The sequence below is a fragment of the Coptis chinensis genome, chromosome 4 (genome assembly GCF_015680905.1).
Source record: "Coptis chinensis isolate HL-2020 chromosome 4, ASM1568090v1, whole genome shotgun sequence".
NCBI lineage: Eukaryota > Viridiplantae > Streptophyta > Magnoliopsida > Ranunculales > Ranunculaceae > Coptis > Coptis chinensis.
In genome coordinates, this window is record NC_141459.1 from 56,742,869 (window position 1) to 56,814,957 (window position 72,089).

At 38.6% G+C, this 72,089-nt stretch overlaps 3 protein-coding genes and 2 long non-coding RNA genes across 7 annotated transcripts; 3 read left to right on the forward strand and 2 right to left on the reverse strand.

The window, feature by feature from the left end:
* Positions 1-3,580: 3,580 nt before the first annotated feature.
* LOC147504105 (uncharacterized) lies at positions 3,581-4,063 on the reverse strand. Its single transcript, XR_015220338.1, has 3 exons — positions 4,014-4,063; positions 3,731-3,821; positions 3,581-3,618 (listed from the first exon to the last, which is right to left on the reverse strand). It is a non-coding gene; the product is annotated as an uncharacterized LOC147504105 (long non-coding RNA).
* Positions 4,064-8,109: 4,046 nt separating this feature from the next.
* Positions 8,110-17,644, forward strand: LOC147504106 (protein STRUBBELIG-RECEPTOR FAMILY 8-like). Its single transcript, XM_086557201.1, has 16 exons — positions 8,110-8,387; positions 8,485-8,629; positions 8,727-8,798; positions 8,918-8,983; positions 9,087-9,158; positions 9,248-9,319; positions 10,659-10,730; positions 10,825-10,890; positions 10,994-11,059; positions 11,132-11,466; positions 13,061-13,317; positions 14,369-14,640; positions 14,736-14,871; positions 15,171-15,310; positions 15,428-15,584; positions 17,206-17,644. The coding sequence occupies exons 1-16, from the start codon at positions 8,285-8,287 to the stop codon at positions 17,356-17,358; spliced, it is 2,184 nt and encodes a 727-aa protein (XP_086413327.1). The 5' UTR covers positions 8,110-8,284; the 3' UTR covers positions 17,359-17,644.
* Positions 17,645-18,683: 1,039 nt separating this feature from the next.
* On the forward strand, positions 18,684-29,407 carry LOC147504107 (O-fucosyltransferase 24-like). Its single transcript, XM_086557202.1, has 6 exons — positions 18,684-19,449; positions 19,864-20,032; positions 20,360-20,449; positions 20,553-20,836; positions 28,490-28,748; positions 29,082-29,407. Exons 1-6 carry the CDS (start codon positions 18,821-18,823, stop codon positions 29,319-29,321), a joined length of 1,671 nt encoding a protein of 556 aa, XP_086413328.1. The 5' UTR covers positions 18,684-18,820; the 3' UTR covers positions 29,322-29,407.
* A 7,805-nt stretch (positions 29,408-37,212) lies between these two features.
* LOC147504108 (coiled-coil protein) lies at positions 37,213-49,285 on the forward strand. Of its 3 annotated transcripts, XR_015192968.1 has the most exons (5): positions 47,027-47,327; positions 47,656-48,131; positions 48,240-48,331; positions 48,618-48,704; positions 48,810-49,285. XR_015192968.1 is itself a non-coding variant. In XM_086557204.1 (4 exons), the coding sequence occupies exons 1-4, from the start codon at positions 37,213-37,215 to the stop codon at positions 48,915-48,917; spliced, it is 651 nt and encodes a 216-aa protein (XP_086413330.1). In that variant the 3' UTR covers positions 48,918-49,285. The 3 variants fall into 3 exon arrangements, 1 of the variants encoding a protein (XP_086413330.1); XM_086557204.1 differs by lacking the exons at positions 47,027-47,327; positions 47,656-48,131 and adding an exon at positions 37,213-37,576; XR_015192967.1 differs by having other exon boundaries at positions 47,038-47,327; positions 47,656-48,331.
* LOC147504109 (uncharacterized) lies at positions 41,186-46,999 on the reverse strand. The gene is made up of 2 exons (XR_015192969.1): positions 46,234-46,999; positions 41,186-41,296 (listed from the first exon to the last, which is right to left on the reverse strand). It is a non-coding gene; the product is annotated as an uncharacterized LOC147504109 (long non-coding RNA).
* Positions 49,286-72,089: the final 22,804 nt, after the last annotated feature.

Below are 72,089 nucleotides of genomic sequence, written 5' to 3' on the forward strand. Positions count from 1 at the left end.
GAAACTGATCAACTGTCCAACTGTCCATAGAAAAACCTTAAACCAGGCTAAATCCATCAGTTATTTAGTCTCCCTGATTCACTGTAAGTATGGCACACATATCTGAAAACACCCCAGATGAACTAAATTGTATATGTAGTAAGAAGGATTTAATATGGATGTCCTTTAGACAACAATGATGCCAGCAAGGATGATAACAATAGCATTAGGAGACTATACTTGCATATGTCCAGCTGTATCTACAATAACTACATCTGAATCAATGCGAAGTAGCCTCCTGGATGGCTTCCTTTGCTACAACAGCAGGATCTTTCTCGTATCCCTTCTCAAAAATAGGAATCTGCCAACATATCAGTATAACATCACTTTATATAATCTACATTGCACCGTACATAAAGCTGAACGATTCAGCCAAACTGGTGTCTGACTCACATACCTGGAGCCTACGTGCATGAGTCCTAAGCTGCTCGACAGCTCCAGACTGGAAAGTATCACAAACAGCCATCATGACACTGACATCGTGTTGTCGAAAGATAGCAAAAGTATTAGCAGGTCTCCCACAATCAGGTGATCTCAAAACCGGTCAAGGAAACAACTTTAACCTTTGCAAGATTGGTGGACTTTCCAACTCCATTGACACCAACAAAAACAACAACATATGGTTTCTTTTATAATGATTTGCATGTTGTTGCACTGTCCTACGATGTATTTGCACCCAATCATCGCCTAACAAATCCATTGGCTCTGACCTGGAAAAGGAAAAAGCTTTATCTCTAGTAAATTATATATCCTTAGTCTACTAATTCCAACTGCCAGCGCCTGGCTCAGACCTTCTCACAGATCTGACCATATAGTGTCGGTAAAAAGTTTAAGTAAGTTTAAGATTTTGTACTTGTACTACAGTAACACACAAACAGAATTAACAATATAACAAATAACAAACAGTGGAATGCAGAGCAATATCCTTACGGCACAAAATAGGCTGGTGACTAAAGGAAAATATATAAGTCAACTACGTAAGATCTAACGCACAACTTAGTATGTTAGAATATTAAATTTTATATTTTGCCCAATGCACAACTTAGTATGTTAAAATATTAAATTTGCTAGCTTGCTTAGGCCCGATGAGCTAGATATATGGATACCCACAAACGTTGTCAAGATGCATACTTGAGGATATTTTTTAGAATAAACTACTCAGTAGCAAGGGCCAAAATTGAGTATCATAGATGCATAAAGATCGGTTAAGGACATGCATATAAGCAAGGACACACAGGCTAAGCTAGATTCATCCGCGACAGGCCATACGTGCTAGGAGAATCCTAGTGAATTGTACTTCCCCACCTTATACTTGACCCGCCCATCCTGCCTAAAAAATAATAAGGGAAATCCGCCTTTGGGACCTTAAAACTTAGAAAAGTTAGGACTTTGATGTCCGTCTTGTCTAAGAGATGCTAAGATTAGGGTGTGATGTAATGAACACCTTGCGTTAACCAAAAGTAATCCGAGGACCAACCAGATTCAACCGTTAGCATTTCCAGATTTGGGAGTGTTTATCGCAGAAGAAAGTATGGAATGGTAAAGGCGTTTATCATGGAGCGTGTACGTCCATCAAATTTCAACTCCATTGAGGATTCGTACGCAGATTGCATGTTTGAAAGATTAATGAAACATGGATAGAGTATCATCTCCGATATCTGCATTGGTATGCAGGCTTCTCGAGCCTCTCTCTACTCGATTTACCAGAGTCATGTGCTTAAGACCATCCTTTGTTGTTGTCTAACCACCCATTAATCGTAATAAAGTGAAATTCACTTTCATTTACCCGTAGATAGAATACAATTGCTAGTACTGTCCTATACTTATGAAGCAAGGAAATCCCAACTTCGGGGTAAAAGTACCAAAGGTAAGAAAGTACAGGCGGACGTTACTTGATGCTATCAACCTCTCGTCCGGTGATAGCAATATAGGCACTCACTATTTCCGACAAGCATTCATTGGGTCATTTCTGAATGGGATGAACTCTGCACTTATTATTTCTTTCAATCAATCATTCGTGGAAAGCCCTACAAAGTCTTTAAGTTAAGGAAGCCGAGTTGAACAGAAGATAGAGCTTCAGTTCCAGTGAAAGCCCCTACTCTGTCGTCTTCCTCATTCTAGGCCTGACTTTACATTCCTATTTCGACTTACTACTTCTACCTAAGACCAATGAAAGCCACTTGGAGATACTGATTCCGTGAGAGCCTGCAATTTCTCCATGAACGATTGATGGTACGAAGAGAGACAGGGCTTTTAGTCTATTGATGTTTAACCCGAGTGGGTCAAAGCTCTCCTGTGGTCCATGCATCAAGATAGTCCATTGATCTCGTGGTAGAGGTCAAATAGTCTTTAGTTTCTGTTTCGGGAGTGGGGGACTAATGCCTTAACTCTGCTTTTATATAGGGTAGTCCGTCACCCATGCCCACCTCTGTGTCTACTTCTATATATGGTGCTCCAAAAAAGAATCCAATTCCACTTCCGCCTTCCTTAGCACAAGCGCTAAGCGATAATAATTCCTTCCTAAAGTGAGTCCTGTGCCCCGTGCTTCCCTCCCTCCTGCGCCTATCATACAAGTTCGAAACAACACTGGTTGAAAAACAACTAATGGGTTATTTTATCTAGGAAAAAAAAAATTATCTCGAAAAAAAAATACAAAGAAAAACTAAACAACATTCTGCATAATGAACCTCAGAAAACTCTGAAAAATGAAACATGGTACCTCATCATTGGAAACTTGTTCATCCAAAACAGCATCAAAACAAAACTCATGCTTCTCCACATATGCAGTCAAGTCCACCTTTCACATAAGAACATAATTTAGTTACTCAATCTTACAAAATCAACTGATAGGACTTTGATTGTCATCTAGCATAGATCCCAATTCACATCCTGCATTAATTGAAGAAATCTGAATAATCACTTTTTTGTAGCAGCAGGGAGAAAACAAAATTAAGGTAGCCATTTATGTTCGAAATAATAATCGGCAGTGGAGGCAATGGAGAGATAATCGGCAGTAGAGAGGTGTTACTATCAATATAGAGTGTATGTGATTGTAAAATTTCTCGATAAGTTTCATGTTAATTATCTCTACCGATCTCTGGAACACAACTTGTACTGTTGTACATATTACATTGCGCTTAATATCAAGGAGTTGTCCATGAAATCTAGTTATGTTTCATTACGTATATGGCACTAACCATTGTTTCTTACTTCGTCATCCTGTCTTAAATGCGAGTCTTAACATTTATCAGTTATCTACATTAGGGATTTGGTCAAGCCGAGGTTCTCTTTTTATCTGCTGCTTTATAATGTTTTATTTTTTTTCGACATTTCAATAAATATACAGATATTTGAAAAACATGTTTACAATCATCTGAGAAAAGAAAACAATCAAAAGGTGAAGTGGTCGAGAAATTGAGGCAACTGTAATTGAAATTGGAAGAACAACTTTCAGTAGAGTTTCTCAAAAGTAGGTAAGATTTTAGTTTCCTTCCTTAAATGTAAGGAAAAAAGATGAGGCCTTTTACTCTTTTTTTCTTTCTCCGATGGTGGAATGTCTTCATGTGTTTTTCTACCCCCCTGTTTCACATGAAACAAATTTTCTATCAATCTTCTTCATTACACTGTCTTGTCCTGAATTTAATTTAACAAAGAGAAAGCTACTGGAAAATAGTAGGATGGGAAATCATACTTCACAGCCTGGTTAATGACTTCAAAAGGATTGGTGCCAGCATGCATGTAGACCAGGTGAAGCCCTTGGTTGGTCTCAACAGCATTGTCGCCTGCAAAATAAATGAGCAAGACACACAAACACTTGAATTCACACCTCCAAATTCGAGATACTGTTTACAGAATAACAGTAATAAATTTCTCTTCCCAAGTTTGGCAGTTCGCCATTTGGGTGGAGCAATGTCTAGTAAACAAAGACGGGATTGAGGAGGTTTCATGGCGGTCGTGTGAATACAATTACTCACCGCTCTCAAGACATATCTCAAATTCATTCTTATTGTTTCCTTGAAGAACAAAGACCTAAACCTGTCCCTCGAGGAGAGTAAGGAAGACGGTATAGATGGTTGAATCTTCTTCCGAACTATCGTCCTTGCTCTCTACAAGCATAAATTGAGTCTCCAATGGAATGTCTTTCCCATACATCCCCATCCTTTGTGTCATCCACCACAACTTGAAGCGAAGCAAAGACATGAACCATTGACCAATCTGTAACAAACCAAAATTTAGACCAGTCAAGAATTCAAGATCTCAACATTCCTTATCAAACGGGTTAAAAAATACATGTATCTCAAATAAATACTTCCTATAGACTTCAAAAAGTTCTAGGGATGGGTTCTATGTTTTTTTTTTTTTTAGCTTTTAGCTTTTTTAAGAGAGAGGGAATGAGAGGAGATTCCTTTTTGGTAACTGAATCAGGAGAGATTTGAGAGAGATAAAACTTATAAAAGAGAAAAGAGAAAGACGTGTATGATAAATGTTCATTTTCTGTTTTACAAAAGAGGAGAAGTCGTGAAAGTGTGGAAGAGAGACGGTTGGTTTCTCGATTTTAATTTCATAAAAGGTAATCAAATACAGGTTGGTAAGCTAAAAGTAGAAACAAATGATTGGACTAACATAGAGGCTGCCAAGATTCTTAGCTCGATCGGGTTCAGGCAACATAGTGGGCGACTTCACCAACTTCCCAAATTCTAACACATTGACCAATTTCAACCTCCCATACGCTGCGACAGTTCCATCACTCGAACCTTTAATCAGATTGGAGGCTTAATGTGTAATTTATGACATGGAAAACCAAATGAAGAGAAGAACTAAAGTATAGATTTCCTTACCAGAGGTCTTAATGCATCGAGACCCTCAGTTTCACAAATGATTTGATTGTAATGCGAGAGTACACAAACATCAAGCAGATTTTGTGAGGAATCCGCGGTATCAGACTCGGCCAGCTATAAACACATAGTACTTCAATTAAAAAGGATTTCCAACACACACGAGGTTATTCATCCATGAAAATCACTAAATATACACTGCACATCAGTCAAGCTCAAGTAAGTCATATTTTGGCGTGAATTTCTCAAAAAAATTATTGAATGAAGAATTCATTTATCTTAGGGAAGGATGTAGCTTGTAAAAGTTGACCATTCTCGATACGTTGGAGATGTCTAAATCTGGACTGAACCACTATATAATGAATCAGTTTTGTATGCATTCGTAGACTTATATCCACATGTTTCTCTCACAATAAGACTACCATACCGCCATAACAGCGTGGTTCAAAATTCAAATCTTGGAGATCCTAAAAGAGTAGAAACCGAGCACATCAAGAGCAGTCTTTTCAAGTTAACAATTTCTTTAGTAATCTTTGTATGCATGTAAGATATTTACAGAGTTTATATTGTAGGTGTTGATGAAGGGGTTGAGAACCCAGGCAGGTAAATTCTTCAGGTTTAAACATCAGCAACTTGAGAACTCCGAATCCCCCAAAAATACCGCGGCTTCAACTTCTTGTTGATGGTCTGTAAACAAACACCCAACCTGTGACTCACAAGTTGCACAAATGGCGATTGTCCAAGCATACCGGCAACAATATGCTACTTGCATTTTTCACTTGAACATGGCAAAAATGAATCTCCAAATAATAAATATCCTCAGTTCAAAGTAAATAGCCTTCTTGAATTCTGCTCTTTTTCTTTATACATATATTTCTAATAATATCAGCTAGTTAGTCCCAACTATTTCAACTTGTGATATTCATATGATACTACCCCTCATGAGTTCACTGAACTATGCGAATAATTTACTTTAGCACCAATTTTTGAGTTATGAAAAAATGACGACACAAAGAACTTAAATGTAGAATGAGTACCTTCAAATTGTGATATACTTCCACCCCCATCTTCATTGCCTCTTTGAAAGAGGACGCCCCTAATGGAAGGATCATGAACTCTGAAATTGAAGACCAAGTCAAAGTCGAACTTAGAAACTCACAAGAATAATGAAATTTCTTCAATATGAAAAAGATTTGGATTGACAAAGTCATTACCGCATCGCAAGCTTGTTAAAATTCAACCAAAATGAAACTTAATAGATAATACTATACCCACACCCACACACACACAAAACACGCATACACACATAAGAGAACCTTCATTGGTCCATCAATGTTATCCAGTTGTTACCTTTGAGAAGTAAGCAACAATGTTTTTGCCTCCGTGTATTTCATCTGTTGAACCAAAGAGCAAGCAAGATTGTATCCCACTCAAAGCTTCTATCTGCTTTGACCTTAAGCGAATCCATCATTCCTTGAACTTCAGATGCTCTTCCAGCGGATACCAAACATGCAACAATGTTGACTTCTAAAGACACGATCTTAAAACTTCGAAGTCTTTGATAGACATCCATACACGATCCATTCTTCCTAAACGATATAGAACCCGAAGTCTCTAACAACATAGTAGCGGATGTTTGCTCACGAGAATGCATACACTCGAGCTTCATCCAACTTGTTTTGTCCAGACAGCAAGTATGCCTACTTAGATAAAAAAAAAAAAAAAAAAATTGTTCAAGCTCTAATAGATATATATATAGGCCAAGTCATTATCAAGGACACATTTCACAATTAAAAACACCAAACAATCCAGTTTTCTCTATGGATGATTCATATTCACAAAAATACGATTAAATCTGAAACTCATGTAACTATAGACCAAAAAATCCATACAGTTAATCCTTATAGATTATTGTTATTACCTTATAGAAATTGAAGTCGTTGAGAGTAGAGGGTAGATTTTGAATGGTGGAAAGAGCCTTATCATAATCATCCACCTTAATCAACCCCATTAATTTTACAACGAAAGCGTCCAACGTCACCGAGGAATAATACCAAGAACTGTAAAATAAAATAAAATAAATTAATAGTCCAAGAAAAATATAAAATTGTAAAAAGATTAATTAATATAAAAATACCTTGATCCGAAACTTTAACCGCTTGTTCAAATCGGATGTATGGATATGTCGATTGAGGGAGAGAAAAGATCTTCGGGTGAAGGCATTGAACAAAGGTAATAAAGTTACAGATATCAAGAACCACGATATAATTGAAATTTTTTTCAAGTCCTTCTTTAGTTACGATTCGATCTAACCGAATTGGAAACATAAAGCAAAACCAAGATCTTGGAAAGAGTTCATGGGAAAAAAGGGAAGTTGAAAGAACTTCGGTATTAATGGTAGTTAAGTGGGTATTAATGGTATTTAAGTGGGTATTAATGGCAAGATAACACCGCATACATGTCAATATAAGTGGATTTGGGTTTTGCTCGAATTTACATAAAACTCCTTTGTCTGTGTGTTGTAATTGAAAGGTATAAATAGAAATAAAAAATTAAATGACGAAATAGTCCTTTTTTAAGACATAGAATAATATTTTTTTGTATTTAATTAGGGGTATTAGGTGGTAGAAAAAAGGCTGGTCTAATTTAAAAGGCCAGGTTAATTATGGTGTATTTTACTAATAGAGATATCCTGTTTTTCAACAATTTCACTTTATGGGCCAAATCATTACAAAAAAGTCAGGAATACATACAGATGTAGTGAGTTGTTAAAAGATTACACAATTTCAGTTATGATATTTCCAATATTCCGACTTATTATGATATTTCCGATATTTTCTGATATTTTTCGATATATATATATATATATCAGGCATTGTCACCAAAAACCACAAAAACAATTTATCTCTCCAACATATCGATATATCCGATATATATCTTTTTTTGGCCACTCCGATATATCCTAATATCCCGAAAAATTGGGCCTGGACTGAACTACTGAATAGACCATAGTTTGGTAACCAGATATATCGGTATACCAGAAAAAGTAGAGTTACTGTGGTCCAAATTGTAGTCTTCATTAAACTCATTAATCAACCAACATGTACTGCTGTATACACTACACAGTCAACACTGAAATAAATGCATATAGATTCTATGTCACTAACTTCCAAAGGTCATTTTCGTATTCTTACACTTTAACTCCCATACTGTCTTCAGTAGTTCAGTATCATCAGTCCTTGTCACTCTTCCAACTTCAGGTGTCCTCTCCTTTTTCTATTCTCTTTCTCTCTCTCTCGCCGACACACTCACAAACCCACGTTCTCTCTCTCTCTGTGTGTGTGTGTGTAAAAAGAGTGCATGAAGTAAAGCTTCAAATCTGTCTTAGCTTGTTTCTTCAATGCACACTAATGTCTAACAAGAAAAGAACACTACCAACTTTAGTTCTCTTACTACTCATCTCATTTCTTGTTTACCCATGTCTTATATTCTCAACAACTGATCCAGCAGATTGTAAGTTTTACTTTTACTTTAAACTTATTCATTGTGTTTATAAGATCAATCTAAAAGGTGACAATGGAAGTAAATGTGTGTTTTTTGGTTTTTGTAGTTGAAGCATTACAAGTTGTTTACACATCTTTAAATAGTCCATCCCAGTTAACTGGATGGAAATCTAGTAATAATGGTGGTGGTGGTGATCCATGTGGTGAAAACTGGAAAGGGATCATTTGTGAAGGATCTTCTATTGTATCAATGTGAGTAATGTATTTATTGATTTTTTTTGTTGATATTTTATGATAATTTGAGTTTTTGAATAATGGGGTTGTTTTAAATTTGATGATTATTAAACAGTCAGGTTTCTGGATTAGGACTAAGTGGAACAATGGGATACACGCTTTCGGATCTTTTGTCGTTGAGGACATTGTAAGAAGTTTGGATTAATTATTTCAATATTTTTTTTTTTTTTTTTTTGCATTATTTTATTAATTGTTGATTTTAGGTTCTATGATTTGATTTGGTTTTTTTTTTTGGTTATGTGTTAGGGATATGAGCGACAATGAGATTCACGACACAATCCCTTATCAATTACCGCTAAATCTTACCAACTTGTAATGTTAATTGATCAGATCAATTTTATTTGGTTTGTTTTTAAGTTTGAACTCTTGGTTTTATTTACTGATTTGTAAAGGCTTTTTGTGTGCTGCAATGTAGAAATCTGGCAAGTAATAATTTGAGTGGAAATCTTCCTTACTCCCTTTCTGTCATGGGCTCACTTAATTTCTTGTAAGTATCAATGTCAAGGCTCTATTTGCATCAAGTAGTATTTCTTCACAAGAGATTCAACATGCTTATATATAAGTTTTTCATTGTAGGAATGTCAGCCACAACTCGCTCTCGCAGTCTCTTGGAGATATTTTTGCAAATCTTCAAGATCTCTATAGCATGTAATGTTTAAATACTTATTTTAAATTATTTATTGTAGGTAAGTGAGTTCTAGGAAATAAACTGGTCATACTAAACTTAGCTGCTTTTAGGAAGAAGCAACAACTGTAGTAGATTGCGGCGTTTTCTGTAATGTTCGTGTATTGTTGTATTATAAGTTTTTGGGACAAATAGAGTGAATGGATTAGGGAATTTGTTTATTGGCATCTTTCTAGGTGTTGATGAATGCAAACTTGACTGGTTGCTTAAGGAGCTAGAAAGGCCTTCAATAGGTCCTTTCCTCTCTCCTTTCTATGATTCTGCTTCATCTTTGTGTTGAATCTTTTGTAGACTGATAGGTAGACGATTCCCTATTAGCCATTTAGGGTTTTAGTTTGGGCCTTGACAAGGTTATGATTTCACATGTTCCACTTGGTGATAATACAATTCTTATTCTTAATGAAAAATTGGATCAAATTAAAGTGCTCATGCGTAGTCTCCATGGTTTTGAGCCGTGGGAAGGGTCAAGTTAATTGAGTGCAGCGCATCTCTTGTGGGGGAGGTGGCGATTTCTAACAGTATGATCGTGCTGATAATGTAAATTATGGATAATTGAAATTATAGCTTGGAACGGGTGCTCTCAGTACTTGGTTCTGCTGCTTGTTCTGGAATACAATCCAAATTGATTGTGGATATTTGTATAAAGAATTGGGTGTCGGCTTTATCTTATGAAAGGCAGCATTATGGGACTTCTGATATTAATGGCCCTGTTTAGAATCCCTATAAGTGCTGCCAACAGATTAGAGCGAACACTAGAAAATTTTCTGTGAGGCACATAAATACCATCTAGCGAAGTTAGTAAAAATTGCGTCTTCAAAATAACTCGGCCTTCAATTCCTCATAACCTCTGAAAATTGAATCACTCTCGTAGTTGGGAGTTTAGGATAGTGGAAATGTGACTCTTCCCTGCTCTAAATTCCTGAGTAGTGATTCAGAAGAACCTTGTAAACTTACTTGTGCTGTGTGATTAGAGGTGTAAGGTGATGGCCAGTCACTGGCGCCTGGCGTCGAGCCTTGGAGACCATAGGTTCCTTGTCTCCGTAGCTATCATGTATAGACACATGTAACTGCATTCGTAGCCTTCAAGGAGTCTTTTAGATCTGACTGTATCAAATTGTATTTATATATCTCCAACCGAGATAGGGATGGCATTGTGACCAGTCTTGTGAATTTCAAACCTTTTACTTATCTGATACGTATATGACATTCTATTCTGGAGTATTGTGTATCATTGCAATTTATTTTCACCCTTTACTCTTAACAATAAATTTGTATTCATATTATTGTGAATTTGGACTGCAGGGATCTGTCCTATAACAACTTTACTGGGGATATTCCTAATTCATTTAGTTCCTTGTCTAATCTGTCTACTCTGTGAGTATCCTTGAAGCTGAACATGAAAGGTGCTCTGTATTTTTGGTTTTCTTTGTTAACTTTATTAATTCCCCCCCCCCCCAATGTCTGGCAGCTATGTTCAAAATAATCAATTAACTGGTTCAGTTAATGTTCTTGTGAATCTTCCTTTAGCTAATCTGTGAGTATTTTCCTGTCGAGTTAACTGTTTCTATCTCCATATTCTTCTAAAAGTTGGACATTAGGCATCTGTGTGTTGTTTTGATGCCGTTTATTTCCAACAGAAATCTTGCAAACAACCGTTTCAGTGGCTGGCTTCCACCGGAGTTTATTTTGATACCAAATCTTATGTAAGCTCTTAATAAGATTTTTTTTTCAATTATCTTTTATATTCTCTTAACACTACAATTATCATGAAACAGATATGATGGAAATTCTTTTGCCAATGGCCCTGCTCCTCCTCCACCTCCATATACATCACCTCCTCCCAGTAGATCATATAACAATAATAGCCATAATGGAACTCACAGAAATGCAGCTCAGGGATCTAATGGACAAGGTTCAGATTCTGTTCGTAATAGGAGCAAGGGACTGACAGTAGGCCCTATAGTAGGCATAGTTCTGGGTACTGTGTTGGTGTCTCTGTTTGTAATGGTCGCTTTTGTGTTTTGCCTACGAAAGGACTCAAAGGGCAAACACGAGAAGGAAAGTAACGCACAAGCTTCTGTTGGAACTATTCATGCTAATGCACATAAAGGTAGTTTTACTCATCAGTTCATAGTTTCGACTCTTTTCTTATGAACACCCTTATTATTTCAAACAAGATGTCATATTCTACTTGGTCTAGTTTAATAGTCAAAAGTTTGGACAGAGAACACACATGAGCTATAAAATCTTACTTAGAAATTAAGAATTCTAAGGTTCCTTCTTTCCTGTTGGTTACCTTCATTTCGAGTAACACCTTTTGAAGCATTTCTTCAGGTCTGGTTTGCATTTTTGTTAGTTTGGCACTGAGTGAAAGTTGCTTGCAAATGTGATGATTTGACAACTACTGGTAGACAATGATAAATTTTGGGACTACGTTTTTTTCACACAAAAGACGGTGCATTTGATCCTCATTGTCATTCTTAGCGAGTACGTCATCACGAAAACCAGGGGAATAGGCACCAAATCCTGGAGATACAGAGTAGGAGGAGCAGTAGCTCCTCAGATGTATGATTGGCTGGTCAATCCCTGTTAAACCACTCAGTATTTCACTTGACACCTACACTTACAATCCTTACGTTTCAGCTTCGATGACCACAACCACCACGACCTGTTCAATGACCACGACCACCAATAAAAGTTATAAACGCAGCTTCTAAAGAATCTGCTTGCAAGCTACTATTTATGCAACTGAAAATAGGCCTGTGCCACTTTAGGTACTATTTCACCCGCTAAAATTTGATCCTTATACACACTGTACTCAGAGTTCAGTTCAAACAAGAGCAACCCTGCTTAATACTGCTCCTTCTGTTATTCCTGGTTTAACTTTACTCATCAGTCATCACAGTTGATTTTGATGGTCTTAGCTCCAGGCATATTCACCAAAATTCCTTCTCTGCAGGAGCTTTGGGAGGCTCAAATGTAGTTTGAACCTCTTGTCTTCTTAAGATTATTGTGTGTTCCAAGATATCCAGTCTGGCGCACAATCACCTAACTGTAAAAAAAAAATCATACTCACTCTGATTTCTCTGTTGCGAAAGGCTGTCATCCCTTCTACTGTTGCTGCATTCGAAAGATGTTTTACTAGTGAATTTTTGTTACTCCTCTTTTAGGTTCCTGTATGTAGTTGAAGTTATCTCTGAAGTTATCCTTACCTGAACCCATAGGAGAAGGTGCAGATCATTTCCTTTGATTTAACAATAAGAGTGTCTAGATGCAGTGTACCAGTTCTATGCGCATTTGCATCTGTAGGTTCATTTCTTTTGACAGTTCGCATGCTTTGTCTGCATCCTAGGAGTTCTGAACGAATTTCACCACTGTTTATGCCAGCAATAGGTATTTCCATTCTTACTTGGTCAAAGCGTAGGCTACTGTATACTTGCCTCTAAAGTGGTATGGTATGAATTGATGCAGTCTTCCAGTGATTCGACAATTTTATCTATGAACATGGAATCTCAATGTTGCATCTAACTTGTGCTATCAATTTTTAAGAATGTTTAAATTGATTTTACTTTTATGTGCGACCTTTTTTTGTTTGTTTGTTTGTTTGTTTGTTTGTTTGTTTATGAAAGGTAATTATCTTAGCATCATGTTACAGTCTGATGTTTGTGGTAATTGAAATTCATCTTTTGCCCCTTATCTTCTAGGCAATGGGGAAGCACGTGGGAAAAATATCAAGAGTATGGCTACTGTGGCAGATCTGAAACCCTTGCCTGCAGAAAAATTGGTGGGAGAAAGAGAACTTGGCAATAATGGGTCTGGGAATAGAGTGAAATCTCCTATCACTGCAACATCCTACACTGTCGCTTCTCTCCAAACAGCAACAAACAGTTTTAGTCAGGAATGCTTAGTTGGTGAAGGCTCTCTTGGCCGTGTTTACAAAGCGGAATTTCCAAGTGGGAAGGTAATCAAGATATATCATTTCATCACGATTTATCTTTTTTATTCTTTTATTTATTTTTGGTATGAGCATTACTAGACCTAGCCCTTCAAGGATAAGTTCCGAGATACTTGACAAGGTTTTTGTGGATTACAACGCTGCCAAGATTTCAAATATATGACTTTTTTGCTCTTCCAAATGAAAAAAGTCTTTCATAGGTTATATATTAGCATTTCTCTTACTGAGAGTAAATGGTCATATTTTTGCAGGAACTAAAACTGGTTAGACTTGACCTGGAACCCACTATAAACCAAGATTTAGTATATGGATTCTCAATTGGTTTCTAATAATTGATTGGTCCAAATGTGACTTAATAGTTACTTCCTAATTGAATATCAAGGATCGACTTCAAATAAAAAAGCGGCAGTGCATTTCATGAGGTATAAAGTTCTCCTCAAAACTAAAAAGGAAAACTAAAGAACACAAATCCGGACTTACACCTTTTACTGCACAGGATGTCTATATTGGAACTATCATTCAATTCTAGTGTCCTAGAAACATATATTACTTGGGACATCTTATACATGAATAAACTTGTGGATTCAGAGATGAGTCTGAATCTTCCCAAGTGTATTATGATTCTGGTGTAATAATGCAATTTGGATTTAAGTTTGATAAATTACATACCTGGTTATACTTGAACCCAAGCTGGCTCCAAATCATTTTTTCGTATTCTTTGGAGTAAGAGATTTGAATAGCGATCCAGAGTTGCCAGGGTTGGAACTATTTGTCAATGTAATTCTCAGATCTTTGTTCACGAAGGTGATGTCTTTAATTTGTATGTGATTTGAACATTTATCAGATACAATTACTTTATGTTCTCATTACTGTTAGAGTTCTAGGAAGTGATACAAGGCTAAACTTAATTAGGCCGTATCCTCTTTTTCTCCAAACTACTTTTCCATTAACACAAATACAATTTCACTATTACCTTGTCTCCCGCATATGTATATGGAACTATGGAAGCATAATTTTTATTACAAAATTGGTAATTAATGTGTACTGTATGATCTAGGTTCTGGCTGTTAAAAAGATGGACAGTGCAGCCATATCATTGCAAGAGGAAGACAATTTTCTTGAAGCTGTTTCAAATATGTCGCGCTTGAGACACTCAAACATCATCACACTTGTAGGGTATTGTGCCGAGCATGGCCAGCGCCTCCTGGTCTACGATTACATTGGAATTGGAACTCTACATGACTTGCTACATTTTCCCAATGATAGCAACAATATACTTTCATGGAATGCTCGAGTTAAGGTAGCGCTTGGCACAGCTAGAGCTCTTGAGTAAGTCTTCTGTGATGTGAAGCTGCTCTTTTCTGCTTTCTTCTTGGTGTGACTGATATTTTTTAATTGTGCCCCCATCTTATTCTCCTGTTCAGGTACTTGCATGAGGTGTGCTTGCCCTTGGTTGTGCATAGAAACTTAAAGTCAGCGAACATATTGCTTGACGAAGACTTAAACCCTCACCTGTCAGACTCTGGACTAGCTGCCCTAGCACCAAACACTGAGAGACAGGTAAGCTACTGGGGTGGATATGCTTGTCACTTGGAAGATATGGTAATTCTAAGGTTAAAAGTCGAAGCACAAAAAGCTACTATCACACTGATAATATGATTTGAGTGATATAGCTTATTCAACTGTAATCAAGTGAGTTGCCATGCTTATTGACAGTTATATTCAAACCAATGAATACAGTCTCCTTAATAATGACCAGTTGAAGACTTCCATTATTGGTTTTGAGCTTGATAGAAGAGGTTTAGACAGCTCCAATGTTACAGCTTTTATGTACTAATGCTCCAAGACATGTTTGACAGGTTTCCTCTCAAATGGTTGGTTCCTTTGGTTACAGCGCTCCTGAATTTGCTATGTCTGGGATTTACAATGTAAAAAGTGACGTGTACAGCTTTGGAGTGGTGATGTTGGAGCTATTAACAGGCCGGAAGCCACTGGACAGGTAACCCTCCATATATTATGATTTTGTTTTCACATTTTTGAGATTGTTTATTGGTCTTTACAATGTCTTTATGTTTCCCAGTCGCTCTCTTGTCTTATCTCTTTTGTGTTTATTCAGTTCAAGGGTAAGATCAGAACAATCTCTTGTAAGATGGGCTACTCCCCAGCTACACGATATTGATGCCTTGGCAAAAATGGTCGATCCTGCATTAAATGGAATCTACCCTGCTAAGTCTCTCTCACGTTTCGCTGATGTCATAGCCTTGTGTGTTCAGGTACACTTCTTTAATTATTATTATTATTTTTCATTTTTTCGATTAGTAATGATGCTTATGAAGATGAAGTATTACCATTCAAATATTCCCGTTCGTTTCCTGTAAATCTGGTTGCATTTGCTTCTACTTACCTTTCATACTGATATAATTAAAAAAAATTGAATTCTGGACAAAAATCCCAAAATTTTGTTCTATCCTTAAATAGTTTATGCCCAACTATTAATTGCTTTTCATTTATCTACAACTTGGATGGATGGTCACTTTTCAAATAGCCCTAGTGCTTGGCATGTGTTTTTGGTATATCAGGAGTATAATACTAGCAAAATAAAGAAACCCCAAAAAAGAGAAAAAGTAGAAAAGCAAAAAAAGTGGAGAAGAAAGTGTGAAGGAGATGGAGGCGGAATTAGGATTCAAGAGAGCTCATCTCTACTCAACCCAAATTTTGGTATTTATGATATTGAGTAGCTTGGGCATAAAGTTTCCCAAATAGGAAATATGAATATACCGTTCCACACTTGTAGAATGTGTGAGATTATGTAATCTTTCCAATATACTACTCAACACTAGAATGTGTGAGATTATGTAATCTTTCCAATATACTACTCAACACTAGAATGTGTGAGAGACTCAATGTAGTTTAAAAGCCCCCTTCAGCTATATATATTTGTCAGTCATGCCCAGCTTGGGACAAATATGATTTGAAGTTGCACGAAGAACTGGTTTGGACGTTTGGTGAAGATGTCAGCCAACTGACTATGAGAGGAGGGGAACGTGAGGAGTACATTTCTCTTTCACTTAAACTTTTTTTCTTACCAAAGGACAGTCCTCCTCAGTGTATTTTGGTCTTTCACAAAATTCTGGATTGGTAGCAATGTGAATAGCTATACCTGGTTATCACGGTGTAGTGGTATAGGCATCTGCACCGGGAAATCTGATTCTTGCAACAAGTCACAAATCCATATCAACTCACCAGTACTGTGGGCTAGAGCCCTATACTAAAGCTTCTGCACTAGATTTTGCCACAACTGTATGGTTTTTACTCTCCCAAGTAACTAGGTTACCTCCAACAAGGTTACTTCTAAGTAGTAGATCTTCTATCTGAAGGAGAGCCTGCTGAGTCTGCGTTTGTATACCAAAATGTTAAGATGTCAACTAGCACGATATACCGATCTACGACCTGGACCAAGTGGAAGTCTCCCTGTAGAGTTAGAACTGTTTGGAAAGGAAATTTAATAGGATATAGGTCCTCATTACCAGGAAGTTATTCATATTATGTGATAACTTAAGAGTTCTGCAGGAACTTATTCGATTAACTTTGAACAGACCAGAGTAATGGAATTGGACTTTGACCTTGACCATTAAGCACATACCGGCACACACGACAACTGCTTTCCTCACCAGATATCTGCTGCTTTTATAATAACCTCTCATCTGGCACATTCCAGTTGTGTCACGTGCCTCTGAAGGCATTATGTTATGCCACAGAAGCTATTACATTATGCTTTGATATGTTATTTGTTGAATTATGTCATTGTATGCTTACAGGTCATTTGTTTGACTTTATAGTTTGTACTTTAAATCAAACTACTTAACCAATCTGTTTTTTTCTTATTGTTTTCAGGTGGAGCCAGAATTTCGGCCTCCCATGTCTGAAGTTGTGCAAGCATTAGTTCGGTTGATGCAGCGGGCAAGTGTAGTCAAAAGGCGTTCCAGTGAAGAATCAGGATTTCCATACAGAACACCGGATTATGAAGCACTTGAAATGTCATTTTGAGTTGGTGGATGATATGACATTATATCGATTGCTGCTTGCAGTTTTGTTTAGGAGAAAGCAAATCCAAGGTAAGATAAAATCACAGACAACAAACAGGTGAAGAGTAGATGATTGGAGTCCAATGAAGTTAGTGTTTTATTTGTCATACTAATATAGAAAGGTTAATATATTTTTTTACTTCGAATGCAAATTGAGGTGTATATTTTAACATGAAACAACTCGCTTGTATTTAATTTGTTTTGAAGATTTTGATAATATTTTAGCAAGATACTGGTTTGATACTTGAGATGCTCGCATTGCCTTGCAAGTTTTTTTTGGTAACTGCTATTTATTATTGCGGAATAAACCGTTCTGTACAAGAAGCAGTAATATCAAACAACAGTAAATTACATACAAAGTTTGGCGGTTTCAACCACCAAAAGAAAAAACTATCTTCCAGCAATTCCAATAATCCAGTTGGAACATTCACTTTCATACCCATTGGGTTCGATAACCACGCATCATCCTCGGCACGATCAGATGCAACGGTCGAATTAGTCCAGGCAGACCTAATGAAAGTTGCCTGGTTGTAAGTTGTAACCATATTGGGTTTTGAAACTTCAAAACTTCACAAGACCAGTCCTTTCCAGCTGGTCGAATTAGCTCTGATGCTCTCTACCTTTGGGGGGGAAGGGATGGAAGAAGTGAACGTTGTGCCAAATGTCTGCCTGAATAATTCCATTAAATAAATAATAATATGGATAGGTTGATCTATTGGAATGCAAATTTAAAGAACTTGATGGAGAATCCTATGCCAAGATTTGTATATTCTTTGTTCCTCCAGAAAAATAGTGAAATCAGTCTGATCTTCGAATTAAAAAACATTCTGGAGGTCTATTGTGTTAAAATTTCAGTTTATAGGGGAAAAATCTTTATTCCCTGTTTATAAGAAAAACTTTCCTACTCTTTTAGTTTCGACGCTTGGGTGGTTGAGTGGTTAGATCCCATGTCTTTGGAATCAACCCAATGGATGTCATTTACCTCAGCTCATTTGATCAGCTCTCTCTTCGGAAATTAACAACTAATCCATTGTCTGTTTTTCACGTTTTATTATATTTTCCTATGCTTATACTTGTTTGTTTTTTGGCAATGCATCACAGAACCGGTGTGATATCTCAATCAATGTGTATGCCAATTCATTTTCTAATGAAGGAGTAAGGACCGAAGTGATTTATATAATAAATTACTAAAGTAGTTGTAACGCATTGACATTGTTGATAAATCTTCAAAATATGATTGGATTTCAAAACCAAGATTGATATTCGATTATTCGAACAAGGATTATAAGAAAAGTTGTAGTCGTTTGGTAAACAAACCTTTTTATTTTTCCACAAGCGAAAAACAATAGGTGGGAAACACAACATTTCTATTCTTCCTTCCCACACAATTTTTTTTCTTTCTCTCATTAGATGGTGTTGCTATAATGAAGAATCACACATCTGAAATCTCTTATATTCGTATAACTCATAATCCCATTCGTGTAAAACCTTTAAAGAAGCCAAATTCAACTTTCTTATTTGGCCTTGTGAAGCCTCCCAACGTAGGATATATACTTCTCATACTTGCAATAGGTACAAGTTTAAGTGTTTTTTGGATTGAGTTTTCTCCCATTTTCAGTTGCACCTCCATTCATCACCGGCAAACAGTTGAAAAGTCTCGTGACAATGGACTTGTTCAACTAAGTTATGTCAATGTATCCAATAAGAAGGAAGAGCTTCCGCAGCAGCAACATATCGCCAATGTATCCAATATTAAGGTAGAGTTTGGGCAGCAAAATCATTTCATGAATGTATCTAATGATGAAGAGTTCTGGAAGCAGCCGGACGCACTAGGATATCGTCCATGTTTAGAGTTTAGCGACGAGTATATAAGAAGAGTACCATCAAATAGTGGTAACAAGGAGAGAAGAAGACGGTTCTTGATGGTGGTTGTTTCGGGTGGATTGAACCAACAAAAAATTCAAATAGCAGATGCAGTGGTTGTAGCTAGGATTGTTGAAGCCACATTGGTTGTTCCGATACTTCATGTGGACCCAGTATGGGGTGATGAAAGGTACTGTATCTTCCTGTCTTTTACTACTTCGGATTTAACTTGCATTAACATGTTAAAAACTAAAAGACAAACAAACTAGAGATCCAAGTGAAATGTCTCATAATTTCCAACAACTACTACTTATTTTAGTACACTTTAAGGACGGAAAAATAAAGAAAAAAAGAAGACGATGAAAATTATAAGGTAGCATGCATGGATTGGGTCAAGCTGGGTGAGGCTTGCCCATGTTTCAGCTCCTGGAAAATAAGTAGGCACTTAATGGCCGGTGATGATGACTTGTAAATAGCTAGTAAGCTAGGTATGAATGTATGAGCTGGTTCTGTGTATTTATGTGTGTATTGACTCTGAACACTTTCTTTTTGGTTTATGTTTTTATTTACTTTGAACACGTCAATCATATTTCAATATATACAGCGAATTCTCTGATATATTTGATGAAGGACACTTCAAAGAGACTCTAAAAAATGATGTACGTGTGGTTTCGACGTTACCAGCTAGTCTTCTTAGGAGACGCCCGATGCCCATATCTGTTGTGCCCGAGCTCGTACATGAAGACTGGATTCGAACTCATCTTGTGGGACCTGTGAGTTCCTTCAATTCTCCTTACTTGGTGAACTAAGTTTTTCCGGCGTGTTTCAAATTCTTGTCACGTACACGCACTAATATTTGATTAATTGATTGACAAATTAACAATCAAGCTCAAATATATATGTTATATATTCACATGAATGAATAATGTTAATGAATGTATGGCTGTTAATCTGTTATTATTTGTATAATCACAGGATGACAGTGTCAAATTAATATATTATATTATCGATCTGTGCTGAGAACCTGAATTAATGTACTGAAGTATGCACAACGCGCGTTATTAACAAAGTATGACCGAATTTTATATCTGCACTTGTAGCTTAACAGAAATGGTATCGTGATACTTCGGGCCTTCGATTCAAAGCTCTCAAAGGATCTAAGCTCAGACTTACAAAAGCTACGATGCAAGGTACCCGCACTGAACCGTTTAATGAGCTGAGGTTACCTTATATTCTTCTCAATTACTGTTACGCAGTTGTCGTGAGTCGTGACTAGTGAGGTTAGTTTTGTAGGTTGCTTTCCACGCATTGAAGTTTAGGACTTGGATAGAGGAGCTTGGGGAGAAGCTGGCCAAAAGAATGGCGCATAGGGGTCCCTATATGGCATTGCACCTCCGTCTAGAAAAAGATGTCTGGGTGAGAACAGGATGTCTCCCGGGCTTGGGTAAGAAGGCAGATCAGGTGATTGAATCAGAACGAGCATTGCACCCGGAACTACTAAAAAGTCGTACTAATATCAGTGCTAGAGATCGATATATTGCTGGCCTTTGTCCCCTAAATGCAGTTGAGATCACCAGGTATGTTTACATATATATCATTCTTCTTAGTGTAAAATCAGACAAACACTTAACTAATCCTTAGTGTTACGGTATAGTTTGAACCTATTGGGCTTCATAGGTCCGGAGAACCTAATGGGCTTTGTAGGTTCGGAGGAATGAATGGGTTATTAGGACGAAGTCCGAAGAGGAGGAGTATGCAAAAACCATAGAGTGGAGGATATCGAATAATTGGCTAGGCGGTGGATCTGTATGTGCCACGTAGTAGAGGACACGTAAAGAGTAGCGATGGATGGATGAAAGCAAGATCAAGGGTTAAAGCGTGAGAGCGGAAGACCGAGTATAGCGGTGGATCTGTATGTGCCACGTAGTAGAGGACACATGGGAGTAGCACAGTGGATGGATGAAAGCAAGATCAAGGGTTAAGCGTAGAGAGCGGAGGACCGAGTATAGCGGTGGATCTGTATATGCCACGTAGTAGAGGACACGTAAGAGCATACAATGGATGGATGAAAGCAAGATCAAGGGTTAAGCGTAGAGAGCGGAGGACCGAGTATAGCGGTGGATCTGTATATGCCACGTAGTAGAGGACACGTGGGAGTAGCACAATGGATGGATGAAAACAAGATCAAGGGTTAAGCGTAGAGTGCGGAGGACCGAGTATAAGAGAGAAGGAAAAACCTAATAGAAGAGGGGGAAAAAACTAGGTTAAGAAATTAGGTCATAACATTGGCGCCGTCCGACGGGAACTGAACCCACGACCACGATGTTGAAACCGCAGAGGTAGGAGAAGGTTGGACATCACCGAAAGGAAAACAAGAAGAGAAACGAAGATGGAGGTCGTGGCGGCAGATGGAGGAGAGAGGGTAGTCCAGACAAAATTGGTAGGAGGAGAAATAGATCTGACTGTGGTGGAAAGAATGAAAGAGATGGAGGTTTGTTTGATAGAAGAAAATGAAAGGTTTAGAGGAGTGAAGGGAGTGACGAAGATGAGAAGAGAGGAAAAGCAACAAGTACAACACATGCTAGAGAGAGAAAAAGAGCCGGGGAGCGGCGAACCAGACAGTAGCGGAGTTGAGACATAACCTAGTAGTAGCGGTGGTGAGAGCGGTGGAGGTACCCAAAAACTTTGTTAACCTTAGTTCGACATATTTGATGGAAAGGAGGATCCGGTGCACCACCTCCAACACATTCAATTTGCCAGCAGTTGGGACGGTGGTAAGATAAGAAGTTTGATTAGTTGTGGTGTATATTTTTTCCGGCAAGTCTTAAAGAAGGAACTTCCAATTGGTTTTACCGTTTGCCAGCGGAGGGCATAAAGAGCTTCAATGATCTAGAGAAGGCATTTGTTACTCATTACATCTGATCCATTAGAAAAAAAAAAAAAAAAAAAAAAAAAAGATGGGTGGATGTTTTGGCATTGTTTTGTGTGAAATAGGAGGACGGTGAAGCTAATCGAGAGACTATGTCGGCCAGGTTCAACGCAGAAGATATGGAGGTAGAATACCTGGACTAGAAGACCGCGGTAATAGCAGTTAGAAATGGAGTGCGTCAATGGAGTGAAGTACGCGCATATGTCTATAATCAGAAGTGAGGAAGGGATATCCAGTTTGGCGGAGTCGTACCCTAAAATAAGTTGGAGAAGTAGATATGATGGGAGGACTATATACTGCAAACTAGTAAGAAAATGGGGAGAAAGTCAGCCTTACCCATGATGAAGCGGTGGTGGTAATAACTCTCCTAGTAGGTAACTATCTTACCAAACAAATTTTAATTGATTGTAGTAGCTTAGTGGATTTATTGGTTCGTAGTGCCCTAGATGAAATGCATACATAGACCTTGGCCTTAAGAAATGCTAAAAGTAATTTATTTGGCCTTAACAAAATTATGATTGAACCCCTAGGGGGATAGAATTGTTAGTGTTTGTAGGCCCAGTTATCGTGGTGACCACAGTTGTCGTAGTAGAGTCCTCGCCCCAGTATTCAGTGCAATAGAAGTCGTCCCATCTACTTAGTGAGATCTCCCACAACGAAATGGGAGGTACGATATTAAATGGGACAAGTCTACGGCATAAGCAAGTTACCGCCACGATGAATGATTTTGAAAAGCGGTTGAGGGTCGAGGGAGCAATACTACCCCAATTATGCTCCATGTAAACTGTGGACGACCTGTCGGTGAATACAAAATCTAGAGCAGTGGAATTCAAACTGAATGAAGAAATAATAAGGAGAGAACACCGCGGAAGCCAATGAAAGACAGTGGGGGTCCAAACTGGGAAGGAACATACCCAGTAATTTGTGTAGGGGCTAATGGAGCATATATACAAATTGAATTATCTAGAAGGAGCAAATACGTGGTTAGATCCCCTATTACAATAGGGACTTATGAAATCAAGAGAGACCAATCCGCAGCACAAGCAAGTTATTTTGCTACAGTGAAAGATATATATGGTGAAGAGAAATGGTGGGGCAGAAAAGTTCTAAACCCCAAGAGAAAGCATATCAATTACAGATAGGGATGTTCGCGGATAAGCCTCATCCGCGGACCAAATCTAACTGCGGAGGAGGTACAAATCGTCAATTTGATCGAGGGTAATGAAGTGGAACTCATTGATGTGGGAACATTGTTAGTAGGATCTATCATGGAAGAAGAAACTGGTAAAATGATCAAAATCAAATAATGCAATTGATATAGTGTTTTGTAAATGATATGTAATGAAAATGATATTTTCTTTTTCATAACATAAATCTTTTTACTTGTTCTCCAAAAGAAAAGGGGGCAGATAATAGTCGTCCCTGGACTTGGCATGGTGCACCAGTCCGAATCAGAGATATAGGGGCGGAGGTCCCTGGACATGGCATGGTACTCCAGTCCAAATCAAAGACTCGGGGGCAGATAATAGTTGTCCCCGGACTTGGTATGGTGCGCCCCAATCGAATCAAAGATATAGGGGCGGAGGTCCCTGGATGTGGCATGGTACGCCAGTCCGAATCAAAGACTCGGGGGCAAATAATAGTTGTCCCCGGACTTGGCATGGTGCGCCAGTCCGAATCAAAGATATAGGGGCGGAGGTCCCTGGATGTGGCATGGTACTTGATCCAATCAAAGACTTGGGCGGAGGTCCCCGGACGCGGCATGGTACGCATGATCCGAATCAAAGACTTCGGGGCATATAATAATTGTCCCCGGACTTCGGCATGAAATACGCCTTGATCTGAATCAAAGATATAGGGCGGAGGTCCCCGGGCGTGGCATGGTACGCCCAGTCAAATCAAAGACAGGGGGCAGATAATAGTTGTCCCTGGACTCGGCATGATGGCCCGATCGAATCAAAGATATAGGGCGAAGGTCCCCGGGCGTGGCATGGTATGCGCCAGTCCAAATCAAAGACTTCGGGCAGATAATAGTTGTCCCCGGACTCGGCATGGTACGCCAGTCCAAATCAAAGACTCGGGGGCAGATAATAGTTGTCCCCGGACTCGGCATGGTACGCTAGTCCGAATCAAAGACATAGGGGCAGAGGTCCCTGGATGTGGCATGGTACGCCAGTTTGAATCAAAGACTTGGGGGCATATAATAGTTGTCCCCGGACTCGGCATGGTACGCCAGACCGAATCAAAACTGGGGGCAGATATTAGGTGTTCCCGGACTAGGCATGGTATGCTGGTCTGAATCAAAACTGAAGAGCGAATATTAGTTCGCAAACAAGACACTGCCCAAGCCGGTTGAAAACACAACTATATTCAAATAGTAATAGCCCCAATTGATGCAAAAGGAGATACAATTACAAACAATGTGCAACGAAGAGGTTTACAGTAAAAGATAGCTCAAGTATATTGTGAAGACAAATTGATTCAAAAAGAAATGATATGTGTGCATACAAGAGAATGACAATCACAACAATTTGGTTGTAGTATGCCGCAATTTTCTTAACACAAAATTGTTGCAATATTGGGGGGCATATATTAGTTGTCCCTGGACTTGGCTTGGTACACCAGTCCGAATCAAAGACTCGGGAGCAAATATTAGTTGTTCCTGGACTAGGTGTGGCAAGCTAATATAAGACTATTAAAGTATCCAAGAAAAGGGTCAAATTATACAATCACATTGCACTCCACGCATTTGTAAACGAAAATAAAGTACATGTGCAACAATGACATGAAAATTGTATGAAGTGACATTGGCCGGTGCATAACTTAGGTCCGCGGTATACCTTCTATAGGCTACAATGGTTACTCGAACCTTCTCACTTAAGTTGAAACTATAAGAAAACAAATCGTAGTGTAGTATACAAGGCTGCGTCAGACCCAAATGAAATATTTTATTAACTGGGAGCATATGTCAGATGTCCCCGGACTAAGCAGGTACGCCGATCCGAATCAAAATTGGGGGCAAATATTTAAGAGGGCAAGACAAGGCAAAGCTAGTTGGTAGACGGAGCGTGACAAATTATCTCGTATCAAAACAAATAAATATCAAGTTTAATATGAATGCGCTCATAGCTTGTAAGTTTTGGTGGTTTAATTTTGCTATCCTCGCTCAGAGTTCACACGACAAATGCCAAAACTAAAAGGGGCATATGTATAATGAATATCCACAGCAGAAGAGTTTAACACGATCAAGGGAGAATATGGCTGAACTTATGGTTCGATAATAATGTGCGGTATCACTGGGGAGACTTCCTTTGGAGCAATTCCCAAGTGGCCAACTTCAATTTTTGTTTCGACGGGCTAACTCCTTATGAACCCTCTTTTCTGCATATTCCTTAGCCTCATGAGTTGTTATCGTGCTTGAAGATTGGTAATCTCCACCATAAATTGGCCATGAAGTTCACGCTCTTTCTCAGCCACGCGCTTCTCTAGCTCTGCGGACTGGGACCTTTCGAAGGCATCAAGGCTAGACTTCAAAGTTTTGATTTCAACCTGAGCATTCTCATACTTAAAACGAAGACCTGGTCGGGTTTCAGACCCCTGGAGTTCTATCTTTAGATTTTCATTATCACTTAGAGAGAGGTTGAGTAGCACAGACAATGTGAATAGCATCTACCACTAGAGGAAAAGGGAAAATAGATGAGCTTCTTGATACCACAGATTAATACAAGTCCGTGATACCAAGACTGTTATGGTCTAAATTAGGCCTAAGGGGTTCTATAGGTCCGGAGGATGCAGTGGATTCATGGGCCTAAAGTGGTCCACGGACTGGAGCACACAAATATCATGGAGCAGAGGAGTATTGAATAAGTGGGAAGGCAGTTAATAGGTGTGCAAATTAATTGACAGAGTAAGTTGGATATGGGTGATACTGCGGACCTATCCCTTGGATAGTAAACTAGTTGACAGAGCGAATTGGCTATGGGTGATACTGCAAACCTATCCTTTGGATAGTACAGAGCGAGTTGTGTATTGTTGATACCACAGACCTATATATAAAATTCTTTCAATTAAACGTAGTAGATTGAGCTAAAAGATCTTAAGTGAGTTTTGGTAAACTGAAGTTTCTTGGCACCGCGGGCCTATGGACACTCAACGGAGCAATACTAGGGGGCAAAGGGGAATTGTAATCATATGCCTCGAGACAAATAGATGAAAGAACAAAGTAATTAAAGTGATTCTCCCTTTTGTAGTATATTCACCCTTCTACTAAGAGATCGAGCGGGGCAATCTAATTGAGATGCTAGTTTGAACTGGAGCAACACGATAAATACTTTTCAGTGTAAAAAGACTGTTTACATGAGTCAAGGGTAGGTAAAGGAGCTTGTTGAGTCTAGAATAGACATACAAGGAGGGGAACTAAATCCCTATATCACTATTGGAGGCAAAATTCTTCACCAAGATATTAAAAAGCTTTCTTAAATGACCATATTGAGACAAAAGCCAATAGTGCCTGGGATACCAGGAAATCCACTAGGGGTCGATATGCGGAACAAACAAAAATAAACAACAAGTCTTAAACCAGAAGTGGTGAAAGCGCCATAGTAGTAAGATTACTCTGCAGCTGGAGTATCGTCCACAGCCGCGGGATTTGATTCTTCCTCGATGGTTTTTTCGGTAACGTTAAGGGAATCGCAGCAATTTTCTCTTGGGTGTCGACCATAGGAGAATCCAGCTCAACTAAAGGGTAAGTGGCTGATCTTCGGGGACAATATGGCGGAATGGGGACAATATGGTGAATAGTTGCCAAGGAAGTTTCTCCCATAGCAATTTCGGGAATGGATGAGGTTCTGCCCACACGAGCCACCTTTTGGCATACCGCATACCGCAGCGGCTCAGTTAGAACCGCGGACACAGTGGAACTGGGGGCATGGGGGTCTGCGGACCTAAGTTTCTTGTGAATGTTGATGATTTCAATTTAACTAGTAGTAGAATAGTCGATCTATATGCCAAAATGACATAATTTTGGTACACTAGTAGTAGTATACAGCCAAAGCTTCCGTCCATAATTCCATTGGCAGCTGATTCCGCCATGATGCGAAGACTTACCTAAAAAGGTATCGGGGGGTACTATATATAGGGATTAAAGTCCACTAATTTTTGTTGAAATACTTCTTCATTGCTTGGCGATACGAGACTAGCTTTCTTAGAGATGATGATCATTAAGCAGTTCTTCTTTTTGCGATATGGAGTCTCATCTAGAAAACATAAATGATAAGCTCATGTCCTCTAGAGGAAAATCATAAAGTCGATCAAGAGGAATAAAATCAAGCGTAGATTCCTCCGCACCACATCTATTCCTCTGGAGAGGGGCGAGTTCTTGGCACCGCATGGACTTATAGTCCCGCAGACTCAAGAGGGGGCAACTGTTACGGTATAGTTTGAACCTATTGGGCTTCATAGGTCGGAGAACCTAATGGGATTTGTAGGTTGGAGGAATGAATGGGTTATTAGGGCCGAAGTCGAAAGAGGAGGAGTATGCAAAACCATAGAGTGGAGGATATCGAATAATTGGCTGGGCGGTGGATCTGTATGTGCCACGTAGTAGAGGACACGAAAGAGTAGCAATGGATGGATGAAAGCAAGATCAAGGGTTAAAAGCGTAGAGAGCGGAAGACCGAGTATAGCGGTGGATCTGTATGTGCCACGTAGTAGAGGACACATGGGAGTAGCACAGTGGATGGATGAAAGCAAGATCAAGGGTTAAGCGTAGAGAGCGGAGGACCGAGTATAGCGGTGGATCTGTATATGCCACGTAGTAGAGGACACGTAAGAGTAGCACAGTGGATGGATGAAAGCAAGATCAAGGGTTAAGCGTAGAGAGCGGAGGACCGAGTATAGCGGTGGATCTGTATATGCCACGTAGTAGAGGACACGTGGGAGTAGCACAATGGATGGATGAAAACAAGATCAAGGGTTAAGCGTAGAGTGCGGAGGGCCGAGTATAAGAGAGAAGGAAAAACCTAATAGAAGAGGGGGAAAAAACTAGGTTAAGAAATTAGGTCATAACACTTAGTTTGTTGTGACCAAATATTGGCTGAACTGTGGAACTAAATTTTCATTTCTCAACTGATAATCAGAAAAAAAAAGAAGAACCTGCCAAATAGTGGAAAGCCCAAAGCACTATTACTGAATACCAAAGTAGGCCTTAGAATTTTTGGGACGAAAGCTAGTTTCAGTGCATTGATAAATACTTGATTTCCACTTGCTCATATGGTCTACACACATGCTATTTCCAATGTAGGCTACTAACGGCCCTTGGTGCTTCTAATGTAACAAAGATATACTGGGCTGGTGGTACCCCTTTTGAAGGCGAAACGGCCCTCCAACCACTTCGAGCAAAATTCCCCTTCTTATACAATAAATGGGCTTTAGCAAATGAAGGGGAACTCGATCACGTCAAGCACAGATCATCTATCTTAGCTGCTATAGACTATTTGGTGTGCGTTAATAGCCAGGTCTTCATGGCTAACCATGGAGGGAACATGGCTAGATCACTACAGGTGTGTTACTCTTCCTAAACCATTAAAATGAGGAAATCTAAAAAATATTGGTCTTTACAGTTTTCACGCCAACTACTCAAATGAAATTTAGAACTACGTTTACTAGTCTTGTTGAATTGTGCAATTTGCAAAGTTATGAATTGTGCAATTTGCAAAGTTAACCAATTGACCAAGTTGTCTGACTGATTCAGCATGAGTATTTATTACGTGCTACGTTCATAAGTATCTCACATTGCCTTCTGAGCTTTATCTTTTGTATTTTTATATCGCGGATGTCTCATTCTGATTGGTCGATTTTTTTTCGATGAAATTTCTAATTGGTCGATCGAATAGGGACATCGAGCTTATCTGGGACATAAGAAACACATCACACCGAATAAAAAGCAATTGGTACATTTGTTCATGAACAAAAACGAAGAGAATGAAAGGAAGTTCGATCAATTGATAAAAGAGATGCATTCAAAATCCTTGGGATCTCCTACGTTCATGACCAAGAAGTCTGCTAGGGATGTTATTGCTTTTCCGGTTCCAGAGTGCATGTGCAGCAGGAAGCGTTCCGATACATCTATTTAATTTGTACATGCAAATTGTAAATAAAGCAGTATAAAACACCGCCCCAATTCTTGTTTTATTATATCCACTTATTTTATGTTAGGAAATTGGTTGTACGAGGCACTGTCCAGTTTCTCATGGACAGCAAAATGTTCAAAACATGGTTTGACCGAACCACCAAAATTAGATGAGTCCTGTATTAGGCGCCACATCAATTGGATTGGGCAGCCTCCAGCCCAAGCCCAAAAAAGAAGCCCAACAACAAAAGGCCCCCCCTCAACGCACACCGGCTATATCTTCTCTAACCGGTCATTTCTCTCATGTTTTCTCACCAAAAAACCCAAAAAACGCCCAAAACAAAACCCAAAACAAATTTTGAGTTTGAGTTTGAATTGATTGTGGACATTGTTGTTAACACTCATTGTGGACATTGTGTTTGGGCGCATTGTGGAGATTGAGAGTTTGGAGTTTGGAGTTTGGAGTTTGGAGTTTGGTGCGAACAATCATTTCTCCAGTTTCGAGTAACAATTTTGGTGAGTGCACAATTTAATTTATTTCCTTTTTGATTCAACTCTAGTTTCTCAATTTTTTGTGTATATTGTTGAATAATGAGTATGGTTGTTATTGTTATTTTGATTACTCGTAATGTTTTGTTGTTATTTTGGTGAGTGCAATGTTGTTTGGAAGTACCAAAATGAATTATTGTTTTTGTTTGAAAAAACCCCAAATGATCCAGTGAGGTCGTTTGAAGATGCCCCAAACGACTCAGCGAAGTCGTGTTCAATGTCATAAATTGCAATTGTCTTGCTGTGAATGCCAAATTCTAACTTTCAGCAATATCATATCGAGCTCTAAGCTATTGGCGCATTACTGGAGGAACCGGACAATCTTCAATAAGTTCAACATTGACAAAATGATTTCCACCAACATGTGTGCTACCCAACACTTTTTTCACTCTCTCAGGATTTGTTTGGGTTCTCAGTGGCATGATAAGAAAGCACTGACGAGCTCCTAAATGCAGGAGGACAACATTAAATTTTGAAGCAAATAGGTATCCAACAAAGGGCATGCTTATCCACTTATTTAAGGGTGCATAACATTTTTCATGTAGGATTGTTTTCATCACATAAACAATCTCATTTTGAGTGTACAAAATACAATAAAGGGGGAGGTGGTGATCAATAAGCTCTTGGTACAAGTCCTTTATCATCTGCAGCCAATCTTCTTGACTTTTTCTTAATGTAATGTACCATAAACCCTAAACTAGTTTATTATTCACAATTGAAAAAAAAAAAATTGGAAAATAACAAAGTTTAGATATAAAACAAATTATTATTTTAGATTTGGATAATTGAGTGAAATATGTTTGAAATTATTTTTTTATGTCGGTACGAAATTTGTAAACCCTGAATCCTAAACCCTAAACTCCAAACCCTAAACTAGTTTATGATTCACAATTTGAAAAAGAAAATGGAAAATAACAAGTTTAGATATAAAACAAATTATTATTTCGAATAATTAAGTGAAATATGTTGGTACGAAATTTGTAAACCATGAACCCTAAACCTTAAACCCCAAACCCCAAACCCTTATAATTCACAATTTGAAAAATAAAAATAAAATAACAAGTTTAGATATAAAACAAATGATTATTTCGAATAATTAAGTAAAATATGTTGGTACGAAATTTGTAAACCTTGAACCCTAAACCCCAAACCCTAAAATAACAAGTTTAGATATAAAACAAATTATTATTTTAGATTTTGACATGTTTGATTATATTATTTTAGATTTTGGTATGTTTGATTATATATTTTAACTTGGTTATATAGATACTATGTCATAACAAATAAATAGTGCCGAGTGCATGTAATTGTATTGGTGGAACTAATTGTATTGTTCCTAACCAAATTTTTAAATCGGATCTCAATTTTGCTAATTCAATTGGGATGTGTTGATGATCATTACTAATTCAATTTTGCAAATAATTGTTTAAATAAATTATTATACAATTATAATCGATTAATGATTTTGTATTATAAGAAAAGTGTTTGGTGTTTATGTATAAGAAAAATGTAATTGGTGTTTATGTAATCAATTTTTATTGGTTAATCGGGCTAATAATTGGTTAATTAGGAATTTCCTTGGTTAATCGGACTAATCAATTATTTTAGTCCAAACGACTCACACAAGTTGCCCCATAGTAGCCCCAAACGACCCAGCCATAACGCTTGTATGTGATACCAAACAATATGTTCAAGCCGTTTAAGTGTATACTCAAACGACATGGAGGTATCGTTTGAGTGTATACTCAAACGACATTGTGAAACGTACGACTCGGAGGTTTTGTTATGGAGAGACTAGGGGTGATAATTTGGCCCTCATGCTCTCAACCCGTCCCGACCCGCCCCTCAAAATTGCATGATCAAGCCCTCAAAAGTTGGCTTCACAGATTTGAGGGGCGGGCTAGGGCCTAGGTTCTGAAGCATGAGCCCGGCCCTCATTAAGCCCTCACCAGCCCTTACTTGACCCTCGAACATTTTCTTGTTATTTTACATTATATTTATGTATTATACTGTAATTATCTAAGTTGTATAAAAAAAAATCACTAAATTAGTTTTCAATAGGGGATAGATTATAACATAACATAACATAACATATACGGTTTTTGTAATTGATTTAATGATAGGTATATAAGTTATACATAAAAGCAAATCCAACCTAACAACATAGTTAAGTATGAAAAATGTAGATGTTTTAAGAATATCACATCTTCTACTTTCTCTATTTTATTTATTTATTATTATTCCCATAGTTAAGTATGAAAAATGTAGATGTTTTAAGAATATCACCTCTTCTATCTTCTCTATTTTTTTATTTATTATTGTCCCCCAGGCATAGGAATTAGTTTTGTATATTAAAATTGATATACATAATCAAAATATGATAAAAATAAATAAAAAAATCACAAAAAAAAATTAAACTAGTAAAGTATAATTAGATCGGGCCTGACCCTGCCCTCATTTGGCCCTAAAAAATGAGGGTCGAGGGGTGGGCTGACCCGACCCTCAATCATGACACCGATTGAAATGGTTGTTGGTTTGAGCGTTGATGACAAACTTGTAATATGGCAAATTTGTAAAAAAAAATTTTTTTGGGGGGTTGCCCAATCCAATTTGAGCGCCAAATTAAACTACCAAAAAGATTGGAGCATCTCTAGGTGGACGCATTCGTGGTCGCATTCTTCAAATTTGAAGAAATGCGTCGGAATTTCCTGGAATTCCAACTCTAGGTGGTTGCATTCGTGGTCGCATCACCTGCTTGTTCGCATTCTTGTTCACAAATTTGGCAATTTGGATGCGGATGCGGAGCGACAATAGTAATGTCGCGCACCAGTACTAATATCGCACCACTTTTTTGACTTTGACTACAACAAAGCCGCGCCATTACTACTGTCGCGCGCCACTCCTACTGTCGCGTGCTCCAACGGGCAAAAAACGGCCGGATTTTTACCATTTATATCTACACTCATCTCCTTCTTCATTTTACACACACTCAACTCAAACATTTGTATCAAACAACTCAACCATTTCACATCAATCCTTAACAAACAACACACACATTGCGAAAAAATGGATCATGAAGTATATGAGATATTTCCGCTTCAGTCTTCATCTTCATCTTCATCGTCGTCTTCTTCTTCATCTCCTCCAGTGGAAGACTCGGTAGATAGTCTTGATGAAGAATTTGTTAACGCCATGCCCCTTATGAAACACACTTTGGCTGTACTTGCACAAGCACAAGTACATGCTCCGAAGGCACCACATGGTGGTTCAAAGAAGGGTCGAAAAATTAAACATAGAAAATATGCTCTGACTTTGGAAATCTTGAAGAACAACTACTTCGTCGATCGTCCTGTCTTTCCGAAAGAGGATTTCAAACGGCACTTTCATATGAAAAAATCTTTATTTCTTCACATCTTCAACGATATTCAGACTCATTTTAAGTTTTTCAGCCTAAAGTTGACAATCTTTGGTAAACTGGTATAGATCCTCCGGTCAAGGTGGCCGCGGCTTTTGCGTATTCTTGGTTATGGCGGTGTGCGATCAACTTGACGATCAATTATACATTTCCGAACAAAGTGGAAACCAGGCGATGAGGCATTTCTGTGATGCAATTATCAAATTGTACGGTTCAGTTTACTTGTGAAGGCCAAATATTGCAGATACATAACACTTGCTTGCACATTCTGCCACACGTGGGTGGCCAGATATGTTGGGAAGCATTGAATGTATGCATTGGGAATGACATAATTGTCCAACTGGATGGCAAGGTGCTTACGGTTGGTCGATTACGGAAAACCATCCGTTATTCTCGAACATTTATTTGCAACCGAAGACCTGTGGATATGGCATTCTTTCTTTGGGATGTCAGGGTCACACAATGACATCAACGTGTTGGACAACTCGCCGGTATTTGAGCACGTGATCAATGGTACTTCTCCACCTGTTTCTTTTGATGTAAATTAGCATAGCTATAATATGGGTTATTATTTAACTGATGGTATCTATCCTGACTATGCGGCATTTATACAAACAATTTCAAACCCTAATGCTCTAAAGACGAAGTGGTTCGCAACGATGCAAGAAGCTGCAAGAAAAGATATTGAAATAGCTTTTGGGGTTTTGCAAGCTAAATTTGGTATTTTGGCAAAAGCTTGCAAATTATGGCATGTGGAGACAATGGGTACTGTTATGAGAGCATGTATCATATTGCACAATATGGTAATCGGAGCTAAGAATAAAAATTATGAAATGAGGAGGTACATTCCTGATCCAGAAGGGCAACCACAGATCCCACCTACTCGGGAACACTACATTGAAGGGACTCTACGAGTTCAATCAAAGACTATGCATGATAGACTTAAAAGCGACCTTGTCGAGCATCTATGGAGCATTAGGGGTGACCGACATTGATTGTTGTAATCATGTATTAGTTATCTTTTATTTATTTATTAGATAATTAGAGTAACTCTAGTAGTATGTAATAAAAGGGTGATATGTAATAGTTATCTTTTATTTATTTATTTTTATTTTATGTTTTTGCAATCATGTATTAGTTGTCGTTCTATTAATAAAAATTGTAATTCATTTGCTAAATCAAATGAAGTAAATTCTAAATCACACAACATAATAATAACCACACAACATATCACACAACATAATAATAATCACACAACATATCAAAATGATCAAATGAACAATTCTAAATCACACAACATAATAATAATCGTCATACAACAACCTCCTAGACTATCCTACATACGCCTCCTCTGCCATGAACTCCTCCTCGACTGTCCTTGTGCTGAACTCTCCGTTTGTCCATGTTGTGATGAACTCACCCTTGTGCGATCAATTTGAGCCTGTAACTCATCAATTTGGCGTTGCAAATCGTCATAATCCACATGAGCCTGGGAAAGAAGTCTCTCTCTCTCAACACTGTAGGCGAATACCGAGGAGCGCAAACCATTATTTACACGAATGCTTGTCTCATATCTCATGCGTAGGTCATCCTGAAATAATTATTCATTAATAATTTATGACATTTTCATAATAAACCAAAATAATAAAACAAAACCAATAAAAATAATTACTAGAGATAGATATCCAAGGTCGGGGCTCTAAGCAGACGGACGACGGCGAGTGGCATCAATAGAAGAAATGGGCTAGTAAATCGTCTCGCCACTCGGATCGCTCAAACTGAAAACCCAAGGCCACTCGAGGGGGGATCGTATTTGGAACAAATGTGTGCACAGGTCCAGCCTGAAACGTCGGCTGTGACGGCTGGCCAATTTGGAATTCACGTCTGACACCCAAATTGCTAACCGTATGAATGTTGCCTGTACGACCTATAGCTGGGAGCAAATGACCAATAGACACCCTAAACTAGTAACGGTAGTACTGCTCATAAGTCTGCAATGTAACGAGGTCAGAAGCCTGTAGCCAAGTCCAATACACGTTACTCTCGATGACTTGCTCTAAGGTCATGTCCTTAGCCTCTGATACATGGGTAGGCGGATCAGGAGGGATACCAAAGCATGGTGTGAGCTGTCTGTAACATCTATCCCCTAAATACCACTCCATATCACTCCCACAAGTGAATACCATCCTCCTATGAGAAATGAACAATGCATATCTACAGTCATTCGCGCTGATGTGCACAGATGTCCTCCAAGGCCTCCAAACAATAGAAACCTGTGTGCTAAGCTCGATCTGGGTTCGGACAGAAGTTATGTTATGACTGATCTCACTAGTTAGACGAGCTCGACAAGGTCCGTGCCAAGCCCTGAGCCTAGGCCTCTCATCGGTATACTATGTGAGGATAGGATTTTCAGCACGGAAATACTCATAAAACCATACCTCTAAGAGAATGACAAACCCTTCCATCTGGGGACTACTGACAACACCATTCTGTCGAGAAGCCCTATCTAAACAACGCAACAAATGACAGTATATGGCTCCACCAAAATCAATACCGCCCAACTCATGCAAGTGCTCAAAGTTAGCTAAATATCCCAAGTTAATCGTGGAATGGCCAGAAGGAAAAAAGAAGACACCCATCAAATACATACATAAAGCTCTTACATACTCATCAACATGTGCTTGACCATCATCGGAATCAAGTGACAAATAATCTATCAAAAACTGCAATCCTGAATCAGTAGTCAACGGTTTAATGTATGCAGCCTTGATACCAGAAATCCTAACACCAGCACTGTCATATGACTCCTCGGTCAGACAAGGGAAGAAAGTCATCATTTGGGCACAACTCGAATTGATGCTACATCTCAACGGATTACCTAATCCTATACTCAAACCGGATATCATGCAAAAATCTAATGGAGTGAAGCCCAACTCTCTCTGAGGGAAGTGAAAAGTATGTGTACTATCCCACCATCTCTCAACTAACTAAACCATTAATAACTTCCTGAATGTCAGTCTTATTGTAAGGGATGTCAACTAGATGAGCAAAGGGAGTCGCTAAAATTGCATTTCTAACATGGTCAAGTGCACCAACTTTCTTAATATCATCCCACCACGTCTTAAAGCGCGCGTGGAGTGCACCGAACCGATACATAACACATCTCCGATGTAATGCAAAATGAAACTAAAATTAAAAAATAAAAATAAAAATATCGTATTGAACTACTAAAATTAACTACTACTACTACTAATTTATGAAATTAAAATACATACCGTTGTTCAAGAACAACTCTTGAGACATGCCTATCATGAAACCTCTTAGACACCGCCCTAAGATGGTGAAATCAATAGCCTCCAGCAGAAATTCAAAATCGACTTTGGCGATATTGAAGAAAAAGAATGGATCGTCGACCTCAACTCCTTGATTTCCGGCTCAGGAAGTGGTTGGTTCATCATCTAGATCACCATTTTGGGATTATCCCAAACGTATGCCTTTGTTTTCTTCTTTCTCACCGCCACCACTCCATCGTGTTTGGTTATTATAGCCGGATTAAATCGTCGAAACTCATTTTTTTTCCTATTAACTAGAGTGATTGAGTTGAAAAAATTTGTAAAATGACAAAAGTCATTTGTCGTCGTGACATTATATAAAACATAGACGCGCGACATTAATCTTGGCGTCGCGCCCGATACTAATGTCAAGTGAGGGTGGGTTTACAATGAATTTTGCGACTACGAATTTGCGACTATCTAGAGTTGGTCGAAATTTGCTACCAGATTCTGTGGTCGCATTCTTCAAATTTGAAGAGTATGCTACCACCATCTAGAAATGCTTTGAGGGCAGAACCAAGTTTTCCGTAAAGTCAAAATGAACGATACATTATTTCCTGTCCAAAGCTTGCTCCCATTTTGAGGTCGCGGATCATAGAATGAGTTTTCTAGCGGGAAGATTAGCAGCAACAGAAGGAGCTTATTTCCTTAAACAATCAAAACAAGCCGTCACCCGTCTCGTCAGCCAAACAAACAATGATAATTCCAAAAACACCCTACAAGAAGAAAAAGCAGATGTTCTCCACGAAGTGCTACGCCACTCACTTGCTACGAAAATTATAATACAACCTCCTCCACCAGAATCTTCTCTCTCCATCTTTACCGAAAAAAAGAATCTTCTCTCTCCACGTCATCCAAATGGATTCTTCATCATCAAGGTTCTTCATCGAATCTTTCTTCGGATGCTCGGAATCCACTTCGTGCTTATGTTTCTTTGCCTCGAGTCTCTATGGGCCCCAGAAGGTTCGTTTTATAATAATTTATTTCATAACGTGCATATAATTAATTAAGTTTAATGCATGCCCAGGTGGCAGTTGCCAGATGGAGAGCATACACTAACTGCTTCAACTGCAAATGCATTGAGGCGTGATAGGCACGACCAATATGTTAACCCAGAGAAAGTGAAAGCTGCAGCGGAAGGGTGTTTTTCTCATCTTCTTGTAATAATCAAATTATTAACTTTTCGCTCTTCACAATCTCTACTTACTCTAATTGTAAATTTGAACAAGTAGAGTTAGAATAATTGAGCAAGTGTTCTCAAGCCAAGGTGAGAGATTGTAGGTGCCCCGAACCATGTGTTTTGTTAGAGTTTAAATGAGGAAAAAAGGATGTACGACTTCAATAGTGGCAAATAGTAACTTGGAAGGGGGTTATAAATACCTTGAATGTCTTGGTGAAAGATATCATCCCGGGTCTAGAATATCTTGTGAAGGTCTGGGTGGTGAGAGAATCAAAGAGAGAGAAAGACAATTACTTTTGTACTTGGGCACTCAAGTTGTATCTCTTTTATTCTTGTTAGTAATATACTCCTCTGTGGATGTTGGCGGGTTTTCTGAACCACGTTAAATCATTGTGTCCTGTGTGTGATTGGTTACTATAAGTACGGATACTATTAATTTATACGGTACTATTGATCGACACTATTCCAAGGCCGTGTTTATTCATCAACCGATCCGAGTTAAGGCTAAGTCTTCCGCTTTTTCTAACAATTGGTATCAGAGTACAATTCTTGTTGGAAGATGTTCATGTTTGATGGGAAGATGGACTTTGGCTTGTGGCAAGTACAAGTCCTAGACATATTGATTCAATCAGGGTATAACAAGGCGTTGAAAGGAAAACCAACGGATATGTTGGATTCTGATTGGGAGGAATTTGAGGTGCAAATGTGCAATAAGGTTGTGCTTAGCGAAGGAAGTCTTGTCAAACGCCATTATGGAGAAATCTGCAGCAAAGCTCTGGTTGAAGCTTGAAAGTTTGTACATGACTGGCTCTCTAACCAACCGATTGTACCTCAAGCAACAACTCTATGGGTTGTTGTGGCGGAAAGTACAAGCTTTAATGAACATCTTAGCGTCTTCAATGGTATGCTCTCTGAACTGTATAATATTGGAGTGAAGTTAGAAGAGGAAGATAAAGCTCATCTACTTCTGAAATCCGTGCCCCCATCTTGTGAGCATCTGATCACGACGTTGCTCTATGAAAAGGGAACCTTGGAACTTGATGAGGTCACTACTCACTGGTGCTCTACTATCTCAAGAAATGAGAAATAAGGGCAAGGAGGATGACTCTCATGCACACGGTTTGTTGGTGTGAGGGAGCCATATAACAGGTCCAACAAAGGCAAAAGCAGAAAAATTGAATGTTGGAAGTGCGGCAAAGCAGGGCTTACTCTTAAAGGTGTTCATTTGACATGTGCCGTGTTTTCGAAGAAAATTAATTTCTCTTTCTAAGTTGGATTTTTTGGGGTGCAAATTCACTGGAATAGGTGGAGTTGTCTCAAACTTGGGAGTCGCTAAACAGTGACTGGCACCCTAAAGGGTGCAAGTAGACAATGAAGGTTAAAGAGTTTATTGGCATGGAGTATTGAAGTCATCAAGAAGAGCTCAAAGTGAGGAAATACTCATCAAGGTGGAGATTGATAGACATGGCTTGTATATCGAAGGTTGTAAATGCAAGGGGATAAATGGTACCATTGAGTATACTACCCAAGTACTATTGAGTATGGTACCTATTCTATTTCACCTGACCACAATGGGAAGAGACCAAGTGCTCTCAAGCCAAGATGTGTGAAATGAACAAGAGATTGTAGCCTTGTAGGTACCCTGACCCGTGTTTTGTTAGAGTTAGAATGAGGAAAAAGGATGTGTGACTTCAGTTGTGGCAAATATTAACTGGAAAGGAGGTTATAAATACCTTGAATGTCTCACTGAAAGATAGGAGTGTAAAAAAAAATCATTGACCCATCATCCGGTACGGTACCGGTCTTCACCCGCCATCTAAACCCGCACCGACCCGAAAATAGACCCACCCTGCCCCGCCACCGTTTTTGTGCGGTTGGGCTATGGGTGTAGGTTATATGCTCAAACCCGACTCGTCAAACCGCCCGATCCACATCGTGTCAAAAGTCGTTGACCCAACCCCGTTGACCCGCACAATTTCAAGACTCTAACTCTAATATTTTTGTATTTTGTTTATAATTTCTTTTAACTTTTGTAGGAATTTGATAGATATGAATACAAACTTATGAGTTCAACATCAATTTCACATATTCAAGTTTGAACATTGGGAAAATATCAAAAGTTTAAATTCAACTTTCGAATTTTGGAGAAGATAAATCATTCATTCTTGTATTAATTTCGAATTCTTTTAGTTTATATTTTATTGTTTTGTACTATAGATTCTTGCTCCCATCTTTATTTTATCATATTATGGAAAATAATCAATTTACAAATGGCAAATCACGATAAATAAGTTTCAAATTTACAGATATGGTTTTGGGTTCAAATTCAAGTTTTTTTATTTTTGTTTGATTGATTCCATTTTTTCTCTATGCTGTGAATTGGAAATATATTATTTGCAGAATTAGAAAGTTTTTTTTTTGAGTGAAATTGGGTTAAAATGATAATTTCCACCCGACCCAGATGACTCACCCCGTAAGCTGACCAAACGGGCCGGGTGATGGTACTAAGACATGACACTTCAACCCGTCCCGTCCCGCCCCGTCGGGGACCATTGGATTTGTATCTCCTAGACCTGCCCCGCCTCGACCCATCACTATTTGACCCACAGTTGACCCGGCCGCCCCGTATTACACCCCTACTGAAAGATATCATCCATAGAGAGAACTTGGGTCTAGAATCTCTTGTGAAGGTCTGGGTGGTGAGAGAATTAAAGAGAGAGAAAGGCAATTACTTTTGTAATTGAGGGAGTCCCTGGACTAGGGCTGGTAATTGAGCCGAGCTACTCGCGAGTAACTTGAGCTCGTCGAAGGCTCGACTCAAATTCGTCCGCACAAAAGTATGCGTCAAGTTTGAGCTTAGTTTAAAACTCGTTCTAGATGGCGAGTAACTCGAGTAGCTCGTTCTAGTTCAAGTCGAGCTCGAGTTTGAGTAGTTCGTGGACTACTCATTTTATAAGCCCATACCCAGTATATAATATATAATTTATACCCAACTATAATTTATAATTTATATCCATTTTAATGTTTTATACATTTTTTGTTCAAGTATGAGCTCAAGTTCGAGTTCAAACGAGCATAACTGAGCATGAGCTTGAGCCCGAGCTCGAGTTCGTAGTGCGAAACGAGTCGAGCTCGAAGTTATTTGTACAGCGGGACAGTCGGACATATTAAACTCGAAGTCGAGTTCGAGTTGAGCTTCTACATGTGCGAGTCAAGTTTGAGCGGGTCAAAACTCGACTCGGTTAGCTTGATGACCAGCCCTACCGTGGACTTGGGCACTCAAGTTGTATCTCTTTTATTCTTGTTAGTAGTATATTTCAAATCGGTTGTTTGTGGATGTAGGCGAGTTTGCTGAACCGCTTTAAATCATTGTGTCTTGTGTGTGATTGGTTACTATTAGTACCGGTACTATTCATTTATATGGTACTATTCATCTACACCATTTCAAGGTTGTGTTTATCTCAAATTCATCAGCCAACCGAGTTAAGGCTAACTGGCCAAGTCTTCCGTGTTGGAGTTATCCCTCACATGAGGAGATTTCTTTGATAAACGGCAAACTCGACATCCGAAGTTAGCCCCGCTCGGATAGCGACTTTCCGAGTTCGAATAACATAAGGCGACCGCTTCAAAGAAGCCTTCGGCATTTCCAACTTTGAGTCTATTTTTCGTGGGCTTTGCTTTCAATTTGGTTTTTGGAGATAAAACCAAAATCAAGGTTTTGGAAAACCTAATCTAACGTAACCAAAACCCGGAAGGATTGGAATCCGGACTAAAACAAAGAGAGAACCTTCCAGACAGAAAGAGATTGAGTGATCTAGTAAGGTCCATTGTAAGGAGAGATTGTAATCTTCCTTCCTACTTTATTAAGAACTGGCCTTTGTGGAAGTAGGCATCATTAAAACCGAACCACGGTAAATCTTTGTCTTGTGGTTTGTTGTTTAACCGCTTTACATTATTATTTGTTGTTGATAGTTGTTTAGAAGTTGGGCATGTTAGTATAGGTAGTTTGTGATATTTGAGATCTATCTAGAGTTGAATGTGTTCATACAAGTTAAGTTAGGTATGTAGTGGGGAACCGATTGGTATTGGTGGAAAAGTGGTATCGAGCCTTGGTTGAATATTTTAGGGTGTTATCCTAATCTTTGTGAGGAAGGTGTTTGACGAAATTCCCGGAGAAGATTTGAGGCTAAATAACTTGTAGAGATGGACCATTCAGTGAAGTTCGTGATGATGAGTCCGAATAGGAAGAACTACACCATCCGGAAAGCCAAGATGGAAGACAAACTTGCAGGACTTGGCACTTCCCATTGAGAATGAGGGTTGTAAAACCGAGAAAAGGACGAGTGAGTGGAAAAAGCTTGAGAAAAGCTATTGGGTACATTCGACAATGGATAGCTTTGTCTTTCACCATGTGGCCCAGAGACTCTGACCTTGATCCTATGGAAGAAACTTCGAAGACCTTTATGAGAGGAAGTCGGTGGAAACAAAGTGCTAGTCGTTAAGAAGTTTGCGGAACCACGGTACCAAGAAGGTTCTTCAATGTCCGAGCATCTTAATGAAGTTGAGAATATCATCAATCAGTTTTTGATGAAGATCAATTTGGGAGAGCGAAGTTGAGGCTTTGTTTCTATTTTACCCGAAAGTTGGGAGACATTTTTTTTTACATTAATAAGGATGGAATTGTTACCATGGAGATGGCTTTCTTTGTTGAATGAGGAGACTAGAAGGAGTGCAAGAAGCGGCTCTTCTAACTCGGAGGTCCTTTTGAGAAACGGGGAGAGGTGCGAAAACCATCTCGTTCTATGCTTGATGATGAATAAATCTAGGGGTGAATTTAGAACTCGCAGAGGCAATGTTACTATTGTGCCACCAAAGGTTCATCTCGGATACCTATGATTATAAGAGGGATGAGAAGAATAAGCGTGTACATGAAGACAAGAGGAACGGAAATCAATTGCACTAAATTTAGTGGGAATTGAATTTTTGGTGTAGCCCTTAGTACCTCATGTGCAGAGTGGGTGATAGATCTGAGGAGCATCCTATCTAGCGCGAGGGGATTCTTCACTACCTCAGATGGGTGAATATGGTGAAATAGGATGGGTAAGTGGAGTCTCAAGATTATAGGCATTGGAGATGTTCATGTACAAACCAATCACGGCTACACCTTGACACTCAAGGATGTAAGACATGTCCCCGACATACGGTTAAGCTAATTTCCAATTTCGGTGGGAAATTAGATGGCTATGGCTTTGTAAACTCGTTTGGTCGGGGGTATGGAAGCAGGTTTTCTTCTTGCTCTCTTTACAAAACAGGCTAGTTTGTGTAAATGTTTATCGCGAAGAAGAACTTCATGTGGCACAAGATTTCATGTACATGGGCATAAAAGGGATGGAAGTTCTTCTAAGCAAAAAGGCCAATACATCAAAGGTACACATTTAAATACATGTAAGTTTTGGTAGGAAAGCAACATGTGTTTCCAAAGATTCCCGATGAAGACACCGCCCTTGAACTAGTGCATGGACTTATGTGGTCCTTGTGAAGTCCCACCGGGGGTCTCTTGACATTTTGATTTCAAGAAAGATATGGGCCTATTCCGAAGACCAAGGAACTTGGCGTGTTTACAAACATGGTGGAAACAGCTGGGAAGTTGATTGTATTATTCGGATAATGGGGGTGAGTACATTGGGCCATTTGAAGAGTATTAGTCATGGGATTGGTCATGAGCGACCGTTCCCAACACCAAGCTAATGGAATAGCATAGAATGAACCGTACCATTGTAGAGAGGATAAGATGCATGCTATCTCACTCAAAGCTACCTAGATGCCTTGGGTAGAAGCAATGATGGCATCTGCATGTGATCAATGTTTGCACCAGCAAAGCCCAAATAGTGATTATCCGGTTTATGGTCAGGCAGAGATGTTGATTTGGATACAGGGTATTTGGGTGCGGGGCATTTGTGCATATTAAGGATGAGAGATTCAAGCTTTGACAAAGAAAAGGGTTATGGAGATGAAAAGTTTGGTTACAAAATGATCCGATTAACAAAAGGTAATCCAAGTCGAGATGTTGTGTTCTGGAAGACCAAACCATAGCGGACTTTATAAGCAGGCTTTCAATGATCTTGTTGATTCGGAAGTTCTTTCCGTCGAGAATTTTGAGAATCAGAGAACCATAAGTTTGAATGATGAGAATCCTATTGCTCATGATGGGATAGAACCTATTGGTATAGAAGATGACGGATGAGATGCATGAACCACCACCGAGCAAGCGAAGTGCATCCTCCCGAGGCACCGCCAGATGGGGCAAGGAGGAAGCTTGACCGGTATCCACCACAAGTGCGACTATCGGATGGTGGAGAACCTATGTACTATCAAGAGGCACTTGAAGGTACGAGACAAAGAAAAGTGGTTGAAGGCCATGCATTTACGAGATGGATTCTTTGCATAAGAACAATGAGTTAGTTGAGAAACACAAGAATAAGTGGATATATATGAGGAGAACAATCTTCACCCAAGGCACATGGCTTCGTTTGTTGTGAAGGGATTCGGTCAAAGGAAAGGAATTGATTTGATGAGATTTTCTCCTGTAGTGAAGATGATAAATGTTGGGTATGGGCAAAGTATGAACCTAGAGGTTGAACTAGATGTTAAGACGGCTTTTCTTCATGGAGACCTTGAAAAGATGTCTACATGGACCAACCGGAGGGTTTGAGGTCAAAGGCAAGGAGCACCTAGTATGCAAGCCGATAAAAAGAGCTTGTATGGGTTGAAAAACAAGAGAAGCGATTGGTACATAAAGTTTGATTCCTTTATGGTGAAGCAAGGATACAAAAGTCCGCTTAGATCATTGTCGCGTTTGTTGGAGATTTCCGGATGGATTTCATTTATGCTACGTATGTGGATGATATGTTGATAGTTGGCCCAAACATCAACAAGATATCAATGAAAAAGACTTGAGTAAGTCCTTTGAGATGAAGGATTTGGTTCAAGCAAAGATGTTTACGGATCACTTTCGTGGCGAAAGAGTGGAAAGTTGTGGCTTTTCGAAAGCTACATTGAAAGGTGTTAAGAGATTGACATGGATCTGATAATTTGTCCGCTTGGTATGACCAAAGAGATGTGTCCTAAGGGTGAGCATGAAGCGGTCGGATGGAAAAGATTCTTATGCATCCCAGATGGGCGATTTGATGTATGCCATGGTGTGTAGGTTTCGCCGTTGGGGTGGTAAATTTACATCAAATCGGGTAAAGAGCATTGGGAAGGTGTTAAGTGGATATTGAGATATCTCAAAGGCACTTCCAAATCATGTTTGTGCTTTGGTGGAAGTAAGCCAATTAAATACATCGATCACGGACATGGCGGTGATGTTGACTCGATGAAGTCCACCTCCGGTTATCCGGTTACTTTTGCGGGGGGCGGTTTCTTGGCAATCTAAGTTGCAAAAGTGTGTTGCCCTCCACTTCTTGAATATATTGCAGCCATCGAGTGTTGCAAAAGAGTTGCTATGGATGAAGAGGTTCTTCGACGAACTAGGGCTAAAGCGGCGGTTTGTAGTTAAATGTAGATCAGGCGCCATCCACTTGAGCAAGAATCGAGTTTTCATTCTAGATCCAAGCACATACACGTCGTTATCATTGGATTAGAGAATACTTCGAAGACAAGCATTTGTGTATCGAGAAGATCCATACCTACAAGAGCGGGTCGGATATGATGACCAAAGTCTTACCGAAGGTAAGTTTGATGTTTGTTTGCTATTGCGGAATGGCGCGACACCTCCTCTGATTGATTTGGCAATTGCATGGAGGTAGCCCCTTTCATTTTGTTATGAGTTATCCCTCACATTGGAGCCGGGGTAAGCGGGCAAACTTCGACATCCAGTCGCTCATCATCTTCGAGACAACGACTTCTCTCGAGTTCGATAACATAGAGGCGACCAAGCTCAAAGTGCGCGCCCTTCGGCTTCAGTCTTATTTTTGTGGCGCGCTCGAGTCTATTTTTCGTGGGCTTTGCTCTGATATGAATTTGGTTTTGGAGATAAAACCAAAATCAAAGGTTTTGGAAAACCTAATCTAACGGAACCAAAACAAGTCGGAAGGATTGGAATCGGACTAAAACAAAAGAGAACCTTTGAGGAGATACCACGCAAAAGAGATTTGATCTAGTAAGGTGAGAGAACGTAAGGGAGATTGTAATCTTCCTTCCTACTTTATTAAGAGGCGGCTCTTGTGGAAGTAGGCATCATTGGCGAACCACGGTAAATCTTTGTCTTGTGGTTTGTTGTTTTTTTTTACATTATTATTTGTTGTTGATAGTTGTTTAGCGAGTTGGGCATGTTAGTATAGGTAGTTTGTGATATTTGAGATCTATCTAGAGTTGAAGTGTGTTCATACAAGTTATCTGTGTAGTGGGGGAACCGATTGGTATTGGTGTAATCCCCAACATTCCGCTTTTCCTAAGACACATTTCTTTGATCTTTCTTGAGATTGATTAGAGATTTTCGTAATTGGGCTATCAACAAGAAGAGACTTCCAACAAGAATGGGAGATTATCTTCCAAGTGTTTGTATTTTCCATTTTTCCCTTTGTTGTCACCTTCCAATCTCACATTGAGGCACTTCCATTTTCAGTTTTCCTATCCCCTACTTTCTTCCTTTGTGTCGCTCAGACAAAACCCTTCCCACATATAAAGAATATTTAATCTCATTAGGAAAAGGAAGCCGGTAGTGAATGTTTCCTCTTTGTGTGTTGAATGGAGAGTCGGTTTGCCTCTCTCAGGTCATCCGCTGTCAGTATTCCTAGGAGGTATGGGGTCATTTTGCCCCTCAGGCTTCTGTGGTGTCGGTTGTTTCCGTCGCTGCAGAGTTGTAGTTCCTGGATCCAGAGAGCTCCTTCCTCTTAGAGGAGCAAACTTGCAGGGCTGATAATGTTTTGGTTGAACACTTTGGACGAGTCGAAAGATGCGCCATTTGGATGCTTTGTGTTCAGCGGGAATCTTTGATGGGCACTATTTAATATGTTTCTTGTTTTTTCAGTTTTTTGTGCTAGTCTCTCTCTCTCTCTGTGTTTTTTTTTTTTTTTTTTTTTTTTTTTTCACTTCTATATCAGACACACTTTCCTTTTCCTTTTCTCTTCCTTGATTATATGTAATTGGTCTATGCTTGTATGAATAAAGAAAAAAATCGCATACAAATAACATATTGAGATAAAGTTCATGAGGATTGCTAGCGTCCTGCCTCCTTGAGGGGTAGGACGGTCCTGACCTGCTAAATGACAACATAAATTACCTGATAACTTTTTAAAGAGGTATCTACTTCCACTAAGAAAAAAGGCAAATAAATCAATGAGTTCACTCACTTATTTCTCTCAATCCAAATCCAAGTAAAGTGAGTAACAGTTAGCACCCTAGCCTTCATCGTTCGAAACATCATCAATGACTCCACCACGGGCAATTGGAATTGTCGGAAAGTAGTAACATCCATCCCACGAAAACTTCGTCAATTGTCAGATCTATTCAGGGGGTTGCACACCATCTTCAGTATGCTTTTAATTTCGAAAACAAATCAGACTTGAAACTATAACCAATCCAATCTTATCTTATCTTAAGTTGGGTAAACAAAGAGGAAGAAAAACAACTTTATCTGGGAATCAAACTTTTTGCATTTGAGTTCAACATCTTGAGTGTTCAACCCAATTTTCATTTATTTTATTTGAGTTCAATTAATTATTTAAAATTCTTCATTTAATATAAATTGATACCAAAGTTGTTAAATTTATACAATGGGTTTGCATTTGAGTTATAGTTTCTTGAGGCCTCTAATTTCTTTGTGGACTGTGAGCTTTTCTTTTTTTCCAATGTGTTGCAGATGCCGGGTGAGCAGTTTGTGTAAATTGGATCTCATTCTGGTTTTGCAAGGAGGACAGAATGAGAGATGGTGTAAATTTAGCATTTTAAAAATTGAATCAAGTGACTGGCAAGTCCTTTCCCTTTCACTTTATTTTGTCATATAGCAGGTCAGGACCATCCTACCCCCTTTAAGGGGGCAGGACGCTAGCATTTCTCAAAGTTCATCTCTACCTATATTATATATGTGCAAAATTGGATTTTGACGCGAAGTAAATCAATTGTAAATTTGTAATTGAATTTTTTTCTGTAGCCCATTTGTGCAGAGTCTCACACTAGCCATAACTGCATCAGATGTGAACATAAATAGCAAGTAGGTTCCTAGGTAGTCCTGTTCACGGCTACACTCACCAAATGGCTATGTTCTTTTCTATTCATCAAGCATTTTCTTCGTCTTTGAGACAGGGATTGTCAATGTTTAGATACTTCTGTGTTCATGTAAAAATATTGATCAAAAGCAATACGAAAATGTAATTAAGTTCATGTTTTTTTTTCCCGATGAAGATACTCATGGTTTCTTGTATGCAACGGTCTTTTTGTTTGTAGTTGGAATGGCATTTTTTACTGCAACAACGATTGTTTTTGGTGGTGCTGTTATAGCATTTGGAGTGACAACCTCCAAGCTAGAGCTGCATAGTGTAAGTAAAAAGTAAACTCAAGATAGATGCCTTAACTTAAGAAATCCTATGATGGCATCTAATGCTTTAATGTTTGCTTGTGATGCCAAATGGGGTTTTCTTTTTGTTTACATTATTATCAATATTAAACTCTTCTCTTCAAAAGAAAAAGAGTTATAATGAAAAGATTGAAAGGAAACATAAATACAATAATACATATAACTTTATAAGCAGTCTTCATTTTTCTCTTTCCATATTTTGAGAATCTTAACTTGGTAAAATTTTATTGGTGTATGACTTTTGGCAGAGTGATGACATTAAAACCAAAGGAAGAGACCTGATTCAGCCCAAGTTTGAGACCATTAGAGAGCAGTTGAATCCTTTACGAATCTGGGTACAAGTCATGACACAATAGAGTGCACTTACTTTGATTCATGGCTGTTATTGAAAAAAAGGATAAATGTTGGTGTTACTGAACTAACTAGAGATATTATTTCAGGCCAAAAAAATGTCAGCGGAATGGCATGTTGAAAAGAAAGAAGCGGTCAAAGACAGTCCCCTTGCTAAAGAGCTCTCGAAAAGATTGGGTATTAAGTCCTCCAACTGATATGACGTACTTGCTATTTGGATACAATTATGTATGAAGGGGGCTTGGAGCAAGGTAGTTCAGTGTTTACCACACTGGTCAGCTGTCGGTCGCTGCATAAATCTGTCCATATATAACACTCCTACTCTTTTAGCCCAATCGATCTTTTTACGAGGTTTGGAATATCGGAATTGATGTTATAATTTTTTTAAGGGTGATTTAGCTTTTGGGCCCAATTATAATTGGATAATTTGTGTTTGGTCACCAATTGATCGTTTATTAGACATTGGGCCAAAATTGACGGTGATCCGTCCATACTTTTTGAAATGGCTAATTTACCCTTACACGTGTACTGCACGTGATTAAAATGAACGGGCAGAGATCAATATTATTTTGAGATCAACGGCCAACACGATTTTATATCCCAACCGTTTAGTTGTAACACGTGTCGTAATCTCTCACTAACTATCCTATTAGCGGGAAAAACACTCAGTTTACCGCTCTCTCACCCTAACATCTTTCATTTTCAGACAACACCCTCTCATTATTATCTTCAGACAACACTCTCTCATCATCTTCAGACAACACTCTCTCAACTCACTTTCTTCATATTTTCTTAAAGTAACACATTTTGGAGTATCAGTTCAAACCCTAGAGTACTGGGTGGAAGTAAATGTGGTAGCTTTTAGCACTTTATGATATGATCTTTGGATTAAAGCTTAAGGAAAGTCAGTTTGTAAGTACAAACTTTTCACTTCATTGTTTAGTTTCGTTTGTTCAGTGTTTTTTACAATTTGCATGTTTTGAATGTTTGTTTTTTTTAAATCTACGTGGTTGACCAAACCCTAATTTGCTATTAAAATAATTGGCCCAACATCTAATTGTCTATTAAAAAATTGCCCTAATCCTAATTTTTTTTAATAATAATGTGGTCCCAAATCCTAATTTTGGAAACAAATAAATTGGTGTTTTTTACTAAAATTGGACACACTTTGAATTTGAATAATGTCAAATAGGTTCAAGTGAGACTCATCTATATTGTATGTGTTGTAAAGTAACTTGTTGCTTATTGTCTCTCACAGAGTTGTCTCTCTGTCATATAGTTGAATATCAAATGGGCAAAAGTAAGGGCAAGGGTGTTAGGAAGGGCAAGGGTCCATCACGAAGGAGGGGTGAGGAATATCCACCCCATTTAATGGGCGTTTGTAGATTTGGGTATAACAATTACCCTAATGATGAGGTTATGCTTGCCAGAGCTTATGTTGATGAGCATGGTGATAATGTTTCTCGTCAGGAAGTCCATGAGCATCTTTCTGAATATAGGGACAAGAAAGAAGCACAAAGGGTGGCTGTAGGACTACCTCCATATTCATCAGATGAGGAGGATTATTTCGAGGATGAGGAGGATTATCTTGAGACTGTTTTAGGAAGGGTAAGTGTAAGGGTAAGGTTAAAGGTAAGGGAAGTTCAAGTCAAACACATCTTGGACAAGGAAATCAAGCACAACCTAAGATGGTTGTGCAAGCTTTAATGTGTCCTGAAGAGTATCAAGCTTGTTTCGACCCCCACCTACGTGGCAAACGTCCATTGGTAGGAGTCTCCATTTTATTAGTTTGTCCGGCGGGGGCTAAAGCCCAATGGTAATATCATGGATCAATGTACATGGTTAACTCATTGGCTAAAGGGTGAGCCTTAGCCACATGGCTTGCCACCAATAATGTGCGTTGATTTATGTCGATTCGCTTCTTATCAAAGAGATAATTATCGGTTGAAAGTTATAGTATATCACGATTACTCAAGCTACAAGATTACTTGAGCTTAAAAGGACTCTCTACTCTACCTATATAAATACCAAACTATTTTTTCATTCAGAACACGTTCTTGAGACTTGATCCCATTGATAATTTGGCGTGCGTATCAAACCGCAAACATGATCTCATCTTGTGATAAACCGATCAAGTCTGTACCTTGCGGTTGCCTACAACCGATCAAGTAATTAGAGCGCAGAACGATCTAATGATGGTTTACGCTTTTAAAGAAACTATCTTGTTTGATAAAGATGGGTTATACAACTCTCTTGTTCGGGATATTCCATCTTCCGGCGTGCATTATACCGGCCGAGTTCAACAATTTATCAATGTTGAAGAAGGCGACCGCGGTACCTGCTTTCGAACTTTCGTGACAAAGATAATAAAGGAAAGGATTTCAATGATCAGTGAAATAAAAGCGAAGAATCCGACTTTTGATTAACAAACAACCGGTCGGAAGCCTCCGGTATAAGAAAGAAGACTCCACGGCGGAATTTGGAAAGCCTTTTACTGATTTTGAATTAACTCCGCTTAATACCAAATATCGCGGTAGTTTACGACAAAATCAAGGATAAAGTCTACTCACTCCGCCGTTTCCCTTTACGCGGCGACGACACTAAAACAACTTCGCGATAAATCGTTATGGTACAAATTTCATAATGATTATGGTCATGAGACGGAGAATTGTCAGTCTTTGCGGGGAAGAATTGAAAAGCTTGTGCAGAATGAGAAACTTGATCAATATGTGCAAAAGAAAGTAACAACTCAAGCTTTAACTATCACTGATCACAATGTCATTAAGGTTGGACATGCCATCATTGATTCATTGTCCAATACTTAGCGGAAAACTGCTCGTCGTTCTAAAGTCAAAAATCTGTATAATTTGTACGAAGTTAACGGGATCAATTTCGTGGAAGGTTTTCGCACGGAGACTATTGAAGATGAACCATTATGTTTCACTGACCAAGATCTAATGGGCGTGCATGTTCCTCATTATGATCTTTGTCGTGATAAGCTGGCGTTATATCGGTTGTATCGTGTACAACGATATAATGATCGACAATCGGTAGTTCAGCTAAGCGTCATGTTTTCGGGTGTTATCGCGGTATTCATTTTATTAATAACTTGGTCACCCCCGAAAATGCTTCTATCGTTGGTTTTGATGGTACCGCTACTCATTGCGTTGGAAAAGGTCTCTCCGGTCACTCTTATGCGAAGGAAGTCAATATTGATTTCTTATTGATGGATTGTAAATCCCCTTACAATGTCATCCTTGGCGAGATTGGATTCATTATATGGGAAGTTGTCGTCTCAACATATCATCAAGCCATCAAGTTCCCATTCAATAAAAAGTCCAGAAGGTGCGTAAGGTCGTGGCATCTCTAACGACAATGTTCTCGATGATTATAAGAAGTCTGAAGTTGTTGGGCCGAACTATTTCGAGTTCCAACGTCGTCAAATAGCAGCAATGACATCCGGGACCTTGGTTTACTCGCCAATAGAAATGTTGAAGGACCCCCCGACAATCGATCCACTTTTAGAAGTTCAAATTGGCCAACTCCACAAGAAGAGCTTACTTTTATTTCAGCCCGAACTTCCGTAAGAGGAGAGACAAGAGCTTATTTTGTTATTGCGGAAGAATAATCATGTGTTTGCTTAGCGAATAGAGTAAATGCAGTATAGATCCGCCGGTGGTTTGTCATAAACTTCGACATTGATCCTAATGCAAAACCCGGTTCGACAAAAGCCCCGGAAGGATGGCCCCGATAGAAAGATGAAAGTGAAAGATGCCGAAATCGACCGTCTCTTGTCTGTTAACTTTATAAGGCCTGTGACTTATCCAACATGGATGTCAAATGTTGTCGCAGTGCCTAAAAAGAACGGCAAATTATGTGTTTGTATCGATTTCACAAATCTCAATAAGGCTTGTCCGGTTCATCCGTATCCATTGCCTTGTATATCTGAAATGGTCGATGCAACATCTAGGTTTCAGCGTTTGTCTTTTTTGGATGCTTATTCTGGTTATCATCAGATTTCATTATTCATTGAGGACCAAGAGTTCACTGCATTCATTACGGACCAAGGCATTTACTGTTACCAGGTAATGCCTTTTGGTCTGAAAAATGCTGGAGCCACATATCAAAAGCTAGTCAACACTATTTTTTCTGACCTCCTTGGAAAGACAGTCGAAGCATACATCGACGACATGGTTGTCAAATCTACAGAAGCACCTGATCATCTTACTGATTTGCAAGCTGTTTTGACAGACTCTCCAATTTCAACATGCGTTTGAATCCGGCAAAGTGTTCTTTCGGTTTATCATCTGGTAAATTCTTAGGATACATGATGACTAGACGCGGAATTGAAGCAAATCCGGATCAGATTCGAGCTGTCCTTGAAATGCCTTCTCCGACGTCAAAGAAAGAAATTCAACGACTTACAGGACGCTTGGCTGCCCTAAATCGCTTTATATCGGTATTACGATCGATGCCGCCCTTTTTCCAAACATTGAAAGACGCAGCAATTTGACGGAGGATTTGTGAACTTGCATTTCGTCATTTGAAAGCATACTTAGTCCAACCTCCAGTTCTTGCCCATCCAAAGAACGGGGCAACCTATAGGTTCAGTATTTAGCCGCCACCGATCATGCCGTAAAGTGCCGTCTTATTTGTCGGCGGTGGCGATGGGCGCCCTATATTCTTTGTTAGCAAGACTCTTTACAACCGCTGAAACAAGATATTCTCGAGTGGAGAAAATTGCATTGGCTTTGGTTCATGCTACCCGGCGTCTTAAAACTTATTTTCGGGGGACGAAGTCGTCAAAGTTTATCTGGAATATCGGCTGCGAAAGCTTTTTCGTAATGCTTCGGGGAATCAAGTCGCCTTGCAGAATGGGAAAGTTACCTTAGCGCTTATAGCATTGTGTTTGAAACTCGCATAGCTGAGAAAGGACAAGCTTTGGCTTCGCTAATGGCTGATTTTCCAATTGAGGATATTCTTATGTCCGGACGACATTACTAGGCGAAGAGAATGTAAAATCGCCGACAACACGCCATTACCTCCTACCGGGGATGATGATTTGCCAAACTTATCAGATGTATCTGCTGATTGTTGGATTGTTTACACTGATGGTTCGCATAATAAGTATGGCTCCGGTATTGGGTGTGTAATCTTGCAACCGAATGGAGAAAAAATTGAGAAGTTAGTGCGTTTGGGTTTTGACGCTTCAAATAATGAGGCCGAGTACGAAGCTGTCATTTGCGGCTTGCGCACTGCTCTTCACTTGGGGGCGACTAAGCTACAATTATTCACAGATTCTAAGTTAGTCGCTAGCCAGTTTGGTGGATCGTATGCAGCTCGTGACGATAGAATGGCGGCTTATGTGGACTTAATTCATCGGATTGCTCGAAATTTTGATTCTATCAGTATTGTGCAGCGTCTGCGTCATGACGTGCGACATGCGGATTCTCTCGCATATTTATCCGCAGCAGTTAAATCAGATAAGCCTCGCCAGATTACCATTGAATTTCAAAAGGAATCGAGTATCTATCTGTCCATCGAGGATGTGCGCGATATGTACATCACTCAAAGTTGTTTTCTCATCAAGACATTTTCTGAAGAATCATGTCATGCCAATTTGATATCTCCTGTGCTGACTCGGAAGCGCAAGCATGATCTTGATAATCAAGCTATCATTGCAGAGAAAACGCTTGATCCACAACTTATGCTATCAGATGACCACAATGATCCTGTCAATGATATTGTCTCGGTCCATACCGACGACGATCATGAAGCTGACAATGCTCTAGAGGTTCCTGATATAGAGCTAATTTTCCACTTACACCTTGTGACGAAGATGATTGGCGTCTTCCTTATATCACATATTTACATGATCACATCTTGCCTCCCGATCATAAAGTGGGTGATCGTGTCAAACGCGATGCTTGGAAATATTGTCTCATATCGACTTCGAACGGTCTGTTGCAACTTTATCGCAAAGGCACAAGTCTTAACCCTATGCTTCGTTGTCTCAGCAGAGCTTAAGATTTGCTCGTCCTGGCGGAAATTCATTCAGGCCTATGTGGGAACCACTCCCGGGGGCGAAGTCTCGCTCATAGAGCAATGACACAAGGATACTGGTGGCCGTACATGCAAAAGGATGCTAAGCGTTTGTCTGAGAAGTGTGTTCCTTGTCAGAAATATGCTAATATGGGAAATCTTCCAGCAACGGAACTTCATCCAATCTTGAGCCCTTGGCCGTTTGCAAAGTGGGGTCTTGACATCGTCGGTCCTCTTCCGAAAGCTCCTGGCAGTGTTCGTTTCTTACTCGTCGCAACTGATTATTTTACCAAGTGGGCTGAAGCTATGCCCTTAGCCCAGATCCATGCTTCAGATGTTAAAAAATTCTTATGGCGAGACATTGTTTGTCGTTTCGGTATTCCAACATCATTGACTTCCGACAATGGCAAACAATTTGATGCTGAAGAAATTCGACAATTTTGTTCTGACTTGAAGATTAATCACAATTTCTCGGCACCATACCATCCTCAAGCTAATGGACAAGCTGAAGCTACTAACAAATCCATTCTTGCAATGCTCAAGCGACGACTTCAACAGGCCAAAGGAAATTGGGTTAAGGAACTTCCTGCGGTTATGTGGGCTTATCGAACCACACCTAAACATTCAACTGGATTTTCTCCGTTTAATCTTGCTTACGGTACGGAAGCGGTCTTGCCTACAGAGTTGATGACACCAACCACACGAACTTCTAACGTGGAATTGGAGTCGAATGATCAAGCACTTGCTCAAGCCAAAGCCTTGATAGATGAGACAAGAGAGGTTGGTCTTCAACAGTTAATTCGTTATCAAGCTGATATGAAACGAAAAATATGATAAGAAAGTTCGACTTAAAGTGTTTGAGAAAGATGACTGGGTACTTTGTCGAAAGACGAGGTTGATAGATTCCGTAAATTTGGAGAAAACTGGATGTGGTCCATACATCATAGATCGCCTCGCCACCAAAGGATCTTATTTTTCTCGAGATTTAGATGGGAATGTTCTCGATAAGCCGTGGAATGCGTTTCATCTGCGCAAGTTCTATAAGTAGATTTTAGTTGTGTTTTTCCGTTATCCTGGAGAAATAAAATAATACAATATTTAGTTTGTTTCCAGTTTAGGCATGTATTTTCCATTGTTATCTTTGCATTTTTTAAGACTCGGTAATCAATAAAGAAGCAGTTCTTTCACTTCAGTTCCAATGGTATAATTTTGGTTTTAGCGAACTTTATAATCGCTACAACAAAATCTGGCGAAATTACCACGTTTAATTTCGTCAGTCTAAGTTGAACGCTTTTACGCTCGCTTAGTCGTTACTATCGCTACAACAAAATCTGGCGAAATTACCACGTTTAATTTCGTCAGTCTAAGTTGAACGCTTTTACGCTCGCTTAGTCGTTACTATCGCTACAACAAAATCTAGCGAAATTACCACGTTTAATTTCGTCAGTCTAAGTCGAACGCTTTTACGCTTGCTTAGTCGTTACTATCGCTACAACAAAATTTGGCGAAATTACCACGTTTAATTTCGTCTGTCTAAGTTGAACGCTTTTGCGCTCGCTTAGTCGTTACTATTGCTACAACAAAATTTGGCGAAATTACCAAGTTTAATTTCGTCAGTCTAAGTTGAACGCTTTTATGCTCTCTTAGTCGTATTATTGCTACAACAAAATCTGGCAAAATTACCATGTTTAATTTCGTCAGTCTAAGTCGAACGCTTTTACGCTCGCTTAGTCGTATTATCGCTACAACAAAATCTGGCGAAATTACCATGTTTAATTTCGTCAGTTTAAGTCGAACGCTTTTACGCTCGCTTAGTCGTTAATATCGCTCCGACAAAATATGACGAAATTACCACGTTTAATTTCGTCAATCTAAATTGAACGATTTTACGCTCGCTTAGTCGGTTACTCACGCTATGTCAACATCTGATGACGTTACCCCGTTTCGTTTCGTCAGTTCTGCATCGGAGCATTTTTTCGCTCAATCTAATTTTGCAAGCTTAAAGTTAGCATTGGGGGCGTTTCATTCTATTTCGTGTCATCTATATAATTCAACAACATTGTCAGTTTTCCACAGGTATGTTATCTGACATCACAATGATATTCAATTGCCAACACATACTTTATTTTATTCAAAAAGAATTTTTAGCTCTATGGTATTACAAACGCAAAATCACATGATCATTGGTTTGGGCAAATCCAATGGTTCCTTACAAATTTTTCGCATATACAACTCGTACAAATCTTTGTAATTCATCTTCTCACGTTCTAGTTCATCTCCCGTTTCTATTAAAGTCTCATCAATTGTCTTTACGGACGATTCACAATGTGCCATTTACGCGTGATCTTGGCGAGCCGCTCGTTTAAATCTGTCATTCGCTTGTTATTTTTCTCTGCCTCTTTTTGCGCATGTTTAAGTTCCTGATCTTTGGTCGCCACGAGTGCCTTTAATTCTATCACATCTGCTTTTAAGTGTTTGTGTTCTTCCATTATCTCACGAGGGCTTTCCCAAAGTCTTCGTGACGATCTCGCTTTCGGCTTCTTCCGTCCATTTCGGTTAAGTTTTTGTTTTCGTCTTCTAACTCTCTGTTGGTTCTGCTTAACGCTTTGTTTGCCTCTTCCAATTTTCGGTTGAGTCTTCTCACTTTTTCTATTTCTTCTACGGCATTGGCTTCATTCGGATCGATACTTTTCTTCGCAACTTTTTCATGAATTTCTTTGGCCCGTACTACCGCCGTTTTAACCTGCGGCGAAAAATATCTGTTTTCATCAATCTTTCAGACTTAAACACAAGTTTGCAATAAATGATAAAAAAAAAAAATACTATCATACCTGGTTCATAGTATCGAAAATCATTGACACTTTTCTTTCTGTCATATTCTCCGATGTTCTCCAGTATTACGTTACGGTTTTGATATTTTTCGAGCCCTCCATTGGCATGGTCTCTGGCGATACCTTCGCTTCGTCGTCCAGACTTGAACATCTTTGCTTCATCTACCAATTTCATCGATTTAGTGTCGGACATAAATTTCTTTACCATCCTAACGCAATAGTAAAAGTCAACGGTCCACTTCATCATTAACAGATTCTCGTGGTTTTCCTCCATGAGTAGTATTACCCGGACAAGATTTTGCCGGTGGTGGTTGGATTCTTTGCTCCTGTATTTTGTTTTGCCGTTTGTTTTCTTTCACCGACTTTGTGTTCTTATTTGCACTATCTTTTGTAAGTATCACGGTTTCGTTCTTTTTTTCCCCACCATTCTTTTCTCAGATATACCAAACCAGGCGAGATATTACATCTCCCCACACTTTTACATATATATGTTTTCTATGGTACATACCTTTTCCTCTTTGTGTTGAGAATGTACTTTATTTCGTCTGGGCTGTTTTGTGCATTGTAGTCTCGTCCCTCGAGGCATCATACATTGTAACGTTGGTTGTCTCTCTTGATCTCCGTTCGCCCGTTTTCTTGTGGAACATCTTCTTTTGTATAATTTGCTATTTGTGTTTGGCAAGCTCAAAGACTAATTCTCATTTGTGTTAATTCCGTTCCATCTTCTTTTTTTCACTATCGCTATCATTATCGGCGCCAAAATATTGCATTTTTGAGAATCTTATTCTTCTTCGCCATTTCACTATGTGTCTCCTTAGACCTATCGAGCTGTTGTTCAATACCCCCATAGTGTTGGAAATCAACAATATCATCGAAATAGCTCAGATCTACCAATCTTTTGTCAGAACATTCATGAAAGAAGAAACGAAGGTTGTTCTCCACTTCCTTGTCCAATTCAATGTTTGGTAGTGTACTCGCATTTTCTGTTAGACACAAAATAACTCGTGTTAGTCAACAGTTTACTCGTAGTGCACTTTTCAATACTTATGTTTTGGCTTACCTCGAAATTTGTTCGGTACTTTAAACTCTATCGGATTCCACTTCCCTCGCAAGCGGTACAGAAATCTATCCCATCCGGTGTATACTTTTGGGAACCCTTTAAAAGTTCTGTTTGAATCCTTGAATTCAACTTCAAATTTTATGTACCCTTTCGTCAGTATGGCTTTCGGTCGTATCAACGCAAAGATTTCTTGAGCCCCAAACCTTCTGTTATATTCATTTTGTAAACGGTGCAATTTGTTAACCAGAACGATATTGGCAGTTGTCCCAGTGCAATTTGCTACCACTCCAATAATTGCGTAATTTCTTTGTTCAACGGAATTGTATTCCTGCAATTTAATTGTGTGTAAGCCATTACTACTTCATCTTCTTTAACTTTCGTTTCAAATTCGTACACTTCTTCCATCTCAAATTTTCGAGTCCTAGTATTTTATGTATTTCCTTGCGACCATCGACGCGGTTTCGGTAGTAGTCGCCAGATATCATCACCTTCTTTCCACCTCACCAAGTCTCCGATCGTCATCGAAGTTTTTTTTCTTATTCTCGATTATCTTTCATCCGTGTAATACTGATCGTTTTACCTGCAAAAAAAAAAAATCGGGTCAGATAGCTAAAAAACCGGATGCAATAGCTCCACAAGGGTGAACCGGGTCAGATCAAGGCAACACAGGTATGGTGCCCCTCCTTTACTGGCAGTGCACGGTATCATGTTTTGTTGAAACAAGTTTTTGAATAAGTGGCGCCATCAGTTTCGCCATATCAGCGTCTTCCACACTAGTTTTTGATAAAGTTCACTCAAAAAAAAAACCATCTTTACTATTTTTTTGTCGCCTCAAAGAGATGTGTCCCAGTTTTCATTGAGGAAGAGACTAAGGTCACATCGCAACCAATGAGTGTGGACGTTCAACCACCAATTCAAAATCCAGATTTCCAAAACTCAGACATGCTACCACCAGTACAAAATTCGGATATCTATTATAGGGACATGGGTAAACTACCAACTCAGGAACTTGCAACCAAGATTAAAGAAGTTGTTGAGGAATCCCATCTTTTGAGTTCAGATAGGACTGCCACTACAACTCCTGTGACTAAAAACCCCAAAATTCCAAAGGCATAAAAAAGGAAAAGACCGGAGTTTACGGGTTCATCTGGCTGCCAAACTCCAAAGGATAAGGAATACATGAGTGAATTGGATCTATCTGCTCAGAGTACCTCTTTTTGGCCTTTATTAGAAAAGGCAAAGGTTTCATGCCGGGAAGTCAAGAACGAATTTGCATGGTCATGCCAAGACCAAACTTCACAACTCTATGGCAAAGGCTACAGCGAAGGAAGTCACTGAAAGAGCTGGACTACTCTATGGCTATAGGACGGTTGTCTGCCTTCTCAGATGAGGTCCTCTTCTACTCTGTCATTGTTTCTATCAAGGCCCTGTTGCTTTGCCGGCCAGCCCTGCGCCTTCCCGGAAACTGATAAAACTTTATATATGAGAAGAGCTTGATGGTAAGAAAACGTACCTGCTAGTCAAAGCGAAGACGGCACACAACGTTCTGGAGCGGCAGTAATGCGGAAGAGGACGAGTATTTTGTGACTTCAAAACTTTTCTTAACCACGACTGTTTTGATAAGCGCCAGCACTTATATAAGGTCGAGCTGTTTTTCAGTTCCGATAGGATTCTTTTCTAATCCAACTCCATCTCTAATCTCAATTCTTATCTCCTCCACATTCTTATCTCATCCGCACACTTTAAGTCCAATTAGTATTTAACTTCCTTTTATTACTATTATTACTAAACTGTCCCTACGTTTAATTTTCAACGGTATAATCCAAGTATTGCTATTCCGTTGGCACGCATCGTCGAATTCAAATTTCATATTATTACGTGACGCGTTCGGTACAGTTTTCGCCAATCGATTTTTTTTTTTGCAATTTTATTTATGTGCATATTTTATTTTTTTCTGTGCATTTTCGGCCATCTTTTATTTAACTACATTGCGTCCCGTATACGTTAGTTTGACATTATTTCGTTACCGTTAATTCACGATTTTTTTTTGACAGTCAATTTTCCAATTATTTCTTTTCACACGACACTTCGTTATACATTCCGCTCATTTTTCTTTCTTTTTTGCCATATGAACTTTGTTCGCATGCCAAAGAGGGGGCGGTGTTTCGACCCCCACCTACGTGGCAAACGTCCATTGGTAGGAGTCTCCACTTTATTCGTTTAATCGACAGGGCTAAAGCCCAATTCGCAATATCATGGATCAATGTATAGGCCCATTAACTCATGTGGATCAATATCATGGATCCTTAGCCACATGGCTTGCCACTAATGTACGTTGATTTATGTCCAGATTCGTTTCTTATCAAAGAGATAATTATCAGTTGAAAGTTATAGTATATCACAATTACTCAAGCTACAAGATTACTTGAGCTACAAGGACTCTCTACTCTACCTATATAAATACCAAACTATTTTTCATTCAGAACTACGTTCTTGAGACTTGATCCCATTGATAATTTGGGTACGTAGGCAACCCCAAGGTACAGTCTCATCATTCCCCCGATCACCATCATTTTTCTAATTACTTTTCTACGTTCTTCGTCTTTTTCATCAACACTTAGTGTTTTGATCATATTTGGTCGAAACAAAGCTCTACAGACTGCACTCAAGAATAAGAGGAAGAAGTGATGGTTTTAAAGCTTTATGTTATGATTGTTTCAATGTTATTAGGGACTCATGTTATTATGTTATGTTTGGTTGTTAAGTATGTGAGGATGCTACTGTGTTATGTTTAGGTTGTTATGTTTGGCTGTTAAACTTATGTTTATGTTTGTTATGAATGGTGCTATGGTTTTTATATGATGTTTCAATGTTTTGAAGTTTATGAAATGAAATGAAGTTATCATATGTTCTATATCTTGATATCAGTTATTTACCATTATTGTTATTCTATGGTTGTATAAGTTATGGGTACTTTGAGAGGTGATAGGATATTTAGGTTGCACTATGATGGTTTTTGGATGCCTTTTGCACCTGGCAAACCTACTCTTACTATAGGGGTGTGGGGAGTTGTAACTATGAGGTGAATGGTGATGAGATGTGTTACCTTGATTTGCTTAAGGAGATACATAAGAATTTTGGGGATGAGAAACCTGTCTCATGTGTCCAATTCATTGCTAAGGGACATTTGACTTATTTTAGTAATGATAATGATATGTTGAAGATGTGGGATTTGATTAAACCTGAAAGGAATGACTTGTATCATTTATTTGTCACATTGGCCACTTTGAAAGAAACCCTAATCCTAAGTAAAGGCCCTCCCAAAATTGGGCCCAATCAACAACAACATAAAGCCCAACCCAGTCTGAATAAGCCCTTCAAGCCTCCAATATCCACAAACCGGTCTCAATCCCAACCCACATCAAAACCAACAAGCCCAATCAACCATGAAATAAGGAAATCACCTAGACTTCATCGTGATCAATCCCAACAACACCAAAAGCCAAAAACAAAGGGTGGTTGAAGTCGAAATCACCTAGGCTTAACCATGTTCCTTCCAATACCCCAACAACACCAAAAGCTCCAAACCCAATCAATGTTCAGCTAAGAAAGTCACCAAGACTTCATCCTACACCAACAGTACCTATGAAAGCCAAGAAACTCTTGTTTGGGCATTTACCTGAAGTTGTCTCTAATATTGAAGCTGAAGTTGTCTCTAATGTTGAAGCTGAAGTTAGAGTGGAACCTCAACTTACTATAGAGGATGTGATTAAAGATTGGACAACTGTGATTGATAGTGGTGTGGCATTTGAGGACTTGGTTGACAATGAAGTTGAAGATGGTGGAGCTAGTGAGGATGATGAGGTTGATATGTTTATACAAGTGGGAGTTGAGTATGGTCCTAGTATTAGGCTGACTACTGGTTATATTAGTGAACCTTCATCTGATGAGGAAGATATTGATTTTATGCCTAACCCTAAAGACAAGGGTGACAATGATGATGAAGTACATGATTTGGTGGATGAGCAATTAGATTTGGATAGGGATAATATTGATGAGGATGATGACATCTCTTCTTTTGTGAAGTTACCAAAGAATTTGTATGCATCTGAAGAACAAGAAAGAGTAGAGGGAAATCCAAGCACAGAAACAAGATGGCAATTGCTGCCCAAAATGGAATGGAGAACATATAAAAAGTGTAGGGAGTTTATGAAAAACCTAGCAATATACCAAAAGTTTAGTTATGAGCAAGTGAGAAATAATAAGAGTAGGATCCAGTTGAAGTGTAAGGATAAAAAATGTGGTTGGAGGGTGTACTGTACTGTTATGAGTGACAAACACACTTTCAAGTTGAGGAACTTTGTGGAGACTCACAATTGTGAGGCTGATGAAAAAAACAGAAATGCACAAGCAAAAGCACCATGGGTAGCTGATAAGTTGGAAGGTTTTCTAAGATCTCATCCACAGATGAGGCCCAAAGACCTAATGTTGGAAGTGCTCAACTAATTTGGGGTACAACTTTCTTATTGGATGCTTGGAAGGCTAAAGTTAGAGTGCTTGAGAGGATCAATGGTAACTATGAAGCTAGTTACTACAAGATAGCGTAACTTCGAGCACAAATACTTAAAAGGAATGAAGGATCATTTTCAAAATGGTATAGGAATCAAGATGGTGAGTTTGTTGTTTTTTCCTGGCCTATACAAAGATCACTTGATGGATTTGTTTCAAGGATGTAGACCCGGTTGTTGGTCCGGATGGATGCTTTTTGAAAGGTAAATATGGGGGTTGTGTATTGAGTGCCATTGGGTTAGATGCACAAAATGGGCTCTTTCATCTTGGTATATATATATGCAGGGGGGGAAGATAAAGATACATGGAATGAATTCTTGAAGAATCTAAAACCACACTTGAACAACCACCCTGAGACTCTTACATTCATATCAGACAGACAAAAGGGACTCATAGATGCTGTTGATTCCAAATTTCCTTTTGCAAATCACAGGTACAACAAATTATGTTTTCTTATCCCAATTATTTTAGTTATTATATCATATTTCAGTTGCATTTGACAAGAAGACTGCTTTGTTTTATAGATTTTGTTTTAGGCACATGTATAAGAATTTTAAGAAAGATTTCAAGGGTGATTACTTGCAAAGTCTGAGTTGGGGTGCAACAAAGGCATATAAGGTACCTGAGCATGACTTGTTTATGGATCGGTTGGAGGAGGATGACCTAGAGGCAAAAGAGTGGTTAGACAGAGAACCCAAAAGCTGTTGGGCTAGGGCACATTTTGATGTCACTTCAAAATGTGATGCTATAACAAACAATTTCAGTGAGTCATTTAACAACTGGATGCTAAAAATTAGAGATAAACCTTTAATTCAGTTTGTGGACAAATATAGTCTGGCAGTTATGAGCTTGCTGCATCAAAGAAGAGAGATTTCATGTGAGATGCCAGATAATGAGTTGATTCCAGCTGCTGCTGATGTCATTGCAAGACTTGAGAAGAAACACACCAGATATAAGGTTTCAGGAGTGTCACTCACTACCTATTGTGCCATCAACATCAAAAGTGAAAAAAAATTTGTAGTGGACTTGTCTAAACAAGAATGTTAGTGCATTGTTTGACAAATGATTGGGCTTCCATGTGTGCATGCTATAGCTGTGATCAGACCATTGAGGCCAAGAAAAGAAAGTTGGGCAAGGTAAATTTTTACTATTAACCTTTAAATGATATGATATTGATATGCTAATGGATTCTAAACCCTAAGTATAACAATTGAAATTTGAATATAAACAGGTATTGTAGTCCATACTATCATGTCAATGCATTCAGAGCAACTTATGCTGGTTTTATATTTCCATTTGATAATGAGGAAGATTGGGGCAAGGTAAATTCCTTTTGACTTGTGCATGTTGTTATATGAACTGGTTAGGTTACTTATAAGGGTTTGACTTGTGCATTGTTTAATGTTAATGACAGGTTCAACCAGAAAACCATGTAAACCCTCCACCACTTGAGAGGCATCTAGGTAGGCCTAGAAAACAGAGAATAAGAGCTGATGATGAAGAGAAGGGCGACAAAATGAAAGTGCAAGAAATGTCATGAGCTAGGGCACAATAGGAGGACATGTCCACTAGGAAAGGGTGAAGGTAGGAAATCTAAAAAATCAAAGCAATCAGCTGAAACCAATGAAACCAATGAAACCAATGAAGCCAATGAAGCCAATGAAGCTGAGCCTCAAAATGTGGACAACAATGAAGGTGAACCTCAAGTTGAGAATGTGGACAACAATGAAGGTGAACCTCAAGTGAATGATATCCCTATAACAACTAGAGGTGGTGGCAGAAGAGGTAGGGATCACAATGTCAATGTGCATGCATGAAGTAGTGAATGATATCCCTAGAGCAACTAGAGGTGGTAAAGCTGGTGGTAGAGTTGGTGGTACAACTTGTGGTAGAGTTTGTGGTACAGCTGGTGGTACAACTAGTGGTACAGTTGGTGGTACAACTGGTGGTACAGTTGGTTGTACAACTGGTGGTAGAGTTGGTGGTACAACTGGTGGTAGAGTTGGTGGTACAACTGGTGGTACAGTTGGTGGTGCAGCTGGTGGTACAGTTGGTGATACAGTTGGTGGTAGAGTTGGTGGTACAGCTGGTGGTAGAGCTGAGAACCCAAGAAGATATAGTACAAGAAGTTTTGCAAGCAGAGGAGGTAGAGCTGAGAACCCAAGAAGATATAGTACAAGAAGTGTTGCAAGCAGAGGAGGTGGTAGAGGCTTGGGCTGGTGGTTAGGTGAAGATTCACAACCACCCTCCACACCAGGACAATCAACACCTTGCCCTGTGTTCAGTGAGTCTCTTACTCAATCCTAACCCAATTAGTGAATGTCTTGCTTAGTTGAGATACTCTGTTTATTAGGCAATGACATGTTTTTGGTTTGTCATTTTATTTTGATGGTGGAGATATACTAACTAACTGTTGAATTTGTTGTTGATGGCAATGTTGAAGCATTTTGGTGGTATTTTGTTGGTTGTTTACAAACTTAAGCATCTGTGTCTTTGTTTGAATGAATGAATGAAGACTAATCATACTTTTTGAAGTTTTATAATAACTGTTATAGGTAGAATATTATGTTTATTCATATAGAGTACTGATTACATCCTCTCAGTCTCTCACACTCTCTCACAGTACTCACACACAGTCAGTCACACCATCTGCACTAGTAGGTAGATGACATTGTTCACATAGGAGACAACCCCTGCAGATAGGAGATTCTTCCTTGCATAGTTGACAGACTTGTGTAATCACCTCTTTGTTTGAGTAAATCTCCTGCACAGCACCATAACCATTCCTTGAGCACCGAAGAAACTTTTTCTCTAGGGGTTCTAGTCTCATTGTACTCTATAACCACACGGATAAAGCCATAACAATATGCTTTAGGGCAGTGAAGACCTATGTAAGAGCATGTTGAAGCATAATGTCCTTTTTCCTTACAAAACTGGTAGACCTGCAAAAAAAAAACTAGGTGCTTATATTAGTGGTTAGTGCCAAATTTATCTACCATATTAGGGATTAGTCCTAATAAAGATAGTTTATTTTGCGTTTGGGCCAACGAACTGCCATTATAGAAGTTAAAGCTCTAACATGTCAAGAGGTGTGAAACATACCTTTGGAGAAGAGACAAGAACAATTTCACAACTTCCACCCATTGTTTGTTGTCAAAATTGAAAAAGTTGTAAATTGGACAGCTGCTAATGGAGGCTCTCATGGTGGAACTTCCTCACAATATATAGAAAGTGAAGATGAGTGAAGAAACCGACTTCTAGCGGCTATTTAATTGGGACCATTAGATTATATCTCAGATCTTACCGTTATTTTGATGATATTTGAAAAGTCTTGAGATAAACACGTGCAAGGGTGTTTTAGGCATTACAGAAAAGTTGTTTTGGGCCCAACAAATGAAGTCACGGAAAACACAGAATCATAGACGGATCACTGTCAATTTTGGCCCAATGTCTAATAAACGATCAATTGGTGACCAAACACAAATTATCCAATTATAATTGGGCCCAAAAGCTAAAAAATAATTTTTTTTGAAAGACAATTAGTGTATAGCTGTTCTGTCTAAAGGGTCGTGTAATGGATCGTGTATATATTAAGTTTGATTCAAGACCTTAAGGTGAAAGATCTTCCCTGCATATGTATGTATGTTGTAAATGTCTTCTCAATATAAAATACCGACCACTGTAAAGGAATAAAATCCTTGTGTACGGTTCGAACCGAGATCGAAAATCGTTGTTCGTATTAATCGATCGATCATTTTCATAATCCTTTTGTATATTAGATGAAAACGGATATACAAAGATGTTAGCTAATGAACTTTACGGTGAGTTGATTCTTATTATTGTCGCCAGACTATCAGAAAGTACATATATCCTTACTATGAGTACTCTCCTTACTATATAGAAAAATATGGGTTTGATGTAAAGTGATTCCACATCTACGTCTAGAGGCATTTTGGTAATTTCACTGTTTAAAATAGTATATTTTTTTTGGGCAAAATTGTAATTTTATCGTTTAGAAAAGGGGGAATTAGCGATACCCCCACATTTAAAGATCTCTTTTGCAATACCCTCCACATTTGCCCCCTACATTTTCAACTTCTGTCGGTCAACGGTTAGTTGACCGAGTCAAATCGTAAGAAAAAAACCCAAAAAACTCGAAAATAAAAAAATAAAAAAATCGACTTAATTAAATAGTGGAGATTACCAAAATACCCCTCCACTTCGACCTATTATAGTATATATCATTCAGACAACGATATGCTACATAGTATGAATCATCTTTACTTTGGCAGACCAAAACTTCTAGTAAGAATGGTGAGAACCAAGTGATAATGAGGCTCAACAGGATGTTATATAGTATGTATCATCTAGAAAATAATATGCTACATAGCATGTATCATCCTTACTTTGCAAGATTCATCAAATTTTCAAATAGATCGAGTAATTGAAGGAAGCAACTCGACTGTTTTTTGTGTATGGATTTTTGTGTACTTTTTTTGGCTTTAGAGAATATGGATTATGGATTCAGTTTATGTAGAGAATATGGATTATGTGGAGTTTTTGGATTCAGTTTTGGATTCATTTTAGTAGTTTTTTTTATTTAGTTTTTGAAAAGTTGATGAATCTTGCAAAGTAAGGATAATACATACTATGTAGCATACCATTTTCTGGATGATACATACTATATAACATTCTTGTTGAGCCCCATTATTACTTGGTTCTCACCATTCTTACTAAAAATTTTGGTCTGCTAAAGTAAGGATGATACATACTATGTAACATACCGTTGTCTGGATGATACATGCTATAATAGGTTGAAATGGAGGGGTATTTTGGTAAACTCCACTATTTAATTAGGACGATTTTTTTTTCTTACGGTTTGACTCGGTCAACTAACTGTTGACCGACAGAAGTTGAAAATGTGGGTACCGCTAATTCCCCTTTAGAAAAAAAAAAAAAAAAATTTTTTGTCAACATCATGGACTCCATATTTACTGTTTTTAGTTTTTCTTCTAGAGCTTCTAGGGTGCACAGGGTGCACCGTAGCCGGGGTGCACAAGATTTTGAGCCACACAATATAGAGGGGTAGAACCGGAAGAATGGGTGAACAAGTATATGCAATAAAATGGTGATATATATAATATATCATCCATTATTTTTGGGACTCTCAATTATAATGATATATGTCATGTATCATTCTTTGTGAGAAGGCTGATACATGTAATATATCATCCATCACTTATGGGGAAATGCTTCTTGATCATTTTGTTTGTATGATACATGTCATATATTATCTAGTTGAGACTCTCCATAAGAGTGATATATGTCATGTATAATTCTATGTGAGAATGGTAGTATATGTTATATATCATCCATTATTTATGAGAGAATGTTTCAGGATTATTTTGTTAGTATGATACATGACATGTATCATGTTGTCAATTATATTTTTGTCCTTTTAACTAAAATTTACTAAAACTTATGTAGCCGGTTACCAAAAAAAGTAGAAAAAAAGAATGAGTGGACTATATGCCTGCCACCGGTGCAGCCTGCGCATACTAGATTTTGTCTTTTCCTTTTTGGGTTACATCAGTGGGCCTATATATGTTTTGAAGAAGTTTGGAATACGTGGCTAAGCGAAGAGGCTAGTATTCTTTAATGATATATATGTATCATGTTGTCAATTATATTTTTGCCCTTTTAACTAAAATTTACTAAAACTTATGTAGCCGGTTACCAAAAAAAGTAGAAAAAAAGAATGAGTGGACCATATGCCTGCCACCGGTGCAGCCTGCGCATACTAGATTTTGTCTTTTCCTTTTTGGGTTACATCAGTGGGCCTATATATGTTTTGAAGAAGTTTGGAATACGTGGCTAAGCGAAGAGGCTAGTATTCTTTTATATATATATATATATATATATATATATATATATATATATATATATATATATATATATATATATATATATATGTGTGTGTGTGTGTGTGTGTGTGTGCAAGTGCATTATGCTAATTTTCTTAGGAAGAACTCATTCATAAAATTAAGATAAATGATGAGTCTTGGTCCAACAATGAATCAAATTGTTTAGTAAAACAGGGATTGAACTTACATTCTCATATATTTTCTCCTGACATGCATGGAAATTCCATGCCATAATTTATAGAGATAGTAATGACATATATTTGCCGAATAAATGACTATTATATTTTTTGGTTCACCATTTTAAATGGAGAGTTTATTCCTTGTTCTTTATAATCAGAAAGATTTTGTCCTGTTTGTTATGTACTTAGAAACATCATGGTAAGGATCAATTACGAAATTCAGAAAATCAATAAATTGAAAAGAAATCTGGCAAAACTTATCTTGGCGTATATAATCGAAATAAATTACATGATATATTTGGTAAACACATTCGTGCATGTATGCAATTTTCTATTTTTGTATACCATTCTACCTATTATAAATTCAGTCACCACTAGCTCACCACTACTTCGTTTCTCATATTGTGAGAAAGCAAGACTAGATTGTTACCTGAATATATTTTCTAGGGTAGGTATATCATCTTTTTAATACACAATGGAAGACAAAGCTGTTAAAGCTCTTCTTTTGATTGCTATGATGATCATGTTTGCATCATCTGCTAGTGCTGGTTTTCCACATTGCATTAACCAGTGCAAAAGAGAGTGCAAGACTACGGGGGGTAGTGAATACAACTGTAGTATGGACTGCTTCAATAAGTGCATTAATGGAGGCCATGGAGGATCTTCTCCCTTGTCCAAGTCCAACTATTAATACTTGCTCAAACACGTGCCCTAGAAGGGAGTAAAAACAATGTTTCGTATAATGAAAAATAACAAATCAAGAGTAATCTCTCACTCTCTTCTCTTATGAATGAAAATATTTGTTTTTTTTTTTTTCGGTTGAAGAATAAAAGCATTTAGTCTTTCTTTGTCTATTTAGCTAAATTTAGTATTATGTTAAAAGTTGATCTTGTTAATTTGCAATACACTTTACAATTCCTTGGACATTGAGGGAAATCAATTTCATTTAGGGATGAGCCCCTCCAATAGTTATGTTTTCTGCAATAAGCCCCATTTTGATAATTTGTTAGGTTTAAGCCATTCTAACTCGTTAACTAGTGTTGACTGGTTAATAGACAAAATTACCCCTTCATCATCTTCTTCTACAACTCCACCCACCACCTCGGCCTCCACCATGCCAGACCACGTCACTACTGCATCACATTACAAAACCAAAAAATACAAGTTAATAAAATCACTTGATCTTGCCACTTAATTCAAGTGTTTGACATATTGTAAATGGTAAAAACTCTAATACTAACCAGGACACAATTGATGAATGGATTTGGTTTAGGATAGAATTTAAGGGGTTGCACTCTGCTATGTGGAGCTTCCTATGTATCTAGTTCTTCTCGTGATAGATCTAGAATAATCAAGTTAGTCGTAGTTCAAAAGAGATCGGATTTGGGAGATGGAGGAGGTGGAGCTGATCCAACCTCTCCTTGTCCAGATGGAGAATGGTCCACCCTTCTTGATGTGGTAAGTCTCTTCCTTTATAGTGTTATGCATGACTCTTACTCTTCCAGCCTCTTCCACATACTCAAGATCTAGCTATGAATGCCATTAATGTGCATAATCAATTCTGTCATATCCTCTTGCACGATCTGCTCCTTTGTCCTTTCATTGTAACTGTTGCACGACAATAATGAAGTAGAGCTGGGGTGAACGACCTATGAAGTATTGACTTGAGCAGGTATAATTCTTGTGAGCTGGTGTAGAATGCTAGTTGAGATTCATGTTCTGGATGGAGATCTCTTGATAAGGGAATGTGATGGACACGTGTCATATATTAATTGGATATGAATATAAAGTATATTGATTGGATATGAATATAAGGTATTTACGCATACCCAAATATACTGCCACCATTTGTAAATCCTCCACCACCATAATCAATAAGACCAACAAGCTAGATCCATACCTACCACTAGATCCACCATTATCTAAGCACATCTCTTTTGCCCATCAATCATCAATCTTTTTTGGGAAAAATGAATTTTTGGGCATGAAACTATGGCTAATTTCACATAGTGGGCAACCAATTTTTTTTTAAATACTTTGGACATCCAACTTTTCAATTTTAACAATGTGGGGATTCCGTCAGTTTTCAATCCAAGTATACTTAACAGTGTTTTTTTTTTTAAAACAATGTTCAAAAATTAAGAAATCATCAAAAAATCGTCAAAAATTATCCAAACTTGCAGCCTCACTTTTTTGATGATTTTTTTGACGATTTTATAAATTTTGATGATTTTTTTTTAAAAAAAAAATGCAACTGTTAAGTGTATTTGGATGGAAAATTGATGGAATCTTCACATTATTAAAATTGAAAAGTTGGATGCCCAAAGTGTTTTAAAAAAAAGTTGGTGGCCTACTATGTGAAATTGGCCATAGTTTGATGCCCAAAAATTTTTTTTTTTTTCCATCTTTTTACTTTTTTGGTGGTAGATCGCAACCAAAAGCGGGTTATTGAGGTTTTGTTATTTTTTGTTAATGGGTTATTAAATTAGTGGGAACAAAAGTGGTGGTCATGGGGACAAAAAAGGTGGGGTGGCTACACCAAAACAGGCTATACCTAACGGTGAAAAATCGTTACAGAAAATATTAGTAACGGTTTTTTTTTGGCATCACTAATATGGTGTTTCTAATTCGTCACTAACATCCCTACCGGTAAAAACCCGTTACAATTTTATTTATTGTAACGGTTATTTTCGTTACTGAAATTATTTCCTAACAATTTTTCATGCCTATTTGCTTTAATCTTTTTTCCAAATAGTAACGGTTT

Bases quoted from the DNA above. Each gene is read 5' to 3' on its own strand.
- LOC147504107 (XM_086557202.1), top strand. From the start codon at position 18,821: ATGAAGAATCACACATCTGAAATCTCTTATATTCGTATAACTCATAAT. The intron at 20,450-20,552 runs GTACCCGCACTG...TTAGTTTTGTAG, and splicing joins TACAAAAGCTACGATGCAAG to GTTGCTTTCCACGCATTGAA. The intron at 20,837-28,489 runs GTATGTTTACAT...TTTCCAATGTAG, and splicing joins AATGCAGTTGAGATCACCAG to GCTACTAACGGCCCTTGGTG.
- LOC147504108 (XM_086557204.1), top strand. From the start codon at position 37,213: ATGAGTTTTCTAGCGGGAAGATTAGCAGCAACAGAAGGAGCTTATTTC. The intron at 37,577-48,239 runs GTTCGTTTTATA...TTTTGTTTGTAG, and splicing joins GTCTCTATGGGCCCCAGAAG to TTGGAATGGCATTTTTTACT. The intron at 48,332-48,617 runs GTAAGTAAAAAG...GACTTTTGGCAG, and splicing joins CCAAGCTAGAGCTGCATAGT to AGTGATGACATTAAAACCAA.
- LOC147504106 (XM_086557201.1), top strand. From the start codon at position 8,285: ATGTCTAACAAGAAAAGAACACTACCAACTTTAGTTCTCTTACTACTC. The intron at 8,799-8,917 runs GTAAGAAGTTTG...GTTATGTGTTAG, and splicing joins CTTTTGTCGTTGAGGACATT to GGATATGAGCGACAATGAGA. The intron at 9,159-9,247 runs GTAAGTATCAAT...TTTTCATTGTAG, and splicing joins ATGGGCTCACTTAATTTCTT to GAATGTCAGCCACAACTCGC.